This window comes from Quercus lobata, chromosome 1 (genome assembly GCF_001633185.2).
Source record: "Quercus lobata isolate SW786 chromosome 1, ValleyOak3.0 Primary Assembly, whole genome shotgun sequence".
Lineage (NCBI taxonomy): Eukaryota > Viridiplantae > Streptophyta > Magnoliopsida > Fagales > Fagaceae > Quercus > Quercus lobata.
Window position 1 is genome coordinate 26,955,302 of NC_044904.1, and position 72,089 is coordinate 27,027,390.

General features: G+C 35.8%; 3 protein-coding genes and 1 long non-coding RNA gene across 5 annotated transcripts; 3 read left to right on the plus strand and 1 right to left on the minus strand.

The window, feature by feature from the left end:
• Positions 1–1,398: 1,398 nt before the first annotated feature.
• Positions 1,399–7,081, minus strand: LOC115985253 (laccase-4-like). Its single transcript, XM_031108220.1, has 6 exons — positions 6,904–7,081; positions 5,150–5,301; positions 4,087–4,331; positions 3,578–3,706; positions 2,125–3,045; positions 1,399–1,884 (listed from the first exon to the last, which is right to left on the minus strand). The coding sequence occupies exons 1-6, from the start codon at positions 7,003–7,005 to the stop codon at positions 1,754–1,756; spliced, it is 1,680 nt and encodes a 559-aa protein (XP_030964080.1). The 5' UTR covers positions 7,006–7,081; the 3' UTR covers positions 1,399–1,753.
• A 13,259-nt stretch (positions 7,082–20,340) lies between these two features.
• LOC115951742 lies at positions 20,341–20,820 on the plus strand. The gene has a single exon (XM_031068895.1). It carries the CDS (start codon positions 20,341–20,343, stop codon positions 20,818–20,820), a length of 480 nt encoding a protein of 159 aa, XP_030924755.1.
• A 35,881-nt stretch (positions 20,821–56,701) lies between these two features.
• Positions 56,702–61,115, plus strand: LOC115985262 (protein NRT1/ PTR FAMILY 8.2-like). 2 transcript variants are annotated; one of them, XM_031108228.1, is made up of 5 exons: positions 56,702–56,823; positions 57,944–58,146; positions 58,238–58,455; positions 58,981–59,537; positions 60,075–61,115. In XM_031108228.1, the coding sequence occupies exons 2-5, from the start codon at positions 58,038–58,040 to the stop codon at positions 60,907–60,909; spliced, it is 1,719 nt and encodes a 572-aa protein (XP_030964088.1). In that variant the 5' UTR covers positions 56,702–56,823; positions 57,944–58,037; the 3' UTR covers positions 60,910–61,115. The 2 variants fall into 2 exon arrangements, with proteins under 2 accessions (XP_030964088.1, XP_030964092.1); XM_031108232.1 differs by lacking the exon at positions 56,702–56,823 and adding an exon at positions 56,898–56,922.
• A 3,003-nt stretch (positions 61,116–64,118) lies between these two features.
• On the plus strand, positions 64,119–65,866 carry LOC115964887. Its single transcript, XR_004086008.1, has 3 exons — positions 64,119–64,166; positions 65,377–65,646; positions 65,786–65,866. It is a non-coding gene; the product is annotated as an uncharacterized LOC115964887 (long non-coding RNA).
• Positions 65,867–72,089: the final 6,223 nt, after the last annotated feature.

Consider the following 72,089-nt stretch of genomic DNA (forward strand, 5'->3'; position numbering starts at 1 on the left):
TTGTTTGTATTAGTTATTTATGTTCACACATGGGTGATACACGTGCTATAGCTGATGTAAAAATCTTGCGCATAGTTTGGGAAATTAGTTTCTCTTTCTGTTAGTATATATGTAGGATCTCTGTATAGTTACAATTCAATTCATTTCAGTCATAATAGAAAATTTCCAGAAGCTCTCTCTCTTTCTCAGCTTTCATAGCACTATGTTCATCTTTCTGTTACTCTCTATTTCCATTCTTACAACATGTTTGTCACAACTTTCTATTTGTAATAGCAGGTGACTATGCAACCCAAATCAAATAACAGCATGATGAACTCGAGCAATTCCTTCAAGCCCATGTATTCATTTTCACCTTTGCTCAAATGGGGCTAATGTTTGTTCTTAATTTTCACAAAACCCTCACTTTTTAATCTTGTTTTTCCTTGTTCTTTTATGTTTTGGGAGGAGAGAAACATAAAATGGGAGTAAAATTACATATTTAGCCTCATTTTTAAGAGAAGTGTGTTATGGAATCTTAGCTGAGTTAACCTCATGTGGGTAAAGTGTTAAATTTCAAACCTCATGTAGATAGCTTAAATTTCGCCTAAACCACAGGTGTGTAAGTTGCAATTAGCCCATTTCTTTCTTTGCATCAGGCTTTCAAGGAATCATTTTTCTCCCAAAAAAAAAAAAAAACTTTCAGGGAGTCATTCAAAACTTGCTTGAACTATATTTTACTCAACATAATGTAAGAGTTTTGTTTTCCGTTTATCATGATAAAGGAATTAGATAGACAAAACACATATTTTTGTGCCCTACGACCATGAAGACTAATTTCTCGCCATTGAAAAATGTTTGAGAGGTTGTCAAAAATAACCGCAATTTGATTGGTTCTAAGATGCTCAAACCACTTTCACTCTAATTTTTTTATTAAAACATGTACTGTTAAATTTTTTATCCGTTAACTTAATTTTAAATACAGTAATAATTTGAAAAATATTTTACAAAATAACTATTTAGTGAACTGATTTGTCCCTGACCAAAGAGGAGGAAAAAAAGTTTTAGTATTTTTTTTGTCCATTTAACAAAATGCTACATCTTAAGTTCCTATAACTAGATTCAATCTATGTGTTTGTATTGACCAATACATCATATGATTGAATTTAGTTGCATTTGAAAAAAAAATATTGATATTGTAATATTGATCAATACAATCATGTATTTAAATTTAATTGAAATCCTCAAGAAATCTTGAACTACGATTACACTTTCATCTTGGTGTTATATATATATATATATATATATATATATATATAAGGAGTGTCATTTGAGATATAACTGAGCTCACTGACACTTTCATTTTTTTTTTCTACTCCCAAGTATTTGAAATACACTAAGAAATTGAACAAATTGTTGCTTTTAGTCAAAACATGCGACTTTATTCCATGTATCATGTATGCAAGATGACTCATTCTGTCATTAAAAATCCTTTGGACTTTAATTAGAAGTATGAGCATAATAATTACAAACACAAAATACATATATCTCAGTATAAAAAATAAAAATTTGAGGCACATCAAAAGTCAAAACTAAAAAGAATTCCAATCCGGTTTTATTTAACTCTGAGCAGCTTCCTTTAGCTCCCTGGCTTGCTTGAAAGAACTCTTCTTATTAGCCACTGGCCACCGCCTAATATAATGAGCACCTTGCGGTTTCTACCTGGTGTCAAGGCCCTTGAAGTGTTTGAGTTCAGCTATGTTTGGCGATTGCTAGCTTAGCACTTAGGAAGATCACTTGGAGGAGGTAGAAGAGATTCATTAGGGCCTTTACCATTGTCCACCACAAATGCCATCTTAAGCCCCCATGTGGTATGCACTTCCAAATGGCAATGCATAAACCAAACTCCTAACAAGCCAAACAATTAAATGTCACATTTTATATCATATGTACTGCAAGCCTGCAAGAGATCTATGAGGTCTAAAGACAACATTTTTTAGAGTTATTGGCATAAGCCTGTTGTGATTGCTGTATATTAAAGTGGTGTCAGTGATAAACCCAAATGAAAATGATATTGATCCTGTTAACAGTTGTGAAAAAATTTGATGTTATTAGTGTTACTAAATAGGCATTGAATATGGAGTTTACCTGGATTGTCAGCCCTGAATCTAATAGCAGTCCATCCACCAGCTGGTACACTAATTGTGTTCCTCTCCACAGGGTCAACAAGATTGAATTTCTTTGGATCTTTCTCTGGATTAAAGTCACCTAGTCCCCTTCCAACCTCAAAGAAATTGAATCCATGCAAATGGAGTGGATGGTTTTCAGGGGTTATCATCCCTGTATCTTGTAAGACTATTTGTACAGTTGAGTTGTAAGAAAGTCTATACAGCCTTGTCCCAGTCATGGTCCCCAAGTTCGTTGACTGTGTGCCAGTAAAGTTAAACTTTCTTGGTGGATTAGCAGGGAAGTCATCAGTGAAAACCCCACTTATATTGAAAAAATGAGCTTGAAGAAGTGAGATAGTTGGCATCACAAATGAAACATTGTTAATATCCGCTACCACACGGCCACCATTTGCACAAGTAGAACAAGGGTTAAAACCAAGACCAACAGTGAAAAACAAGGAATGGTCTATTTTCAATGGAACTATAGCTGGGTATTTTTTCGAGTTCAGGCTTCGAAGGACTTTTGTGAAGTATGCAGCTATTGATGTAGCATTTTTGGGAGGTGGGGTAGTGAGAGTGGTTGTGGTAGAGGCTAGAGTGCCTGAATAGTGTAATGTGGCTGTGGCTGAGGTGTTATCAACTGCAATGGGTGCGTCCATGAAAGGTGAAGCTACAACCATATACTTTCCTGTTTTATGATCACCTGTTAGGAGTGCATTTGTGGTTTGGCCTGGTGCAATGACAATCGTGTCGGTTTTGAAAGGTTTTGTGTATACTGCGTCAACCTCAACAATGGTGAGTGTGTGGCCAGCAATCTTGAAGAAAAGCTCTTCATTCAGTGCAGCATTGATGATTCGTAGCAAGTATGTCTGTCCGGGATTTATTGGTAATGTAAAACCTCCTGGAAGAGAAAAAAGATTATTAACATTATTATAAAAATATTGCTAAAATTATTACAAATTTTTCTTTGAAAAAAAAAAAAAACTTACAAATTAACGTGGAAATAAGAATTTTATATATCAATGCTACAATATGAAAACAGTATAAAACATAAAAGAGGCAAATTACTAAGCACCAAGTATTTAAATATTATACTAAGATGCAAAAGCCACTTTTAATTATCGCCTTAAGACTCAAACTGTATTGAGTCTAATAAAACTTAAGATATATCATACATTCCACTATATAAATTCATGATTAGACATATATAGAGATCGGAGGCAACATTACTCTGCGAATAAATTTTCTCTATTATCATCTCATCCAAAGAAACAACTTAGCCTAATTCTATTTTAAAACTTAAAAAAAAAAAATTATATTTTAAAACTATTAACTGAAATTCCATAGATATAATTAGTTAAGGTTTGCATTGCTTAAGCGTAATTAGACTATTACTATGAGTTTATATATGCAATTGTAGCAAGATCTTTTACTTTCTGAAGGGCAGCTTGATACAGGTCCGGGATGACCATTGATGGTGTGAGCATCAGAGACATTAGGGGCCGCGCCAGATTTCAAAGCTTCATTGATGACAGCCTCAACATCTGATTTCCACCATTCACCTACAAGTTGAAATACCAAAATAATTAAGAATTTTATTGACCTATGAAGCATGTTACGGTCCATTGGAAATGGGCCTTAGTGTGATGGCAAGTGCTTTATACCCAAAGTGACATATCACAAATTTGAGTCCAAAAATCAATATTTTCATTAAATTAGGGGTAATACTGAGATCCCAAATAAGTGAAAGTTTTGTACACTGTGTATATCTTTTATGAACATGGAACATAGGATACAAAATAAGATGCAACCCTCTTCTTGGTTGTCTGATCCACATGACTATACTAGTTTTGAACTGGTAATTGATTTATTAAACAAATTCAATTTTTCCAAGAGGAGTTATGAAATGGTTTATGGAATTGAAAATAGGCTTGGGACTTACTTAATATAACAACTTGTTCCTTCTGTGGCCTGGGAAATGGGTAAGGAACCCCACGCTTGGGCAAGATAACCAAGGCACCTTGGATTGTGGCCCTGAGCCAGAGTATGTGTGCGTGCCACCATAGTGTACCCCTTTGGCCCGTGATGGTGAAGTTGTAAATGAATTGATGTCCTGGTTGAATTGGGCATTGTGTAATGTATGCAGGCCCATCAGCCCAACCCGATCGTAGCTGTCTAACCCCATGCCTGCCCATACGCATAATAATTATATACAAGGAAAATTGTAATATTTTGTACACTTTTTTTTCCCAATTGTATTATAGCCAATGATGATCCTGTGAAGTTCAATTAAAGATGTTTATGATTCTCTCCAAATATATATATTAAAGATGGTTTTAGGAGGCTTTTTTTTTTTTTTGGTTGAGAAGGATATTTAGGAAATGCCAATACCCTGGGCAGAATCAAAGCAATCTCAGATTAAAAATGTTTCCACTTTTCAGCAAAAAAAAACAATAAAAGTATAGAAACTAGAGAGAAAGTACATTAAAGAAAAAACCATGTAGTTTTATTTTTGAGACACATTAAATCCAGACTTTTAAATGGGACATTATAAATCCCATACTTTCACAAATATACCCAAAAAAGGACTTCAATCTTTGGTCTAAAGTATCCATTTAAAAGTGTGGGTTTAATATGTTTCATGTATAAAACTATAGATTTTTAACGTACTTTCCCTAAAGAATAGCCATATTAAAGCCATAACAAAAATTGACTCTACCGCTTGAGATGTCAATGCGTCATCTTAACATATTATCGAAAAAAAAAGTTTTGAAATCTTTTATGACTAGACTTGATAAGAAGAAGAGTAATAATGTTATCATTATTATATAAATCTTAAAAAAATTAACATTTTTATAAAAAATAATTCATAAATTTATTTATTAATTAGGTCAATTTATAGTCTCGTATAATAAAATTGATAATAATTTTAACTTTTATTTCCTTGAAGAGTATGGGCCACTTCGCATGACCCATAGCCATAGGGGATAAACTCAGTTACTCACCAATGGATGCTAACATTGTATTTGACATGGTTGACCACCTTGACCAACACTGTGTCATCCTCCCTAGCATAAATGGTGGGACCAGGGAACCTTCCATTCACAGTGACAATGGGCTTAGTTGAGCACAATCTCGTGGTATTCTTCAGTACAACCTATTCATAAATCAATATATGTAACATTATTAGCCATATTAGCAAACACAAATAGGAAATTAATTAGTTTAACTGCAACATTTATGGGTATGGTACTAAGGTCAGCAAAGTTTGGTGTGTTTTCTCAACCACACCACTCCAACAAATTTGCTGTTTCATCAAGATTTCTTAGTCATCCTTATTTATTTATTTATTTTTTCCCTTTTTATTGAACCCGTTACTCAACAAATAAAGAGAATTTTTTTTTTTTTAAAATGCCACGTGCATCTGACTTTTTGGTTACGAGTGAGAATATGCTACTATTGCTACCGTGTCATTGATGGAACTAGTAAATAAACAATATGATGCTAATATTGTTTCCAATGATAAAGATTTGTATTACTCTCGTGTCAAACATCATTTTGACCACGTAAAAGTGTGGTCCAATAGATTACTAGTTTTTATAACTAGTGAACTTTGTCTAGTGTAAAAATTTTCAGCTGTTGGCTTGTCACCTCAGCTGAAGCATTCAAACCCAAAAATCTATTCTATTGAGTACTTTTCGTGAACGAAAACAATGACCTAGAAACTTAGATTAGGCAAAAGACTGGAAAAAGAATTTCAACAAGGGTTTAAAACATGAATTGGCATGAAAATTGTGGTTAATTTGAAATTGAAAGAAAATATATTAGGTGACAAAGCTATTAAACTATCAATTATTTATAAGAGTCGACAGCTAGAATTGCAACTTGCAGAAGACTTGGATGTTCTTGCATATGATTAGTGGCTTTGATGATTAATGCTTATGCGTGCCAACTAATCATATTATGTAAATTATAAAGGTCTTTGCTCTCTTTAAAACTTGTAGGAAAGATAAAGCTTCTCCAAATCATTTGGAAGAATTAAAACACAAAAGTGACACTCTAGCTATACGAGAATAAAGTTATATCAAAACGTGTGAATTTTATGGATGAATGAATGAAACCACGTAGAGTTTACAAATTATTTTAAAGCACAGTTAAATTTTGTGAATATCTATTATTAAGATTAATAAATATCTTTATTTGAAGCATTAAACTTGTCTGTCTATCTCTGCGAAAAGCTAACATTACAAAATGACTACTTAGTAACGATCATTTCGTAACGATAATAAATTTAAGGTTCTAACTAGTCATCTATGCAAAATTGAAAATATCAGAAACCGCACAGTACTGCATGGTTTGGTTGTGTGAGGATTGTGTTATATTCAAGTTAAACCCTTTTATCCCTAAAACTCTCGTTTATTACATGCATGCAATAACTCTTTCTTGATTAATTTGCATGTGGCTTTTATATATGAATAATGCTAGAGATACAATCTTTTTTACAAAAAAACTTACAAACTGCTGATGTGATGAGTGATTATTAGTAAATAAAAAAGTGATGTTAATGGTGGACATAGATGAAAACTAATAAGAAATTGATCACATTAACAGTTTATAAAAATATTGTAAAATAGTTTATGACTGTAGCATTACTCTTAGTATATTCACAAACCAAGCCCAAGACATATGGAAATTCATTGCATGAGTTTATAGTCATATGGAACACAATTAGAAATGTGTAGCTTAACATGGTACTTACATTGAACTTGTAGTGTCGAACCATGCCTTCCACCGACGCCGGGAACAGGCAATAAGCCACCACCAGCAGTACTACTACTCGAATACATGGCGCCATCTCCATCTCTCTCTCACTGCGATATTCTTTTCTCTCTAGCTAGAATATATTGTTTTGAAGTAGTGAGGTGTGTCTATCTGACCAAATAGACAAACATATAAATAGAGAGTCTGACACTCTCTGCTGCCAAGTCGTTTTTACTTAGGAAGCAAGCTCTTCGTATAGACCAAAAAAAGCCAGCCAGAGCCTTCTCATCATCTGATTTTTCTTGTGTATTACTTAAGGTAGTTATCCATCAAACTAATCAAGACACTTCTCGAAGCTAAGCTAGTTGAGCTTTTTATGTTGCAGATTACTCGTTTTTTCAAATGGACTAGGTGGTCAGCAATTGGGTTTGGTCCAACCGTATTGGGTAAAGTACACCCGATCCCATCTAACATAGCTAAAATGTGCAAATTCTGATTCCACCAGACTTAAGTCATGGTCATGGTCATGGATATGACATATACAAAAAAAAAAAAGAATTCTAACCTTTTGTTGTTGTTAATTAAGGTTAAACTCAAGCACTTTAATTAGAAGGTGGTTGCCCCAAACCACCCACGGTTGCCTACCCCCCTTGCTTCAACTTTTTACCTGATATGCTCTACCTGATATGCTCTACTTTTTACCGGATATGTTTTTTTTCTCTATATCACTTTGAGTGTTTCATTTTATGCACCACTGTTGCAGCTTGTCATAGATCACTTTTTGCTCATTATAAAGTAATCGAAGTTTAAAATGAAAAAAAGAATTATGAAGGTAGCCCAATCTATCAACCCATGAAAAACCAACTTGATTTGTCATCAAGTTCATTGGGTTGGTAGGTTAAATGAACACATCTACGGTTTTAACCCTATTTTGTGCATTTGTATAAACTATTTGTTGGAGGACTTTTAAGGAGGAATGTAGTTATACCAAAACTAAAAAGTTCAAATCTTGAAGCTTTTTTTCTAAGCCTACACAGAGAAATCAGCGTTGTGCTTTATTTAAAAAAAAAAAAATCATTGTGTATCCCTATTCATCTAATAAATTTTTTAAATCTTTCTTGAAACAATAGAGCTTGTTCCAATGAGTTCACTACTGTTGCAAATATTATATGAGTTCCTTGAAGTGTCAAAGGTTCTAGTTTGTGAAAGAAATTCATTTAGGAAGGCAAACAGAACATTTGCAGATGTTGTAATAGAGAGTCTAGTTGTACAAATGATTTTTTAGATAATTATTGTAATTCCTTAAACTATAATGAATTTTCTAATGGCATTAGTTTTTCTAGTAAAAAAGAGTTTCTTCATTAATTACCAAATCTACGATGATGAGCATATTCAAATTGAGTAACTTTCAAATCATAATAAGAGGCAGTGGCGTCGCTATTAAAGGACCAAGTGGGGCCTGGCCCCTCAAAATTTTTGAAAAAAATAATTTTTTTTTTTGGGAAATATCTTAAATAATATTAAAAATTTTAAATAGTTTTATTATTTTGGCCCCTTACCTGATAATAAACATATATATTTAAAAAGTCTAAGGCTTGCTTGTACACAACAATAGAAGAATTGAAAAATCATAAATTTTGTTGATGTGCCGTATCACCATGTCTCTCACACATTTACAAAACATTTTACCTCACATAGGTAACTCTCTCTCTCTCTCTCTCTCTCTCTCTGCATGTCAAAGGTTGGTAGAGACAAAAAAGTCACAAGTATGTCCTCTTATTGATCAATTGATTCACCTTGTTTTGACTCTTCCAATGTCCACAGCAACTGGTGAGTAAGTCTTTTTAGCTATGAAAATTGTTAAAACAAGACTACATAACAAAATGGAGGATGAGTTTCTCTCAGATAACTTAGCTGTCTACATTAAAAAAGAAATTGCTGAGAACTTCACTACTGACTCAATACTTGATGAATTTAGATCTCTTAAAGGGCGTAAGTTACAGTTTTGAAAAAAGATGTTTAACTTTTATGTTATTGTATGTTTTGCGACTTTGCCCATTTCATAGTTGATTAAAGATATTAAATTGTTTTGTCAATCTTGTCTCATGATTGTTTAATTTTAATTAGCTTGTAATCTCATGCATATGTATAAATACACTTAAAAATATACAATAAAATACATAATATAATTCCTAAAATATATAATTTAAATACTGTTGATAGTCATTTTTATATTTTATTAACTCTTTAAAAAATTTTGTAAAGATATTATTAGGTATAAATTGTCCATGTTTTTTATTATTATTATTGTGAAGCACTTTTTTTATTTTTTATTTTTACAATTCATTTATTCTAGATTTTTTGATTTTTGTACTTAATAACTCACTTGAATGAATATTTATGATGTAGTCTCACATTTAATTATAAAATTAAGAAATAAAAATCTTTAAGAATAAATAATTTAGGACACATGGCTTAAAATTGGAACTCTAATTTAATTTAGAATTCTAATTTGAGTTTTTCTCAGCTTTACTTATTATTATTATATATATATATTAGATACATTTTTGTTTATAGCACATATTGAGTTATGAAATATTGCATATTACTACTATTTTACATTTCATACAAAAAATATATATAACCTCTTCAAAGATAAATTTCTAACTTTGCCACTAATAAGAGGTAATTAGAAACTAAGTTTTTTTTTTTTTTAATCCAGATTAAGTTTATTTCTCTTTAGTCCTTACTCGTTATTTGAATTCAGTGATCCTTCCTAACTAATTATATTACTCTTAATTACACAATAATTATATATATTACTGTTGGGGAAACTGATGGTTAAAGGGGGAAAAAAATGACATTTTCCATGGAATCAACGCGGCTGGATCTGTTGGGTAATATTCCATGCGTTTCATGCTATGAGAGGACTACTTCGTAACAAGTTGATATGGTAGTCGGTAAGTGACAATTGACAGGTATAGGAGATGTTAACCAACCAAATTTTTTATAGTTGGGACATGGCTTTCATGTATTGGCATATTGGAAAAGTTTGGGCCTGTGAAAGCTATAGATTTAGTTAGATGGTGGGTGCGTACGCGGTACCACCTTCTTGATCTCTGGTTTTCAACTCCATTTATGAATTAATCTCATGGCCGGCGGTGGCTTTACTATTGATAGTTATGGCTCAATCTCTCTCTCTCACAGAGTGTGAAAAAATATTTGTTAATGCTAATTATGAAAGGTAAAGTGTCATTTTTTTGTTGTACATTATTAGTATTATTTTAGTTTGTAGTATGAATCATGAAAAAAAACTAATTTTCCCATATAATTCCAAATTATACGTAAGTGACCAAAAGTTTCATTATCATGCAATGACGCACAAAGAATTTAGTAGCATTATTGGTTCCTACGATGTCAATTGCGTGCAGGAATCAAATGGGTGAGAGTTGGTGGGGGTGGAACAAAAATAACCAAATGATTTTGGAATTTCAAGACACTAGCAGTAACATCTAGTTTGTAGATTCGTTTAGTTCCTTTGAGTAATCCTTTAGAAATGTTTTCTTGCCTTCTTGGAGCCTTAAGTTGAGTTGTGCTAAACATGTCAAAGGGAAACTTTTGTTTTAGATAAGTAAACGAGTTCAAATGATAAGTATAAAATATTATAAAAGATATCATTATTACTAGGTTTTTACTTGAATCTTGAAATAACGTCATTTTGAGTATTTTTAAATAGTAGATTATTTTTCTAATCCAAATTTAACAAACCCTATTAATGAAAAAGTCATTTTATATTTGATAAACACATCATATAAATAGTGGTTTCGATTTTGAGAGCTTTAAACGACCACTTTGATTATCATTTTCATATGAGTGTTTTTTAAAAGATTAAAATAATACATTTACATCTTTACAACATCATTATATGGCCCAACCCAATACGCACTACAAATTGACATCTTTCCAAGTTCCAACAGAATTATAATATAGGGCCCATCCCAAGACATAGTACAACATTACATCTTTCCAACAACAGCATTATATATATGGCCCATCCCAAAGAACATTCTCTCGCGACACCCATTATTAGCTTGCTCACTTTTCGTCTTTTGGAAAATAATTTGCTAAAGATATTTTTACTTTGTCTAAAAGTTTCCAAAGGCAAAAAATAAATAAATGATTTGGCTGAAAAGTCAGTTTCAGGTATTGCAATTTATATAAAGCATTGAGGGACTACAATAGGATATGGATCAGTTTTTTTTTTTGGTTGTTGTTGTTGTTGTTGTTGTTGCAGTTTTCATTGAAAATATTAAAAAGTGCTTTTGGAATGTTTTTTGTTATTTTGAAGTTAGTAAACCCAGTCTATAACCCTCACTCATCGAATATTCAAAAAAACTATTGTGTAGTTTTTATTGCTGGAATATGTTAAACGACTTTGAGCATGTGTTTAGGAGTTCGATAAAAGATTTGATGTTGTTATTAAAGGGGTTGAGATTTTGTTGTTTTTAATTTCCTCTGCAAAAGCGGAGGAGGCCTTGTATTTTATGGATTTATCTAATTTGTACCACCCTTGAATGGTTATTGCTTAAAGCAGTTTTTGTTATAGTATCTTATATTTATCTTTAAAAAATTACATAATATAATTATAAAATTAACGTAATTATTGGGTTTTCAAACTACATATATCATATTATCTACTTCATAAATTTAATATTTAGGGTTAATTTTAAATTCGCTTATTTTACTGAAACTAAATTTTTTTTGCTGAAAGTACTATAGATAAAGGTAAAAGTTAGCTGAAATAATATAGTGGGACTTATAAATAGTACTAAAAAGTGCAGTAAGACCCATTAATAGTAGCAAAAATAAGCTGAATAGTAAAATAAGTTGACAAAAAGTAGTGCCAAACAGATATTTAGAAGGGTAAGGATTTGCTACAAATTAAGTTGCATCAACTCTTGCAAAAATGTCCACATGTAGGAACAGAGGTAGCCTTTGAAAGGGCAATTCCCCCCCCCCCCCCTCAATTTTTTTTTTTTAAATATTAGAATATATACTAGGCATTAATTTTAGCAATTTTGTTCTATAATATTACACTTTACCCCCTTAATAACATCATTAATTTTTTTAAGAGTGATGTTATAGCCACAAATTTTTCTACAATATTTTTGCAAACTCTTAAGGTAGCAGATTTTTATTGGTTCGCATCTAGGCTCACTATTTATACCACTTTTTTACTTACCAATAACCACTTATCACATCAATATTTTGTAAAAAAAAAAAAAAATTGTAGCCCTAGCATTTTCTTCTATTTAAAGACCATAAAAAATCTATAAATTTAAAATTTAAAATAAAATATACAAGCCCAAAAAAATTATCCCAACAACAAAAATTACCAAGAATCAAACTAAAAAAAAAGTCTAATCAACCAATTATACCCAAAACAAACAATGCAACATTTTTAAAAATTTCAAAAAAAATAATTGTCCTTACCTAACAACACGCATCAAAGTCAAGGAAAAAAAAAAAACACCTCAGTGGTTAAGCCACCGTACACAACCAGTAGCAAAGTTGCCCCCCCTAACTACAAGTCCTGGCTCCATTCCTACACACGTGTCAATGCCTTAGATAGACACCCATCCAGGCTTATATTTAAATGAAAATTTCCATGTCAAGATTGAATTTTTTACCAAATGACTACTTGACACATATGCATTTTACAGGAATCGCTGCAACTTAGTTTGCAGCAAATCCTTGCCTTATTTAGAATACACAAACACACCAAATATGACGTATATTTAGCATATTGGCCAACTACAAGTCTAAGTTTAAACTCAACTATTAAAAAGTCTTCATAAAAATAATAGAATAAAAAGAACTCTATTAAACAAGTTGAGCTCAAACATAATATAATAAATTTGTGAACAAGCTTGTAACAAGCCTATTAGGTTAAAAGTTATAACTTGGTAAACTATGACCAAAACATGTATCATGTGTCATGTAAGTGATTTGAAGTCTAGATTTATGAAGGGGTAAAAACATTTACTCATGCTCGTAGTATTTATTATATATGAGAAAACAATAAGTTAATCAAATAGCTTGTTAGCAAATTTGAGTTTATTTGATAAGAAAATGAACCAAATTTAAAAATATAATATAATTTGGTGATGAACTCAAGTTTGGCTTATGTCCAAATTGAAATTAAATGAATAATTTTAAACATGTAATACTCAGCTTGACTTGGCTCATTTATAATCTTGTGATAAAAATTAAATGTTAAAACAAATATTAACATTACATATGTTTTGGTGGAAAATAAATTTTTTTTTTGAATAAAAAATTATTAGTATTGTAAGGATGCAATTTGTTTCCTAAGCCCAAAAGGTAAAAACAATCTAGGCCCAAAAAGCCTAATACAATAAATTTGTAGAGAGTAGGTTAGAAAACTAGGCTCTAATGAATTGGGTAACAATTATAATGGATCCAGATGACAAAAAAATAAAGATAGACTGTTTTTATCCAAAGAAAACCGTCCTCGGCACAATCTGAGGAGATCAGTAGTATATATCTTTTGACTTTTATTACAAGCGTAGTTCTTGTTGCTACAGTATTTTTCTCTTAATTCTCCGATCCCCTTCCCTTAAAGTCCTCTTTCTACTTTATACTATCTTTCTTCTTCCATCTTTACCTTTCACGTGTAGATTAGATTGCTGGTGTAGATCCTTGTCCCATCAGCACCTTCCTGAAGTTTTTGGGAGTAGCTGTAAGACTGAAAATTACTGTTTAGGTATCACTTCCTCATTAATGCGGCCAGAGAGTTAGCTACAAAGCATTTAATGCAGTGGTAACAGCTTTCTCTTAGATAGTTCATAGCTTACATGCTTCCATGACGTGCATCCTTATCAATAGAAACTCCAAGAACATTGCTTTGGATGGCAAATTGCACTTTCTGACCTTTGCTTTGCTTAGCTGAGGAAGCATCCCTCCTCAAACCACCTTCCTGGACCATCATGTCCAAATCCCTTCCTTTATTTATTAATGCCAACCTCTACAACAATGTTTACTCATCCTCGGACTACTAGGCATCCTCAGACTAGGCCCCCAGCCCAATATATACTACTGGCCTATCATCCCTACAAGTATTACTCTAGTTTGTAGCATGAATCATGAATGAAACTAATTTTCCGATTTAAATCCAATTTATATGTAAGTGACCAAAAGTATCATTATCATGCAATGACGCACAAAGAATTTAGTTAGCATTATTTTTTCAAAAATAAATAAATAAATAAATAAATAATTAGCATTATTGGTTCCTAGTTCCTTCGATGTCAATTGCGTGCTGTTGTGAAATTTTAAAATACTCGCAAGTGTACGAACCGTACCGAAGTATAGTTGGACAAGAACGAGGTCGAATCCATAAGGACTTGAATAAACGTAGGAAAATTGATTAAACCTTAACCAAAATAATCCTAATCTAGTTTAATAAAAACTGTTTTTTTTATTTTTTTTTTTGCAATTAAATATACTAAACAAATAATAAAGTTAAGTAAATAGTTAAACTAAGCAAAAGATATAAAGCAAGAAAAAGATGTAAACAATCAAGAGAAAGGAATTAAGGTTTTGGAACCCGCCTTGTAAGTCATATCAGCATATATTTATGATCATTAATTTTTCCCATCCACTGCATGATAATCTAGAAATCAATCTTGCTATCATGGAAAATATCATCATTAAAACTTATGTTTAAAAATCTAAAGCATGTTCTTCTTCGCTTCTTAAGTATAAAATCAAATCATCAATTGTATCCGTAGTCAAATAAATCACAAGATATATCCAATTCTAAAAATCAAATCATAAATTGTATCCATTGACAGACAAATCACAAGTGATATCCAATTTTATAATCAAGAATTAATAAACCAAGCATTCAATTAATTAAGATAAATCCTAAATCATGAGAAAAACATGATTGAACTCATATCTAGAATTCCATCTTAGTCAATTGATATGAAGTAAGAACAATTTAAATCATTAAAGAACAGCTATATTGGGAAAAATCAAATCACATAAATATAACTGATAATCCTTAACAAGGTTTCATCCTCAACCCTAATTATAAATTTAGCTACTCATAGTAATTGAAAGAAAACACAGAAATAAAATACTAAACATTAAACTAGACAAATAAAATAAAACTAACTGTCATGGAAGAAGTAGCTGCAACTCTCTACACATTCAGCCCTCAGCCCTCAGCCCTAGCACTAGCCTTCCCCCCTGAATTTTGCCCTAAAGAGCCTTTAAATAGGTTAAAGAATCCTATTACAAGTTGAATTCCCGTTTGGAGAAAATCCCAGATTTTTAGGCTTCACTTAACCGACTATTTTGGCCCATTTAACGTCAGAATTTGGACTTTTGGTAAACTACAAAGTTGTAGCCCTTTAAGTTATCGTTCCAGCCCAACTTGAATCATCTCGATTGGACATCTGAGCCGAAAGTTATGCTAAAAATACTAACTGATGTGCAGTCTGGAATCCTAATCCGAATTGGACTTGGATTTGGCACAAATTTCCTTTGATTCCTTACTCCAATTGGACTTAAATTTAATTGGGTTGGTCTTTTCTTGAATTCATGCATGGCTGGATGTAAGTTGGCTTGATTCAATTGGCCTAACCCCACTTTGCATGTAAAGCCCTTGTTACCTACAACACAAAGATATTATATAATCAGTCACAAAATAATATAAAAGTAAGGCTAAATATGTAGATATGTGAGTACTTTATTGTATATATTTCATGCACATCACGTGCAATAATCAAATAGGTGAGAGTTGGGCCGGAACAAAAATATCCAAATGATTTTGGAATTTCAAGACACTATCATCTAGTTTGGAGATTCGTTTAGGGTGTGTTTGCTTGGAGATTCGTTTAGGGTGGATGGAAAACTTTGGAAAGAAAATAGGAAGGAAAATTTTTTTGGAATGTGTTTGGTTAGGTGAGGAAGAAGGAAAATAAATGGTGGGCCCAAGTGTTTTCTCCTTGGGCCCACCAGAATGTTTTCTCTCAAAAATGAAGAGAAAACTGAGTGGAGATGAATTTCTTGATTGACAAAAATGTCAATGTGCACATGCCTTTATTTATTTTTTTCTTCTCCTTGGGCAGTAAGTAACATTGCCTTTTTTTTCTTTTTTCTTTTTTTACGCAACGTTTCCTCTTCTATTTTTTTTTCTTTTGATTTTCTAGGCCTAGGCGTTCTTCTTCTTTCTCTTTTTTTATTTTTTACTGGGTAGTAAGTTGCCTTTTCCCTTTTTTTTTTCCTTTTGATTTTCTAGGGCCTAGGTATGATCATTGTTTTTTCTTTTTTCTTTTTTTTTAAGATGTGATTTTTATTTTGGGACATGATTTTTGTAAGGACCCAATTTGAATCTCAAGCCCAAAAGTCAAAAGGATCTTGGCCAAAAGAGCTCAATACAATGAATTTGAAGAGAGTGGGTCAGAAAACTAGGCTCTAATGAATTGGACAACAATTATGGTGGGTTTAGATGACCTGAAAGCAAAGAGAAATAGATTTTATCCAAAGAAAATCGTCCTTGGCACAATCCGAAGAGATGTGTTCTTATATATATCTCTTTTGAATTTGATTACAAGTCTAGTTCCTAATGTTACAGTGTTTTTCCTTTCTTTTTCTCCAATCCTTTTCCCCCAAGGTCTTCTTTCTATTTTATGCTATCTTCTTTCTTTCATCTCCACCCTCCACATGTAGATTAGGTCGCTGGTGTTGATCCTTGTCCCATTAGCACCTTCTTGAAGTCTTTGGGAGTAGCTGTAAGGCTGAAAATTATTGTTCAGGTATCACTTCCACATTAATGCGGCCAGAGAATTAGCTGTAGAGCATATGTAGTGGTGGCAGTTTTCTCTTAAATATTTCATAACTTCCCTTTGTCCTGTGCTTTCATGATGTGTATTCTTATCAATAAGATATCCCAGAACGTTACTCTGGATAGCAGACCACACCTTTTGACCTTTTCTTTGCTTAGCCGAGGAGACATTTCTTCTCGGCTCACCTTTCCTAACCTTCTCAGTCATAGCTTGCTCGTGGAGTTCTGATTCTTACATCTTCACTATCGTTTATCTGTCATTGGACTACTAAGCATTCTCGGACAAGGCCCACGGCCCAATATATACTCTTGGGCTATTTATCCCTACAATTTTTATTTATTTTTAATAAATTAGGATGATTGCTCTTTTTTGTGGTTATTTGTCACTTTTTTGTTTTAATTAGGTATCATTCTTTAATAAGGGTATATGAGTAAATTTATTCAAACTCATTTTTTTTATCTTTTTACTTTTCCACTCCCAACCAAACAAAAGGGAAAGAAAATAAAATATTTTCTATCCTTTCACTTTTCCATTCTCCCACTATTTTCTATCCTCCTATTTTTCCACCCTTCAACCAAACGGACTCTTAGTTCCTTTAAGTAATCCTTTAGAAATGTGTTTTCGCCTTTTTGGAGCCCTGAGTTGAGTTGTGCTAAAAATGTCGAAATGAAGCCCTTTATTTTTTTGGAAGTAAGTAAACGAGTTTGAATTACAAATATAAAGCATTACAAAAAATATCATTATCATTAGACTATCACTTGAATCTTGAAACAACACCGTCTTGGTACTAATATTTACAATATAGTGGACCTTTTTCTTATCCAAATTTAACAGACTTTGTGAATGAAAAGGTCACTTTATATTTGATAAACATATCATATAAGTTGTGGTTTCGATTTTGAGAGCTTTAAACGACCGTTTTGATTATCATTTTCATATGAGTGTTTTTAAAAAGATTAGAATAATACATTTACATCTTTCCAACATCATTATATGGCCCAACCCAATACGCACTACAATGTTACATCTGTCCAACAGAATTATAGGGTCCATCCCAAAGAGTCTAAGATATAAGTACAATTTTTATCCAAAAATAAAAAAATAAAAAAAAGATATAAGTACAATATTACATCTTTCCAAAACGGCATTATGTGCGAAAATTATATGCTGTACCCGGCATATATGCCGGGTCTCTCACAGGCTCACAACACCCATTATTAGCTTGTTCACTTTTCTTCCTTTGCTAAATAATTTGATAAAGATATTTACTTTGGCCAATAGTTTCCAAAGGCAAAATGGCAAAAAAAAGTTTAAAGATTCAGCTGAAAATTCAGTTCGAGGTATTGCAATTTATATGCAGCAATGAATTTGAGGAACTACAATGGGATACGGATCAAGGTTTTTTTTTTTTTTTTTTTTAATTATAATTTTAGAGCTATTAATGTCATTGTTTGTGACCTTGTGTAATCCTTGAGTTTTGGGGCTTGTTTGGTTAGGGTGTTTGAATAACAGTTTTCAGTGTTTATGCATTGAAAATTGTAAGCCTAAAAAAAACAACACGTTTGGAAATGGTGTTATTTACTGGAGTGTTTGAGTTATGTTGCTTATTTTAAAGTGTTTAAATACTAAATTTAGAAAATTCCTCTTACCAATTTTTAGTTTTCAAACAACGTTACTTAATGGCACTTTTGTAAATATGTTGAAAACCATAGGGCCCACTTAATTAGACAAAATATAAATTGATTTCTCTCTCCTCAAATAAAAAAAATATTAAATTGTACCATACTTGTCATCTTTTTAAAAATAAAAAACACACAAACCAAATACACAATTATGTTTTTTCATACACTGAAACATGTTATTTGAAATATGGTACCAAACACATTTTTTGCTTTATGAATACTGTAAACACGTGTGTGGGGGCCATGGCCCAAAGTAATGTATTGGGCATTGGGCCTAGTTCGAGGACACTAACAAATCCAAGGAGAGAAAACATGACTTAGGTGATCTATGTTACAAGCCTCATCATTGGGAGACAAAGAAAAGAAAGTCCAAAGAGGAACTTCTCCTCGGATACGGCAAATCCGGAGCAAATGTATATTCAAACTATTGAAGCACACTCTCTAAACACGTGGAAGGAAAGAAAACTCAAAATATCTAAGGAGAAGCTGCCACCACCACATTAAATACATTACAACTGCTTTTTTGGCCGCATTAATATGGAGAAGACCCCTAAACAGTGCTGCCTTGGCTGCCGCAACTCACAAAGGACTGAAATGGGGTGTCTAATGGGATGAGTGCTTAAGTAGGGGTTTAGGTGATCAACAAGTGCAAGATCCAGATAATCAGAGATAGCCTATATAATATAGAAAAACTCCCATAAAGAAAGGGGTGGTGAAAAAGAAGAGAGAGGAGGAGAACATGTAAAAGAACCCTAAGTTGGTGATCTGTAATCATAAGTAAAATTTTAGTCTCCTCGGATAGAAAGTCCTTTGACCATGATAGTTTTTATTCGTGTTTAGTTACTCCTAAATCTCATGCTAGCTGTTGTTTAACTCATTTTAACCTAGTTCTTTGACCATACTCTACAAAATTCATTGTATTGGGCTCTTTGGATCAAGATTCCACAAAGTTTGGGCTTGGGCTCCAAATCTTGTCCCTACAATTGACGCCGTCTATGGGAAGAACTCGGGTGTTAGTGAGTATGACGGTTAAACATGGCAGGATCAGGTCCACACCAAGAAAACTCATGCCAAATCGATCCCCAGTGGACAGAACCCATTAGGCCTCAGCAGCAAAGTAATCCTCTTGACCTTGAGCCAAATCTGGGCAATGAAAGGAACCGAGAGGGAAGTGTGCATACTACTCAGACGAGCCAAAGACACTCCCAAATAGGTAGTCGCATATCCCAAAGAGAAAACAACCGTCAGGCCATGCAGTGAGAGATAGACGACCTGAAAAAGAGGTTGCGCCATGCACAGTAAAGGCGGTCCCCTTCCAGCTCTGACATATCCTCTAATGAGGAAGAGGATGTCAATTACAGGTGGAGATCAAGAACTCCCCCAAGTGAAACCTTCTCCTATGAAAAAGAGTAGCGTTATGAACGGAGACATAAGAGCTCGTCTAGTAAAGGTCTGGGTAATGATGCCATGAATAAAGCTCTGGATCAGATCTCCAAGTCACCCTTCACGCACAAGATAGAAGGGGCTAGACTGCCACGGCGTTTTCACCAACCTACGTTCACCATTTATAATGGCCGAACAAACCCTGTGGAGCATGTGAGCCAATTTAACCAAAGAATGGCTATCCATTCTCGAAATGAGACTTTGATGTGCAAAGTTTTCCCGTCCAATCTAGGACCCGTGGCGATGAGGTAGTTCAACAGCTTGAAGACGAACTCCATAGATTCCTACAAGCAGCTCACCCAAGCCTTTGGCTTTCGTTTTATTACGAACAGCAAGGTTCCTCGGCCTCTAAGTTCATTGTTGTCATTATCCATACACGAAGGGGAAACTTTAAAAGCATATTCAGATAGATATTGGGAGAAGTACAACGAGATGGATGGTAACTACGACAACGTCACCATCAGCACGTTTAAGAGTGGTCTCCCCACCGAGCATTGTTTAAGGAAGTTCCTAATTGGTAAGCCTGTTACCAGCGTTCGTCAACTTATGGATAGGATTAACAAATACAAAAGGGTGGAAGAGGACCAACTACAAGGGAAAGGAAAGGAGAAGATCATCCCTTATAAGAGGAATGATTTCAGGTCAGAACGATACAATAGTAACCATCTAAGAAGAGATTTTGCGGGACAATCTGGACCAATCACCACGCAAGCGGTTAACGCTATATTTAGAGAGCCGGTACAACAGGTTTTGGAGAAAGTTAAGAACGAGCCTTTCTTCAAGTGGCCGAATAAAATGGCCAAAGACTCCTCAAAACGCAACCAGAGTCTGTGTTGTCAGTACCACCAAGACCATGGACATACCACTAAAGACTGCAGAAATCTATGGAACTACCTGGATCAGTTGGTCTGAGAAGGAAAGTTGCGGCACCTCTTACACCCTTCTAGCAGTCATCTGGATCAGGTAGACCAAGAACCCCGGAGAGACATATCTTTAAGACCTCCCATGGGTATGATAAATGTCATCCTCGTCGCTCTGGGGAGAACCGGCTCTTTTCCCTCTAAGGTAATATCTGTGGCTCGGTTTTCCACCGAGGACAATGATAGGGAATCCAAAAGGTCTAAGAAGGGGACCTCACCTGTGCTGGGATTCTCGGACGAGGATAAGATTGGAACCATCCAACCTCACAACGATGCTTTGGTAGTTACACTTAGGATTGGAGGGTTTGACGTGAAGAGAGTACTGGTAGACCAAGGCAGTGCTGTGGAAGTAATGTACCCTGATTTGTACAAGGGGCTGAACCTAAAGCCCGAGGACCTAATGGCATATGATTCCTCTTTGATAAGTTTCGAAGGGAAGACTGTCACACTGAGGGGACAGATCAGACTGCCTATACAGATCGGATCAGACGTGGTGGAGGTGGATTTTATCGTGGTCGATGCCTACTCACCATACATAGCCATAGTGGCCAGACCTTGGCTCCATGCCCTGGGAGCCATTTCTTCTACACTTCACCAGAAGGTAAAATACCCATCAGAGGGCCAAGTAGAGCAGATTATAAGAAATCAAATCATGGCTAGACAATGCATGATGGCTGCCATCTCACGCCAATCTAATGCAGAACCCTCGACCCCTACAAGAAAGGACTTATAGCAATCAGCCACCTCGGCAGTACCCGTCAATGAGCCAGCCGAGGAGATAAAATGCGAGAGTCTAGAAAGGGTTACTGTTGACAATGACCCAGAGAGATTCTTTTAAGTCGGCTCAGAACTACCCCTCCGAGAGAAAGAGGAATTGATTGGGTTTTTGAGAGAAAATGTTGACGTATTCGCATGGGACGCCTACGATGCCCCAGGGGTTGATCCGAATCTCATTTGCTACTACCTAAACTTTAACCCATCCTCTATTCCCAAAAAGCAACTACCCCGACGCTCGTTAAAAGAGCATGCTGACGCTATGAAGGACGAAGTAACAAAATTGAAGAGGGCAGGGGCTATCAAAGAAGTCTTTTACCTCGAGTGATTGGTAAATACAATGGTGGTAAAAAAGAAGACTGGGAAATGGCAAGTTTGCGTAGATTTCACAGACTTGAACAAGGCGTGCCTGAAAGACCCTTTCCCAATGCCTCGGATAGATCGGTTGGTAGACGCAACTGTAGGCCACCCTCGAATGAGCTTCCTAGATGCCTTCTAAGGTTATCATCAAACACCACTGGCCCTGGGAGATCAAGAAAAAACAGTATTCATGACCCCTGTCGGAAACTACTATTACAAAGTAATGCCATTCGATTTAAAGAATGCATGGTCTACCTACCAAAGGATGATGATCAGAATGTTTGATCCACAACTAGGTAAGAGTATTGAAGTCTACATAGACGATATGGTAGTAAAGAGTAAAGTGGTATCCAAGCATGTAAGAGATCTCGAGGTCATCTTTGGCGTCTTAAGAAAACACAAACTGCGTCTCAATGCCTCTAAGTGCTCATTTAGTGTCGGATCCGACAAATTTTTAGGCTATATGGTAACTCATAGGGGAATAGAGGCGAGCCCAGACCAAATCAAAGAAATTTATAACTTACAAGCTCCTTGGAACCCAAAAGAAGTCCAGAAACTCACTGGAATGATCGCGGCATTGAATCGGTTTATTTCCCGATCTGCAGACCAATGACGTCCTTTCTACCTCCTAATGAACAAGTGGAAAGGATTTGAGTGGTCCAAGGACTATGCCTTAGCCTTCCAGTAACTTAAAGAATACCTGTCGCGACCGCCCATCATGTCTAGCCCTGAGGTCGACGAAGTTCTGTTTGCTTACATAGCGGTGGCCCCTCATGCTATGAGCTTGGTGTTAATACGCATTGACAACAGCATACAATAGCCAATTTACTATGTAAGCAAATCGTTACATGAGGCTGAGGTGCGTTACTTACCATTGGAGAAGGCAATTCTTGCAGTGGTGCATGCTACACGGAAACTCCCCTACTACTTCCAGGCACACACGGTCGTTGTCTTGACTCAACTTCCCCTCAGGTCGGTGCTCCAGAGCGTCGATTACACAGGAAGAATTGCCTTGTGGAGCACGCTCCTAGGGGCTTTCGATATTAAATACATGCCTCGGACCTCTGTCAAGGGCCAAGTTCTCGCTGATTTAATAGCCGAATTTACTGAACCCCCAGTAGAAGCAGTAAGAGAGGAGGAAAACATGGATGGAAAATCGGTTGGCACAATCTCTACACAAGGAGCCTTACAGTGGAAAGTTTATGTTGATGGCGCAGCAAATCAAAAGGGATTTGGGGTAGGGCTGGTTCTAATATCCCCCGAGATGATTACCATTGAAAAGTCATTGAGACTAGGGTTCTCGGCTACAAACAACGAAGCCGAGTATGAGGCTTTATTGCAGGGAACGACCATGGTGCAGAAAATGGGGGGGAAGGCCTTAGAGGTGTTCTCGGATTCCAGATTGGTTGTAGGCTAGGTGAAGGGCGAGTTGGAAGCTAGGGACATAAGAATGCAGGAATACCTTAGACAAGTCAAGCGCTTGCAGTCGGACTTTGAATTTTTCAACTTGACGCATGTCTCTAGAAGCAGGAACACACATGCGGATTCATTAGCCACTCTTGCCATGTCCTCGGAGCAAGGTTTACCCCGAATCATCCTTGTCGAGGATTTGTGCAAGGTAGGTGCAATAAAAAAGGACATGGTTCAAATCCATCAACTCAGAGTGAGTCGGAGCTGGATGGATCCCCTAGTAAGCTTTCTTAAGGACGATGTATTGCCCAAAGAAAAATTGGAAGCCGAGAAAATACGAAGAAAAGTTCCTCGGTTCTGGCTGTCAGGGGATCACAAGCTGTACAAGCGCTCCTATTCAGGGCCATATCTATTATGCGTGCACCCAAAAGCATTAAAGATGTTACTCGAAGAATTGCATGAGGGAATTTGTGGTAGCCACACAAGAGGAAGGTCGCTGGCACACAGAGCCCTCACTCAAGGGTACTAGTGGCCGAGCATGTAGAAGAAGGCCCAAGAATATGTTAAGAAGTGCGACCAATGCCAAAGGTTTGTCCAAATATCCACCAACTAGGAGGGGTCCTTAATCCCCTCTTCGATCCTTGGCCGTTCATGGGTTCTGGATATTGTGGGCCCTTTCCCGAAAGTAGTAGGAAATAAGTGATACTTGATGGTCGGCATAGATTACTTCACCAAATGGGTCGAAGCTGAACCTCTAGCCAACATTAGGGACGTGGATGCAAAGAAATTCGTCTGGAAAAATATCATTACATGCTTCAGAATTCCTCGTACCCTCATCTCGGATAACGGCCTTCAATTTGATAGTAAGACCTTTAGGAAATACTGCTGCGACTTGGGAATTACGAACCGATATTCCATTCAGGCCTATCCATAAGGAAACGGGCAAGCTGAGGCTGTAAATAAGGTCATAGTTAATGGGATAAAGAAGAGATTGGATGATGCAAAGGGAAGATGGGTGGAAGAATTGCCACACGTCCTATGGACCTATCGAACTACGCCACGACGATTAACGGGAGAAACTCCTTTTTCTATGACTTACGGGGCCGAGGCTGTACTCCCTTTGGAAGCTAGCTTTCCAATGTTAAAAACCGTCACCTTTACCCTAAGTAACAACGATGAATTGCTAGAAAGAAGTCTAGACTTAATTGAGGAGAGAAAAGACATGGCAATGATCCAACTAGCCTATTACCACCAAAAGCTCAAGCAGGGGTACGATGCCAATGTAAAACTGAGGCCGCTAGGGCCAAGAGACCTAGTGATGAGAAAAATTGTGAGTAGCCCAAAGAACCCATCTTGGGGAAAGCTGGGACCTAACTGGGAAGGCCCATACCGCATCACTTCAGTGGCAGGAATAGGTGCATATTATTTGGAAGACTTAGATGAGAGAGCTGTACCCCGCCCATGGAATGTAAATAACCTAAGAAGATATTATTATTAATAAAAGCAGTTTCACCCACACTACATTTCATGATAACTGCATGTGTTCCGGCTCGTTTCTATCTATCCAAGTTTTAAACAAAACTTAAGTCCTGCATGGCTCCTCAGACCACAAGCTTAGGGGAAATTAACAACTTATGGCATCTATCCAAGTTTTAAACAGAACTTAAATCCTGCATGGCTTCTCGGGCCACAGGCTTAGGGGAAATTAACAACTTATGACATTTGTCCAAGTTTTAAACAGAACCTAAGTCCTGCATGGCTCCTCGGACCACAAGCTTAGGGGAAATTAACAACTTATAGCATCTATCCAAGTTTTAAGCAGAACCTAAATCCTGCACGACTCCTTGAGCCACAGGCTTAGGGGAAATTAACAACTTATGGCATCTACCAAGTTTTAAACATAACCTAAGTCCTGCGTGGCTCCTCAGACCATAGGCTTAGGGGAAATTAATAACTTAGGACATCTATCCAGTTTTGAACACAACCAAAGTCTTGTGTGGTAGCTTTTACCGCTTATATTGGCAAAATGTTGTTGAAACTTCAACTAAAGAAACAGTCATATTGACTCGGAATACTACAATAAAATTCCATCAAAGTCAAGCATAAAAATAAAGAATGAGAGAAAGAACATTTATATTAATAACCAAACATAATACAATACTTTTGGATGAGAAGTCTTTGAAAAACAAAAATACAGTACAACTTCCATTCAAAATTATACGAAAAAAAAGAGAGATAAAAACCCTAGGTGCTAAACCTCAGCAAGGGGATCTTCTTTTTGCTCTAGCTGAGGAGGAGGAACATCCTTGGTTTTTGGGTCAACCCCATGACTCTCGGCCTCGGTGACTGTCTCCTTAAAGGGATCCTTGGACTTGGAGGAGGGTTTCTTCCCTTTGCCCTTACCTTTACCCTTCTCCCCCGCAGCATCCTCACCCAAGACGGTGACCTGGCTAGAGCCCCTAGTAATTTCAGTTGTGGGGATGGCATCAGGAATAGCCGCAGGCTGCTTAGAAGCTTCAGGGGCATCGGCAGGGACCTCCCGGATCTCTGGAGGGTAGAAGACGTTTTCGAGCAACCTCATAGTAGAATCTACAGGGATACCTGCAGCATTAAGAGCCTGAGCTCATGAAATGCTACAGTAATCCCTGTATACTTCTGACAATTCCTCGGTAAGCCTCGCTTCCTTCTCCTCCACTCCAAGCTGGCCCTCTTCTCGGCCTCGGCTGCTTCCTTGGCTAGCTGGACCTCTTTCTTAGCTTTCTGCAACGCAGTTTTGAGATCCAGAACGGCTTTCTTTTCAGTAACAAGGTTGATCTCAGTCACATATAGTAGCTAGCGTTGGTCTTCAGCTTGTTTCTCAGTGTTCTTTGAGCCAGCGTTAGCACTCCTACGGCCTGTCTCTGCCTCCTTGAGCTTCTTGACCAACTCATGATGCTCCTGCTTGAAGGCCCCTAGGGTCTTCTCTACCTTGGCACGAGAAATGGCTTCAGCGTTAGCCAACTTGCGGTTGTTGTGACACCACTCCTCGGCCACAAAGACTTGCTGAGTAATCTGCCTAAAAATGACAAAATGACATGAGTTAGAATATAGTATGACTCAATAATCCTGCTCGTAAGAGGATAACTTGCCTTACCATCGCAAGATCCCTCTTCAGAGACAGGAAGAGTTCACTCTGTGAAAAGCCCCTGTAAGCTTCCATGTCCCTAGGAAGGAGCATGGGCTGCTCCAGGGCTTCAGCGATGTACCTTGCTTGGCCCCTATTGTACTTTCGGACTGAGGTGTTGTAAGGAATTGCCGCTCCATCCACCTCGAGCCGAGGGCTCCAAGTGCGTGGTAGGATGCGCACTTCAACCCGCTCCAGCTAGTCTTGGCTCTCCATAGATGGAGCCCTTTTGTCCCGAGGCTCTCGAGTCACTTTTTGTTGTTTTGTGCCCTGGCGAGGACCCCACCTCACCTTCCTTAAGGGACTTGACTGGCCTTTTCTTCTTTAGGTCGGGATTGACTTTCAGGCCGAGATCGGCAGGGATCTATGGGGGAGCAAGAGGAAGGTCATAGGGAGTTTGGGACTTAATAAGCATCTTTGAGGTTTGCCCCTTACCCCGAGCAGCCATCAGCTCTCGTAAACTTTTGTTGCCTTTGTTTAAGGCCATGTTGTCCACCTCTTCGTCAGAAGAATCGTCTAGGCAGGCAATAACGAGAGGAGGAGCGCCAATTACAGAGTTTCTATCCGGCTCACCCTCAGAGTCCGAGAGCTCGATCAGGGGAGTTTTTGGAATATCCTCCTCAAAATAGAACTCGTCTATCTCCTCCTCTAGAGAAAGACGAGATGATTTAGTCTCCTCTTCAACAAATGATGCTGCTCCGGGATTGTCTTGTGGAGGTGGCTGTTCAGTTGGTTGAGGATTCTGAAGGACGGGCAAGACAACCGGCGGAGGGTCCCTTCGGGCCAAGAATCCTGGCTTCGACACGTTAATCCTAGACAACCTCGGGCTACCGGCTCTTATTGATTGGCCGACGTCCAAGAAAGCGTGGGACAAGGGTTCATAACCCAAGATCAAATGAGCAGCACGCAATTGCCCGTCCTCGTGAACAAAGATCTCTGATCTCAGGAGGTAGTTTAGGGCTTGAACGTTTATATAGCTCAGCCGAGGAGCAACGTGGGCTCTATCTGCAAAACAGTCGAGAAGGGAATTGTAGTCAAACCACTAAAAAAAAAATATATAATAAAAAAAAAGTTTGAATTTTCAAGCGAAGGGAATAAAACTAAAGGGTTAAACCCCCTTCGCAAGGGATTGATCCTAAAGGCACCGCACCTGGATCTCTTGCCCGAGTTGGACAATGAAGACCGTCGCCCCACTCCCCCGAGGCAATAAGGTAGTCATCCTTCATACCCTTATTGGACTTAGGAAGACAGGAGATTAGCCTAACGATCTCAGACCGAGATTTAAGGTAGTACCCCGTTTTGGCAAGATGGTGGCACTCGTACATGTGAACCATATCGTGCCAAGTGAGACCTAAGCCCATCTGCTTGTTCAAGGCATCTATGCTACCTAAGACCCTAAATAGTTTAGGGGCGCACTGATAAGGTGTCAACCTATGGTTAAGCAAATAATCCCGGGTAATCCTACGCATAGGAAGCGTCATTCCTCCTTCTATAAAAGCAATCATGGGAATGGCGACTTCACCCACCTCCCTATTGGTCAGTACTCGGTCCGGAGGACAATACTCCAAAACCACCCCCTACGGGATGCGGTAGCTAGCTCTAAAAGCCTCCATGGCGGCCGGTGTATCTACTAAACGCTTGAATTTACCCATCTAGATGAACTGAAGGGCTGAGAAGGAAGGCCGAGATGAAAATGGGGTAACGTAAAGGAATGAGAACTTACGGGTATCAGTGCAATAATCTCTGAAGCTCTCAGAGATCTTCTTAAGGAAACACTTCTCACGAGAATGGTTACGAAAATTCAAAATTCTGGAACGTTTTATGAAGACTGGACGCTGAAATTCTCTAGAGTTCTTGGATGTTCGTAAAAAGGAAAGGCAAGAGAGGAAGGGAAAAGTTACTCCCGCTCAAAATTCTAGGAGAAATATCAGTCATTGGATCCACGCTTCGTCGTTGGATGTGGGGAACACAAAGCCGCCTAGAGCAATTAATAGTGCCTCGTAATCCACGATGTGTCAGAAGCAACCGCTCCCACACGTATGAACCAAAAATTAATTGGTCTTATCCCTTAAAAAATCAAAACCCCGCTTTTCTCCTCAAATGGAGATAAAAACTGGAGTTTTGAGGGGCTATTATGGAGGTCATGGCTCAAAGTAATGTATTGGGCCTTGGGCCTAGTCCGAGGACACTAACAAATCCGAGGAGACAAACATGACTTAGGTGATCTATGTTACAAGCCTCATCTTTGGAAGACAAAGAAAAGAAAGTCCGAAGAGGAACTTCTCCTTGGACATGGCAAATCCGGAGCAAATGTATATTCAAACTGTTGAAGCACACTCTCTAAACACGTGAAAGGAAAGAAAACTCAAAATATCTAAGGAAAAGCTGCCACCACCACATTAAATACATTACAACTGCTTTTCTGGCCGCATTAATGTGGAGAAGACCCCTGAACAGTGTTGCCTTGGCTGTCGCAACTCACAAAGGACTAAAAGGGGTGTCTGATGGGATAGGTGCTCAAGTAGGGTCCAAGTGATCAACAAGTGTAAGGTCCAGATGATTAGAGATAGCCTATATAATATAGAAAAGCTCCCATAAAGAAAGGGGTGGTGAAAAAGAAGAGAAAGGAGGAGAACATGCAAAAGAACCCTAAGGTGGTGATCTATAATCATAAGTAAAATTTTAGTCTCCTCGGACAGAAAGTCCTTTGACCATGATAGTTTTTATTTGTGTTTAGTTACTCCTAAATCTCATGCAAGCCGTTGTTTAACTCATTTTAACCTAGTTCTTTGACCCATACTCTACAAAATTCATTGTATTAGGCTCTTTGAATCAAGATTCCACAAAGTCTGGGCTTGGGCTCCAAATCTTGTCCCTTCAACGTGTTTCTACAACACTTTTTAAACCACAATTTTCACATTATTTTAAACAACGATACTAAAAGTCTCTAACCAAACCAACCTTGAAATTTCAGATATGGGTTATACCTAGCCACTCAAATGGGGATCTGTAACTCATAAGTAGAAATAGATACTTTTGAGTTTTTGTTTTATTGGTTTTCATTATTAAAATTCAATATTTTTATTTATTTTATTTTTATAGAAATTATAATTCAATAGGTGGCAAAAGGGAGAATTTAAATCTCGGATATCTCCATTAAAAATATTTAAAAGTGTTTGGTTGAATTTCAAGACTCTTAGTCACTTTCAAGTTGGTCAACCCAATCAATAATTCTGTCTCTCTTTTACACCCCCCCCCCCCAAAAAAAAAAAACTCTCAACTCTTCCACTCATTGAATGTTCAAATAAACAATTGTTTTTTTATTGTTGGCATTTGTTAAACAACTTCCCTTATAGGCTCATAGTAGTATTGAGCATGTGTTTAGGAGTTTATTAAAATTTTTTGATGCTCTTGTTAATTAAAGGGGTTGTGATTTTGTTGTTTTTAATTTCCCCCTCCAGAAGCAAAGGCCTTATTGTATGATCTGTAGAAATGGCAAAATGGGTCAGAATTTTCTGACCTGACCCGAAAAATACTCAACCCGAACTTCATTTTTTTGACTCGAAGCAAAATTGGGTTGACTTGTAACTCGACCCATGTTTTTTGCAGGTCAACCCAACCCAAACCTGAACTCGAACCATTTAAAAAAAAATTGGTAAAAAAAATAGTAAAATTAAGACAATAGTGGTTTAGTTGTTTATTGTGTGCTTTAAGGAAACAATTGATACATTTACATAATTGCATGCAAATTAATTGAAAGATAAATGCATGTGGTTGAGCTTCTGTAATAAGTAAAGATTTTTAGATATCAAATAGCAAATTACATGCCAAGATAATTTGTAAAAAAAAAAAAAACATAAATTTAAAATTGTAGACATGTGTAAGAAACATTCACAAATGTGAAAATAGTGAAGTCAAAGTATCAAATTAGCATAAATTATAAATGTTTAGACCTATTTATTAACAATTTATGTCCAAAATAAACGACTTTTCAAAATAAATTATGATATTTCCTAAAGTATGTGTTGCTTAATAATGATATGATATTCATAAAAAAAAGCATGTATAAATAAGTAAGCAACCAAACTTTAATGTATATCTCAAATTGAAATAGAGTGTCAACTGTTAGGTTCTAAGAAATTAGGAACTAATGTATTAGAACTTCAATTTGTATTATGTTGGCAAACCATGATCAAAACATAGAGTCTAGGTTTAGGCTTGCTCAAAGTATGTTTATTTGTGAAATTGGAATCGAGTGATTGCAGAATTTATTGAACTAAATCTGCAAGGCTCAATCGATCGAAAATTAGACTCGATCGATCGAACCACGTGCAGATTTATTTTTCTGCAGAGTTCCAGTTCAACCCAAACTCTACTTAAACGTATTAGGGTTCAAGTAAAACTCTCCTATATATAAGGGAAACCCTAGAACGTTTTTTAAAGTGGTTTTTAGAGAGATTAGAGTGCCTCTTGTGCCTCTTTTTATTTTTAGGGTTTTGTACCCAAAGGCTCTCTAAAGGTTGCTCATATTGCGGTTTGTGTAAATCTCTTGTGAGATCTAGAGGAGCTTTCCTTTACACAAACTTAGGGTTTTCAAGGAGGAGATATTTTCTACACCTTGATGATCAATTCAGTTGCAGCCATTAAAGCTTAAAGAATACACAAGCGGGGGTGCTTGTAGCTGGTGGGAATCCAAGAAAGAAGGAGTCCGTGGATTCGGAGCTTGCACGTGGTCATGTCAGTAAGTTCTACTGGTTGGTAGCATTAGGAAGTCAAGCGGGGTGCTTGTAAGTCCTTTTGTATGAACTTCAATTCTTTCAAGATAGTGGATTCAAGTTTACCTTGAGGATAGCTAGGTCAAATCCTCCCCAGGTTTTTACCGGTTTGGTTTCCTGGGTGATCATATCATTGTCTTATTTATTTTCCGCTGCTATGCATGATATGATATATTTGTGTTAACCTAGACTTGTTAATTTGACTAAGTAATCACTTGGCTAATTACCTAGGTTAATTTGTTTGTGGTTTTAAGGGGTCTAAAAACTGTTAAGTGGTATCAAAGCAGGTTACTCTTTTGTTTTAGATCTTTTGATCTAAGAGCTGATCCTTGACCCCTGTTGTCATGGATAATTTGAAGTGTCTTTCTGATCATGTTTCTGCTCATGCTTCTGTTGATTTTATTGATGCCTGTGAAACTCTTCGTAAGGAATTATTGAAATCTATGAAAATTGCTAAGAAATTCAAGGAAGAATTAAAATTGGCTAATCTTGAAAAAGATGAATTGATTGTTAGATTAGATGAATCTAATAAAAAGAATTAATTTTTGAGAAATCAAATTTCCTCTCAAGATGAGAAGATGAAAATGTTGGAACAAGAGTTAGATGAATCTAAAGCTAAAATTGAAAATTTGACTAATACCAAGCCTGCTGTTGATAACAGAAGTGTTTCTGCTTCTCTTAAGCCTAAAACTGAGTAAGTTTATATCCCTCCTTTCAAGAGGAATAATAAAGAAAAGACTTATTTTGCTAGGTTAGACAAAGGTAAAAGTTCTGATGTAGATGCTGAAGTTTCTAAACCTAAGTCTAAACCTACTGTTAGAGAGCATAATAAATCTGTTTTTGTGCTTACTTGTCACCTTTGTGGTGTTGTTGGTCATATTAGACCAAATTGCTCTTTGTTGAGGCAAAAACCAAAATTTGAGACTAGACTTGTTGTTAGGAATACTGATGTTCCTAAATTTGTTCCTGTTTGTCACTTTTGTGGTGTCTCCGGTCACATTCGTCCTAATTGTCATAAATTGAAATTTAAGCATTTTATGTTTCAATCTAGGATTTGTGATGATATTTCTCCTGCCATAAGTCCATATAAATTATTTCATATTATTTTGAAAAATTTAAGCTTGTTGGCTTGTGAAAGGAATTTGCAGGATTTTAGTCTTTCTCAGAAGATTGGTGTAATCCCTCAAATACACTCTGCTTCTCATGGATTTTCACCTACAAAGCCGAAGATTCGTGCTAGATGGGTGAGAAAAGATTCTCCAAGGTGAGTGTGCTAACTTGTCCCTAATTTAATTCTTTCAATTAATTGTGGACATGTCTTGTTTTTGTTTTTGGTTGTTTTGTTTATTTTTTAGGTAGTTTTTTATTAAAAAAAAAATCCAAAAACATTGAAATATTTTTTCAAAAAGACAAAAATATTTTATTTTGTGTCTAGTTTTATTTTTCTTGAGGATTACATGAGTTATGATATCTCTCTCTTGATTTAGAACATGCTTGACAATGTGGAGAAACTTGGATAGTATGTGTTATATAAGTGCTAAGCTATTTTGGATTTTATGTGAGTATGTACTAGTTTGTACATGTACTCAAGGGTTAATTAAGAAATTGATATTTCTTGTTTGTGTACCCTCTATAGCTTAGTTAAGCACTGTCATGCATTGCATTTGTATTGTTCATTTAGCATAATGTGTGTTTTTTGTTTTTGGTCATTAATTTTTTAAAACAAAAAAAGTTTTTTGTGTTTTGTATTTCACATCTTGGATTTATAATCAAGGATTGACCATATTATCTTTACATAACAAGTTTATGTACCTTGTTTAGCTTTGATGAGCTTATTTATTGCACTTGACTAGTTTGAGCTTTGTAGTGCATGTTGTGTGGGAAAGATGTTTATGGTGTTTATCACTTTGTCTTAATCTTGAAGTCACATGTTATTTGACTGACGGACTTGATCTTTTTAAGAAAGGCATAAATAACCATCTCACCACTGTTCACTAGCCAATCATGAACACCTTAGTGCATATCATAAGATTTTGTGCTCGAGAAAGTGTAGCACATGCACAAAAAGAACATAAGGTGAAGCCTCGGTTTAATTGTTTAATACTTAAAATTGGTGTGTACTATTAGGCTTGATGCCAAATCACATAATTAAAATTGGTGTGTATATTATGAGGCAAAATTCAAGAAACTTACATGATTGCAAGCTTGTTTTCTAGGAGATGTGGGAGTTATATGATGTAACTCTTTAGGTGATAGTCTCTTTTAAATTCTATGTAGACTTTGTGATTGATTGCTATTCACATATCACCTCACATGTATCTCAAGTTTTTGCTAGTTGCACACACTACACAAGTTAGTCTTTGCTAAACTTGGTACATTATATTGTGTGTGATCTTGTTGTGGCCATCCAAGATTACATATTCCTGGATTTTGATGCAAAATGTCTTTAATGATTGAGACTTGAGGTCAAATTGATTGAAAATCTTGTTTTTGGAAGATCCAGGTTAAACTCTAGTGTTTTTAAAAAAAACTTTTAATCTCATACTCATGCATTTTATTCATGAAATATTGTGCTTTGAGGAGTTTCTGCATTAAATTGCTCTGTTTTTCAAAAATTTGATTTTTCCATGCATCATTTATGTTTAGGATTCACATGTATTGCATTGATTTTTTGAATCCACCTTGCAGTTTTGCAGTCATATCTCTCATTGTTTTCACACATAACATGCATACACTTTGCTACATTGGGTACTCAACTTGATCAAAAAATTGATTGATTAAATAAACCATGTCACTTGAAATTTTTTTAGTTCATGCTTTAGCCCCCCCCCCCCCCCCCCCCCTTGGTTCAAATTCTAGTTTCGTCCCTGTCAATAAGTCATTTGTAATTTTGTTTTATGTTTTGGGATGTTGATATTGTGTAGAAATAAAACTTATGTATTTGTTTTACTTATCTTTGTGTTATTTTTTTTTAGATAACAATGTTAGGATTTTTGTAATATTAAAATTATTGAATAAGTATTAATACGTTTAACTGAGTTCATTCTTGATATAAGTGGTGAATTCAAAATAATGCATTTTACATCAAGTAATTTGTTGCATAACTTTCCAAATGGCAAATACATGTTGTTTTCTTTATAAAATAATAATAATAATAATAATGTGAAAAATACGGGTCAACTTGACCCAACCCGACCCGAACCCCTTTTTAACCTGCTTAAAATGACCCCTTTTTAACTCGTGACCAGTTTGACCTGCAACCCGACCATTTTGCCATGTCTAATGATCTGATTCGTCTAATTTGTACTACCATGCTTAATGCAGTTTTTATTATAATAGCCTACATTTATCTTTAAAAAACTACATAGAATTATTATAAACTTAACGTGATTATTGACTTTTTGAACTACATAAATCACACTCATATATTCCATAAATTTAATATTTATAATACACAACCCGTATATGTGGCATATTGGCCAAATGTAAGTCTTAATTTAGACTTAAGTAACTAAACTATTAATCAAGTTCTTATAAAAATTAAATTAAATTTTTTCTTAAAAAAATCCATTAAACAAGTCGAGCTCAAACAAAATATAATGTGTTTGTGAACAAGCTAACTCCTAACAAGTCTATTTGTAACTCCCCAAACCCATATCAAGGATTTAGATGCACAACCTATCTTATAAATAATCAACAATAATATAATGGAACAGAGCGTAATTAAATACCCACAAATAAACTTCAAACCATCAAAACATTTCCTATGAAATCCATAAAAACAAAAAAAAAAAAAAAAAAAAAAAAAAAAAAAACTTTAACAATAAAGTCTCCAAATACTCTGCTCGCAAAAAAAAAAAAAAAAAAAAAAAAAAAAAAAAAAAAAAAGGTCTCCAAATACAATCTCAAAAAGTTCCACAAATGCCAAACTCACTATCCTAAGAAAGTATACTAAAACAGTCTATCAACTAACATAGCTCCAAAAGAAGTCTCCAATCTATGGCTCCATTGATCTACCACCAAAAGACATTCCACTGTTTTAATCTAAAAGGGTGGAAAAAGGAAGGGGGGGGGGGTGAGCGAGAAGCTCAATAAGAGACTGAATAACATGAGGATGTCTCTCAAAACAAAACAATAGTAACTATGACAAAATACAATCTTTACAAAACACTTGCATATAGTTTTAATAGTAATATAATAAATTTTGTAAAACTGTCAGGAATAAAACATTTTACTATAACACTGTAATAAATAAATAAAATGATAACCACTTTAATTGGCCAATATACACTAAATAGGTAGAAACAATATATTATGACAATAAACAAAATTTCCATTTATAAAGATCAATAACAATAAAACAGTAGTTCGATATGGAAAACATTAGATATTAGCCAGATAAAGACATAAACTGCTAAACACTCGATGGGTGATTCCCATTGGAAACAATAACACTAACCTCAAAGAGGCAACACTGGCTTCAAAGAGCAAACGATAACACTCGCTCCGAAGAGCAACAATAACACTGCCCCACACCACAATAACACTATATCGGCCGAAGGCCAACACTTAACCCTGTGTTGGCAAGGGTTGCAAACTGTCTAGCTGACCGTTTGAAAGCATTCTTTCTTTAACACATCATTGTCAATACCAATCTTATATCATATAATGAATAATTACTCCAAAATATTGTATTCAAAGTAATATACAAGAAATAATAAAATTCAGGAATGTATATATATAAAGTATTGACAATGGAATAAGTTTTTGAAACTTCACTTTTGCAATTATGTATATATAAATATATTTTTACCAAAGAATAGATATAAATATACATGTCTTAAGAGACATCATGTTCTAAAGTCCACTTACCTCTAGTTGCTAAACCAAGCCTCACCTCAACTATCTGAATCAATGTCAACTAGAACCTAAATAAGGATACACTAAGGCAGCAATAAAAATATAAATTTCACTCTTAAAATTCGTATCTCACTACTTATTCTAAAACTAGAGCTAATTTAGTACTCAATTGCTTTATCAAGTACTCCAAAAATCAATACCTAGTAAACAATTCTAATGAGCGGAATATGTAGATCTCTATGTTATTTAATTCTCCCAGTACAAGTTGGCTTCCAAATAATCATATGCTTTTAGATCATATTAACCCAAAATAAATATATAGCATCCATAAAATCTCTAACCGTAGGACTTCGTATTCTATAGCATGTATTGACAAAAATTTAGGAACTCGAAACCATGTTATAGATTACCAGGTTCATAAAGTTAGCACCACTAGTAATTAAGCTGCGTAAATCCCAAATAACAAATCATCTAAAGGCTTAAGTCATGAGTTCGTATGGAAAAGTTCATGCAAGTCTAATATACTACACTAGCTTTATAGGTTATTCCCATAGATCTTTGTGAGAGAGGCATATCTGAACACACGGATGCAGAAATATATATATATATATATATATATATATTTTTTTTTTGTAATCTCACAGTTTCTCCCTCTGCCTTTCACATAGGAAGCCCTAACTTACTTTTCAGTTTTACACGTTAAAACTGTTTCCTACCTTGGTTGGAAATTAAGGACTTGTTTGGTATATCAACTTAAACACATGTTTTCAGTTTTTAAACAACATTATACACATTTCTACACACTTTTTCATTCACACGTATTTCCAAAAAAACTAAAAACTGTTGTTTAAATACACATACCAAACGGACTCTAAAACCTACTAAAACTTATCTCTTTAGCATTTAAGAAGCCTTTAAAACTTAAATAAGCTTTCTAGACTTTAATTCCCACTTAAACTCATATTAAGGTTGTTTAGATAGGCTAGGACTCCAAAGAATTCCAATAACACTTAAACTCCTAATCCAAGTATGTTTTTATCTCTTATCCTTTTCCTTAACTAATAAGGAGACTAAAAGTTTAAAAAAAGAATAATCCACAAAAATATCTATTCACGTTACCCCCCCTCCCCCTTTTTTTTTGTAGAACATCATAATATAAAATAATATCACTTCCAAAATAAATTAAATAATTCATCCACTCCACTCTAGAAGCAATTAAATTAAACTTAAGTGAGACGGGTGTTACATTTTATTGTAACGACCCAAGGAAAAGCGCTAGCCACATTTGCGCTATACTTTAAAAAGACTAGTCACAATTGAGGCTTTTTATAGTTGTTAATAAAGCTCAAATCTACCTAGTAAATACCCGATGTGGGACTCATCACACACCCACACACATCACACAATCAATCAAATTGGGGTATCACAATCTCTTCCACTTAAATCGCTAACGTCCTCGTTAAGGCCCACTTTGTGGGGTAGTGTCTCTGAGCCCACATGAGGTTATTAGGCCGGCTCTGATACCATATTGTAAAGACCTAAGGAAAAGTGCTAGCCACATATGCGTTATATCTTAAAAGGACTAGTCACAATTGAGGCTCCTTGTAGTTGTTAATAAAGCCTAGATTTACATAGTAAATACCTAATGTGAGACTCATTACACACCCACACATATCACACAATCAATCAAATTGGGACATCACATTATTGGATCCAAACTTATAACTTAGCAAATTGTGGTCAAAACATGTGTCATGTAAGTGTTTTGATGTCTAGATTTATGAATGGGTAAAAAAATTTACTCGTAGTGTTTATTATATACGAGAAAAGGATAAGTTAATCAAGTAGCTTTTAAACAAGCTCGAGTTTATTCGATAAGAAAATGAACCAAATTTGAAAATATAATCAAATTTGGTGATGAAATCAAGCTCCTCTTGTGTCCAAATTAAAGTTAAATGAACAATCCAAAACATGTAATACTTGACTTGACTTAGCTCATTTATAGCCCTATGAAGATGTGGTAAAGATTAAACGTTAAAAAAAATATATTAATATTTCGTTTGTTTTGATGGAAAATATTTATTTTTCAAATATTTTTGTAGTTCTTGAATTTTGGTAAGAAGGAAAATCTTGATCAATAGAAAATATTTTTCAATGTCAATGAAAAAATAACCCAACAAATAGGCAATAAAATGTTTTTTTTTTTTTTTAAAAAAAAATTCCCTTTTACTCTTACCCTCTCCATTCTTTTATGCGACCAACATCATTACTACCACCACCACCACAAGCACCACTACTACCCTTTCCACCGTTGCCTCCATCACTATTGCCTTTGTCACCACCTTCACCATGAAATATTAATGATTTTTCGTGAGAACCAAACAACATAAAATAGTTTTGAGATTGTTTTATGATTTATGATCAAGTACAAAAAGATTAGTATTTTTAAGAACATATTTTCCACTAAAAAACATTTTTCTTAGTAAAACATTTTCTATTGAAACAAAAGAAACATGGTATGAATTGAAAGAATAAAGAAAGCAAGAAAAAAGATGATGGGAGGATGGGGGTGTTTGGGATTGGATCTTATTGAAGATTAGTGATAATAATTAATAGATGCTCTATCAAAGGAGACATAATAGAGTGGTGCTTTCAAAGAGACCGAAAGTGAAGGATTCATCTGGTTCAAGCTGTGCTATAAAACAGATTTCAACGTCCCTAGTTGTCTATTCCCTGCAAAGCCTCCTCACTTTTTCCAATTAAAGCTTCAATTAGAACAGATTTCATAAAAGGCCTTGAAAGTTGAAACTTCTTGTTTATTTGTGCAGTGTGTTGGATGAACATTAACATTGCATAAGGTGAATAAGGTAAAGAATTATACTCATCCATTCAATGTTATGGTTCTGTCTCACTCTCAGTCAAAGTAAATAAAAAATTAAAAATAGCTTTCCCTTCTAGCTCGTGTGTGTATGTAAAAACTAAAAACATTGCCTTGCCAAACTTGCTTTCCTTATTCGGACTTTTCAACTTTCAACTCTTTAACTTTTTTCTGATGATTACTTCTTTTTTGCTGAGGTTTTTTTTATGATTACTTTCAACTCTTAACTTGCTGCCTTTACTTTCAGCACGGCTCCTTGCATTTGGTAACCGATCTAGTTCACAATGAAGCCCTTTGCTTTGCTATATATTGCCAGGAACAACTCTTTTCACAACTATATACAATTTAAAAGGTGTTTGACAACATTTCAAATGACGAAACAGCAATGAAACTTGATCATATTGCAACAGTAAGCTGTCAACTATTAAAAACTTAACCCTATTTGCAAATCCAAATATTATGTTTTAAACCACATATTGTGTTTTAGGAACCACTGCAAAATGATAAAATCAAGGAAACTCCATATCAGACTTCTGACAAAAACACATTTGAAGTATTTGATATGTAGAGACCCAAAAAGGGGGGGTCTTGCATTCCATGGAATTCCACATCACCTAGGGAAGCACATGAGAGTGTGTTTATAAGGAATGACCTCCCTTTAATGTGTAGAGGCCTTTTTCTCCACTGCTGTGTGCTTTGAGGGAGAACAAAACCGCAAGGGGTATAAAGCCCCATAGCAGACAATATCTACACAGGTGGGATGGGGTCGTTACAGAAGGTATCAGAGTCATGTCCTAGCTGGAAGTGTGGATCCCACGCGCGAGGACACATGTGCCCGAAGGGGGGTGGATTGTAGTGAATCAAAAAGAGGGGTCTTGCATTTCATGGAATCCCATATCGCCTAGGGAAGCACATGGGAATGTGTTTATAAGGAATGATCTCCTTTCAATGTGTAGAGGCCTTTTCCCCCACTACTGTGTATTTTGGGGGAGAATAAAACAGTGAGGGGTATGGGCCCCAAAGCGGACAATATCTACACAGTTGGGGCGGGGTTGTTACAGATAGAGTCAGGTTCTTGTGCCTACTAACCCTACCAAGTGAATCAAATCATTGTTCGATCTATTTGAAACCCTCGCTCGAGTTACAAGCCAGCGCAATTTGATATCTCAATTTGATTGATTGTGTGATGTGTGTGGGTGTGTGATGAATCCCACATCGGGTATTTACTAGATAGATCTGGACTTTATTAACAACTACAAGGTGCCTCAATTGTGACTAGTCCTTTTAAGGTATAGCGCAAATGTAGTTAGCGCTTTTCCTTGGGTCATTACAGATGGTATCAAAGCCATGTCCTAGCCAAAAGTGTGGGTCCCACACGCGATGATGCATGTTCCTGTATGGGGGTGGATTGTAGTGACCTAAAAGGGGTTTTGCAATCCATGAAATCCCACATCGCCTAGGGAAGCACATGGAGATGTGTTTATAAGGAGTGATCTTCCTTTAATGTGTAGAGGCCTTTTCCTCCACCGTTGTGTGCTTTGGGAGAACAAAACCGTAAGGCGTATAAGGCCCCAAAGCAGACAATATCTACATAGGTGGGGTGGGTTCGTTACAGATGGTATCAGAGCCAGGTTTCAATCCTGGGACCTGTGGGTTATAAGCTCAAAGACACTATCCACAAAGTGGGCCCTAACGAGGATGTTAGGGATTTAAGTGGGGGAGATTGTGATGCCCCAATTTTATTGATTGTGTGATGTGTGTGGGTGTGTGATGAGCCTCACATTGGGTATTTATTGGGTTGAACTGGACTTTATTAACAACTGCAAGGAGCTTCAATTGTGACTAGTCCTTTTGTGTTATAGTGCAGATGTGGCTAGCGCTTTTCCTTGGGTCGTTACATATGGTATTAAAGCCAGCCCAGTAATCCCATGTGGGCTCAGAGGCACTACCCCACAAAGTGGGCCATAACGAGGACATTAGGGATGTAAGTGAGGGAAATTGTGATATCCCAATTTAATTGATTGTGTGATGTGTGTGGGTGTGTGATGAGTCCTATATCGGGTATTTACTGAGTAAATCTGGGCTTTATTAACAACTACAAGGTGCTTCAATTGTGACTAGTCCATTTGAGATATAGCGCAGATGTGGCTAGTGCTTTTCCTTGGGTCGTTACAGATGGTATCAGAGCCATGTCCTAGCCAAAAAGTGTGGGTCCCACATGCAAAGATGCGTGTGCCCGTAAGAGGGTGAATTGTAGTGACCCAAAAGGGGGTCTTGCAATCCATGGAATCCCACATCGCTTAGGGAAGCACATGGGGATGTGCTTATAAGGAGTGACGTTCCTTTAATGTGTAGAGGTCTTTTCCTCCACTATTGTGTGCTTTAGGGGAGAACAAAACCATGAGGGGTATAAAGCCCCAAAGCGGACACAAATAATGATCCACAGACACAAATAATGATCCACAGACACAAATAATGATCCAATTGACCCACCCAAAAAAAAAAAAAACCAAATGGTGATATCACAACAGTAAGCTTTCTACTTTTACATTTATTTGCAAATTCATTCAAAAAAGATATCTACTATGTACTTTAATAAACATTCTTTGGTGTAGGAAGCATTGGAGAATTATGAAGTCAAGAAAAACGTAGACCAAACTTCTGAGAAAAACAAATTTGCAGTTCTGGATACAAAACCATTAACAAGCACAAATAATGATGAAAAAAGATCAAAACAAGAACACAATAATGGTGCCATCTCATCAATGAGTTCTGCCTCTAATGTTGAAGATGCGGAACCAAGCGACGATAACATGTTCCTTTGAGATCTAATCAATCGTCGAAAAGCTACAAAACACAAGTCATCAAAAAGAAAGAAACTTCAAAGACGCAAATGATATTGGACTTTTATATTTTCTTCCCTTTATGAACTTATTTCAAGGTTCTATTATATCTTCATATTGTCCCAAAACAGTCAAATAAAAGACGTTGCTTCATTAATAATAAATTTTTTTTGGAAAATCAAATTGGTGTCCAACTAAGCACAACCACTAATAAAATCAATACCAGCCACCACCTATAGCTACTCCTATTACATGAAATTCACTCATTTAAGTTTAATTACAAAGTGACTCGCTTTTGCACATGGAAACCGTACACAACTTGAACAGTGGATCCGATCTCTTTGAAAGTAGCATAGCCCAATAATTCAATGATCTTTCATGCAATACCAAAACGGATTGCTTCGGAAATTCCTTCCTGGTTAGTGAAAGAAAACAGAGGAAGATAGATCACAAGGAAGCAGAAAGCAGTAGTTGACCTCCTTTTTTTTTTTATGGAGAGCAGTAGCTAAACTTGAAATACCAAATGTGGAAGCAGGTATAGTTTGAAGTTCCTCCAAAGCAATGTTTTGGCCTTTGAATAAGGGATGACTTTGCGTCACAAATAATGTTTTTAATTTTATTATAATATTGACAATAATAAGGTTATGCATTATGCCCGTAATTAATAAAAGTAACGTTCATTGTTCAATGTTCTATTATCTTTTTATAATTTTCAGATGAAAGCTAAATTTTAATTCTTTAATCAGTTATGGAGTAAATTGCATCTTATCTTAAATGATGCTAAAGCCCCACTTGATGTAATTTACTTTGCTGCAAAAGAAGGCATTGAGAATCCCAGAGCCTGTAGTAGAATAATGTATAGAGACCACAACCAGTTTCTCTCTGTTGTTAAAAAAAAAAAAAAAAAAATACCCAAAAGCAAGGAAAAGCAAGAAAAAGGTTCAGATTTTTTACAGTACCTTATATATTAGTGCTTGCCTTAAAGTATTTGGTAAATGTCCCTCTACCCTGAAAATGCAAGTTTTGAAAGAATATGATGTCTTAACATAACATGGACCACGACCAAGGTAAAGAAAATTTAAAAATTAGAGATGGTAAAATTACTACGTTTATAGATAGGTAAATAGCAAATTTCCCTTAATTTTAAGGAGGTTGGACGTAATACCTTATAACGTGTGATATAGCCATGGTAGCATCATCAATTGTGACACAAAAATTGTAAACAGGTTGCCCATTGCTACTCATAATTACAAAATATCCAAGTGTGTCCAAGCTCCAACTAACCTTCATTTCACTATCAGACAAAGTTAACATCCTATACAACTTGATTTAACATTATGTTATTAGATACATCCACTAGATTATTTACTTAAAGTTGATGGCTAGCAGGGCAAAAGCCACTGGATAATTTGAAAAGCCCCAAAGAAAATGGAAGATGAAAAAAAAAATATGCTAAAAAAAAAAATCAAATGAACACTAAACAGTCAAACATAATTATAGGATTTAGATTATAGAGAAGGGTATATGAAAGGCTTCTATTAAAAAAAAAACCCAAAAAAAAAAAAATAATTAAAAATAATTGCAAATAAATTCAACAATCACTCATCCATACAACAATCAAAACACTATAAATTATAGAACAAAACAACAACAAAAAATACACACCAAAAATAGCATAAAAATACACTCTCCACAATCACAAAAATGAGCATGCAACATGAATTACCGACATATTTATTGCTCGAAATATTTTCCAATGTTGGAAGACAATCACCAAAATTTTTAGGCAACATCAAAATTAGATACACAACTTTAAATTCAAATCTCATGTTTGTTACTTTCACATGAACTCGCCACTTTTTACCTACTAATCACAATCAACCACATCCAAAATTGTGGCACAAAATATTGAAATCTTATATGTTCTCTTTTTATTAACTTTTCACTATGACGTAGTGCGCAATTCTATAGTCATCGTTATATTTCTAAAACAAAAAATATTTATAGCTTCATCAATCAAATATTGCAATTAAAAAAAAAAAAAAACAATTTATACACTCCTTAGGGGCCGAACAGATGCAGAGTTTTTCTTTATGGCTATGACCCTTCACATTAAAGTTTCTTGCATTAGACAGATGGTGTATTCCAAAGTCATGACATGAATGATGTTACATAGTCAGCGTAACGCGGATATATATATATATATATATATATATATTTTTTTTTTTTCTTTCTCATTACAATGTTGATCCATATATCCTACATTTCAATTTTCTCTTTCTATTAACTTTTTACTATGAAGTAGTGCGCAATTCTATAGTCATCGTTATATTTCTAAAACAAAAATTATTTATAGCTTCATCAATCAAATATTGCAATTCAAAAAATAAATAATGTTTACACTCCCTAGGGGCTGAACAGATGCAAAGTTTTTCTTTATGGCTATGGCCCATCACATTAAAGTTTCCTACGTTACACAGATGGTGTATTGCAAAGTCATGACATGAATGATGTTACATAATCAGCGTGATGCGGATATCTATACCTATATATATATATATATATATATATTCTTTCTCTTTACAATGTTGATCCATATATCCCAACTTTCAATTTTCTCTTTTTACTAACTTTTTTCTATGAAGTAGTATGCAATTCTATAGTCATTGTTATATTTCTAAAAGAAAAAATATTTATAACTTCATCAATCAAATATTGCAATTGTGATGATAATAATGTTCATGTATAATTCTTAGTATATGATTATTGTCATGTTTTGTCACCAGTTCATTCTTTCTAACGCATTAGTTTCTTAATATGTCTTTTCGTTTTTTCAAAACAGCTGCAAGCGATTCAATTGGCTAACCAAAAGGAAAAAAGTTCTTCACCACATCAATCTAACTAGACTACTCCAAAATCCATTATTCCTTTGAAACGATGAAGAAAAACTCATTCATCAATGCTTTAGGGCTGCAAACAAACAAGCACTATTTTGGATCGGAGCTCACAAATATTTTGTACAAGATCAAACTAAAGTGGGAAAACAAATCCTTCTTCAAGCAAACATAGAAGGAGACAAAAATGCAAAGTATGGACTCACAATTGCGTTGTTATGCGAATCAAATGATGAAGAAGTACAGTTACTATTATCAATTCTAAACCAACCAGATGGAGAACAATTGCTACAAAACTATCGACAAATCCTTCAACATACAGTTTTTGGAACAAACACATTTTGCATCCCAAAAAACCAAGCATGCAAGAAAAATGGAGTGGGTCATTGGGATCGTGAATGCCCTTACCCATATGGAAATGAAGAATTACATGTAACATGCAAAATGTGCTCAATTGACTTGGAAATGTACAAATTAGCCAACCAAGTTTGGTAGAAATTATGTTTCCAAAAAGCATAATACAATAAAATTTCCTCATCCTATTTATAATACTAATCTCTATCTTTAATGGAATAGATCTTTTTATTATTATTAATATTTATTTAAAAACACTTGAAACAACTTAATTACAGTCCTCTAAAATTTTCACCTAGCATGATGCTAACTTAGAATTTATAAAATCCCTTCTATCTAATTTTAAGTTAATTAAATTTTACTAACTTGGGTAGATGGATGATCAGCTCTAGACTGACTACAAGGCCAATTATAGTTGTATCCTTTCCACATCAAATTCCAAGACAATACCTTCTATCATCATGAATCCTACAATATATTGTTTATACATATATAATGCAAATTAAGTAGTAATACATTCAAAAATATTTCAAATAATAACACGATCATTAAAAAAAAACCACGCACAACACGCGGGTCCGCGACTAGTGTTAGTAATTGAAAATGTTATGTTGACTTATTGTTGAATAATAGAAGCTCGCACCTAAAATTTGTCATATAAGTATATAGGGACTACCAAGAAGTATCTTATGCAACGAATAGGAATGATCTCTTTCCACAACCACGAAATTGGTTTTCATTATTACAAATCAATAGTTATATATATATATATATATATATATATATATATATATATATATATTTATAGGAATTACAATTCAATAGTTGGCAAAAGAGAGAATTTAAATCTCGGATATCTCCATTAAAAATATTAAAATGTGTCTTGTTGAATTTCAAGACTAGTCACTTTAAAGTTGGTCAACCCAATCAATAATTCTGTCTCTCTTTTACCCCAAAAAAAAAAAAAAAAAAAAAAAAAACTCTCAATTCTCCCACTCATGGAATGTTCAAATAAACAATTGTTTTTTTTTATTGCTGGCATTTGATAACATTTGTTAAACAACTTCCCTCATAGTAGTATTGAGCATGTGTTTAGGAGTTTATTAAAAAATTTGATGCTCTTGTTAATTAAAGGGGTTGTGATTTTGTTGTTTTTAATTTCCCCCTCCAAAAGCAGAGACCTTGTAGTATTTTCTGGATTCGTCTAATTTGTACTATCATGCTTAATGCAATTTTTATTATAATATCCTACATTTATCTTTAAAAAACTACATAGAATTATTATAAAATTAATGTGATTATTGACCTTTTGAACTACATAAATCACACTCATATATTCCATAAATTTAATATTTATAATACACAACCCGTATATTTAGCATATTGGTCAAATGTAAGTCTAAATTTACACTTAAGTAACTAAACTATTATTCAAGTTCTTATAAAAATTTTTTAAAAAAAAAAGTCAATTAAACAAGTCGGGCTCAAACAAAATATAATGTGTTTGTGAACAAGCTAGCTCATAACAAGTCTATTAGATCCAAAGTTATAACTTAGCAAATTGTGGTCAAAACACGTGTCATTAAGTGTTTTGATGTCTAGATTTATGAAGGCAGGGACGGAGGGAGACTTGGACTAGGGGGGCCCATTGCCCCCCCCCCCCCTATTTTTTTTAATTAATATATACATAATCACCAATTTTTGCAATTTTGTTCTATAAAGTCACACTTTACCCCCCTTAGTATTATCATTGATTCTTTTAGGCGTACTACTCTGGCCACAAAATTTTCTATAACATTTTTACAAACTGTTGTGGTAGTAAACTCTTATTGATTTGCATCTAGGCTCATCACTTACATCGCATTTTTACTTATTAATAACCACTCACCACATTAATAATTTGTAAAAAAAAGTTTGTAATTCTAGTATTTTCCTCATTTTAAAGGTCAAATCTAAAATATAAAGAAAAATAAACAAGCCCAAAAAAATTATTCAACAACAAAAATTACCAATAGTAAAGATAAAAACAATTAAACTCAATCAACCAATTTTATCTAAAACAAACAACTTGACCCTTAAAAAATTTTAAACAAAATAATTTTGTCCATACCTAGATGCACACATAAAAAACACACAAAAAAAAAAAAAAAAACTCATTAGTTGTTAAGTAATTGAGCCGGAAGCTAGAGCCACTGCACACAACTAACAGTAAAATTGACCCCTCCTAATTTCAAGTTCTGGCTCCGTCCCTGTATGAAGGGGTAAAAAAATTTACTCGTAGTGTTTATTATATACGAGAAAAGAATAAGTTAATCAAATAGCTTTTGAACAAGCTCGAGTTTATTTGATAAGAAAATGAACAAAATTTGAAAATATAATCAAATTGGGTGATAAACTCAAACTTCTCTTGTGTCCAAATTAAAATTAAATGAACAATCCTATGAAGATGTGGTAAAGATTAAATGTTAAAAAAAAAATATATAAATATATATATTAACATTCTGTTTGTTTTGATGAAAAATATTTATTTTTCAAATATTTTTGTATTTCTTGAAGTTTGGTAAGAAGGAAAATCTTGATCAATAGAAAATATTTTTCAATTTCAATGAAAAAATAACCCAACAAATAGGCAATAAAAATGTTTTTTTTTTTTATTTATTTAAAATTCCCTTTAACTCTTACCCTCTCCATTCTTTTATGCAACCAACATCGTTACTACCACCACCACCACAACCACCGCTACTACCCTTTTCACCGCTGCCTCCATCACTATTGCCTTTGTTGCCACCTTCACCATGAAATATTAATGATTTTTCGTGAGAACCAAACAACATAAAATAGTTTTGAGATTATTTTATGATTTATGATCAAGTGCAAACAGATTAGTATTTTTTAGAACATATTTTCCACTAAAAAAACATTTTTCTTAGTAAAACATTTTCTATTGAAACAAAAGAAACATGGTATAAATTGAAAGAATAAAGAAAGCAAGAAAAAATATGAGGGGAGAGGATGGGGGTGTTTGGGATTGGATCATATTGAAGATTAGTGATAATAGTTAATAGATGCTCTTTCAAAGGAGACATAATAGAGTGGTGCTTTCAAAGAGACCGAAAGTGGAGGATTCATCCGATTCAAGCTGTGCTATATAAGCAAAAAAATTATTTACTCGAAAGTCTTAAGACATATGAGAAAATATCTCATATAACGTGTCTCAGATCTAGTCCATCAACTCAACAGTTTATAGCAGTTCAAAGATCATCTTCTATCATGATTCCCGTATTCAACACTACAAAAAATTATAATAATTCATAATATTCTTAAATTAGCATATCAACTTACACAAACGTGACATGTTAATTTAAGATCTTTATGAAATTATTGTGACTTTTTATTGCGTGCACGGCATCATTATGTGTTCAATTAGGCTGAGGTGAGGCCTGGAATAATGCCAATAATTTGCAGAGTTGGCCAGTTGGCACTTTGACAGGAGAGAAATTGAGGAAGAGAGACAAGCTCTCTTGGCTTTTCCTGTTTAACATTTTGCTAAGCTAAGCCTATTGTTTAAGAATTTAGACACGGCAAGGCAGGCAAACCATGTAAGAATAGTAATACAATAATACAGTGCGTTAGTCTAAAGGAATAGCCCCCCTCTTCTTGTAATCTTGTGCGGCTATTTTGTCATTTAATCATTTTGGTTTTAGAATTCAACGCACAACAACACTGGGCCTTTTCTTTCACGCTTACACATTGACATTATTATATAACAATCAATAATGTCCACTCTCAAAGCTTATGTGGTCCCTCCAAACGAAGATGTTCACACTGAATCAGTGACTTTTTTTTAGGCGTTGTTGAATCATAAAGCGGCCTCATATCACATGATGACATATCTTTAGCATAAAAGAAAAAGTATGGTAGAATCTAATAAATTAATGTCCCTACTTTTATATTAACTCTTCAAGTAATCAAGTTCAAACTTCAAACCCTTGGTAGTCAACCACAATTAGTTCTTAACCAACAAAAACAAAACAAAAAGGGAATCTTAATTTGTGGTATGTATGGTAATGACTAGAGAATTACACTATACAGTATACACACAAGACTGCTTGTTTATAATATATATGACTCTTCTTTAACAAAAAAAAAATAACCTGAAAGAATCCAAAAAATTTTAAATTATAGTATTAGTTGATGCTAATGTATAGGAACTATACTACCAGAATTGGTGAACCCAACGTCACGGAGAAATAAGCATAATGCTATTATTATTATAAATGAGTGACAGCGTAGTTAATGAAATTATTATACAATGGATCTACAAATTACTATTAATAAATTCGATTTATTATAAAAGAAACTGTTCGGATCTTACTGGTAGGCACACATGAAGAGCTGGAGGACTTTCTTGTACTCAACGTCCTTAGTTGTCCATTCCCTGCAAAGCCTCCTCACTTTTTCCAATTAAAGCTTCAATTAGAACCGATTTCATAAAAGGCCTTGAAAGTTGAAACTTCTTGTTTATTTGTGCAGTGTGTTGGATGAACATTAACATTGCATAAGGTGAATAAGGTAAAGAATTATACTCATCCATTCAATGTTATGGTTCTGTCTCACTCTCAGTCAAAGTAAATAAAAAATTAAAAATGGCTTTCCCTTCTAGCTTGTGTGTGTGTGTATGTAAAAACAAAAAACATTGCCTTGCCAAACTTGGTTTCCTTATTCCGACTTTTCAACTTTCAACTCTTTAACCTTTTTTTGATGATTACTTCTTTTTTGCTGAGTTTTTTTATGATTACTTTCAACTCTTAACTTGCTGCCTTTACCTTCAGCACGGCTCCTTGCATTTGGTAACCGATCTAGTTCACAATGGAGCCCTTTGCTTTGCTATGTATTGCTAGGAACAACTCTTTTCACAACTTGTTAAGTTGGAAATTTATTGTTGACACATCACTTACGCGGGTCTAATATTGACACAATTTTTATCATATACCAATCATAATTGATCATCTTGTCGGTAATTGCGAATTTTATTTTGGCTTATTGTTGCTTATACTACGAAGATATATATATATATATATATATATATATATATATATTTATTTGAGAAACAAACACACACACAAGAAAAAGGGAAAGAGGTTCTAACAGAAAGGCACACCATAATTTCACTCAAAAGTGCCCCATTTCCACACCCACCCAAAGCACTTAGTGATGATGGGTTATGATAACACCCTATCCTTATTTGTATGAGTAGTGCCAATGAGTTGATGACACCCCTATCCTCATTTTTCTAATCAAGACTCAAGAGTGAACACTGAAGAGCAGCAAATAAACCGGTCGTCCATCTGCAATTAGATTTCTTTTGGGCAGTAATGAGAGACTAGATATTAGCAATTAGCCCCACTCCCTTACGCAAAATTATTAAATACTTCGAGAGTACAATAAATGCATATTCCTCCTCCCTCACACATGAATTTTAGATCTCACAATAAATTTAATTAGTGAAACTCACAATTATATAAATGAGGGAGTATACATTTTATGACACTCTGAGGGTATCCAATAATTACCCATCTATTGTTAAAAGGGATAGTGAAGTGCTCTCTCTTGCGTTTGCATGTAGGGGCAATGGTAGTCTTGCGCTCTCCCTTGTTGCAAGAGTTTTAGTGGTCTCCTGTGCACGGTGAGATCAGTACAGGTAACCCCTCTCGACTGAACTGAGGGTGGGTGATTTGTTTGAAGGATGGCTGACGAGTTGGAAGCTTTGTGGAGTAAGTTAACATTTACGGAAGAAGAGGGAGAGGATATAGAATTGGGAAGTGAGAGCACGAGGGCAGTGAGGGAGATTGGGAAAAATTGTCTAGTAATGAAGATCCTCACGCAGCGTATCATTGTCCTGGATGCACTTCGTAAACACTTGAAAATGCTATGGAAACCGAATAGGGGTTTATGGATATCTGAAATAGATGAGGATTTGTACTTGGTGGAGTTTGGAGATGGCAGGGACAAAAAACGAATTCTAGAGATGTGTCCCTCGAGTTATGAAAAACAACTCGTACTTCTACAGGAGTTTGAGGGTGAAAGAGTTCCAAAGGATATTACCATAAAGTGGACTCCGTTTTGGGTGCAGATATACAACCTCCCTCTGATGAGCATGACCCGAGAATCTGGCATGGAGATAGGTGAAAAAATCGGAAGGGTGCTCGATGTGGATGTGCCTGAGAAGGGAGTTCAGTGGGGTAAGTATTTGCGGGTAAGAGTCCGAGTTGATGCTACGAAAAAGCTGGTTAGAGGGAAGAAGGTAACCATCGAAGGAGGAGGATCCAGATGGGTGTTTTTCAAATACGAACGGTTACCTAATTTTTGCTACCAGTGTGGGAGACTGGGTCATGGCGTGAAAGAATGCAAGGAAACAGCAGGGACGGAAAACAGAGCAGGTGGAGAGGAGATGCAATATGGAGTGTGGCTTAGAGGGGATCCAGGAAGAAGGGGCGGAAGGGATCAAGGAAATATGGGAGATGAAAACGACAGGGAAGTTAGACCGTATAAAGGAGCATCAATATGGAAGAAGCACGGCGGTGACACACTCCAGAAACAGGGAGGTGAGGAAATGGATGACACTCACGTGACCGAACTGACCCACTGTCAGGGGGCTGCCCCTAGCGTGAATTCAGAGAAGCTACAGGTGACGGGACAGAGTGAGAAGACCTTGCACAATGAAGGTAAGGTCAACCTGACAATAGAAAAGGTTAATTGTAACCTTACTTCAAATGGGAAGGATGGCGTGCATCCCTTACTGCCTGAAGCAGACCTATTGGGTGAGATGTCTTGGGAAACATCGAAGAACAAGGATGTAGGCAAGAAGACTGAAGAAGAACCGGATAAGCAGTACACACGTAAGGAATTGGGTAAGGATTTGGGCTTAGATTCAAGTGCAGGGGGGTCTTGGGCCAATAACAATTCAAGCCCACTTGCCATGACTTATAACCAAGAAAAGGGTTGGGTCACAGAGTCTTTGGGCCCAACGAGTGGCCACTGGAAGCGCCTGGCCAGGAAAGTTACCACTCCAAGCCCAAACAAGCTGTCTGGCCCAAGCAAAGCTAAACGTAAAGGTCAGGTTCCTCTACAAGAGTTAGACCCGAATAATACAAGCTCAAAACGCAGAAAGGGGAAATTCCAGGAGGATGAGATCACGGACGAGCATGAGAATATGGTTGGCAGAGAGACGGTGGCTGCGGTGCAGCACCGCCGAGCCACATGAGTGTGTTAGCTTGGAATTACCGGGGGTTGGGGACTCTTCCGGCAATTCGTACACTCATCGAGGAGGTGATGAAATTAAACCCCGTGGTGGTTTTTTTGGCAGAAACAAAGGCGAACACCGACAGGATGAAGGGTTTTTAACAGAAGTTAGGCTTTACGCAGGGGATTATTGTTCCGAGTGATGGTCAGAGTGGTGGGTTAGCGATGCTTTGGAGAGAAGGCACGGATATTCGGTTTAAGAGCTGTTCACACTCGCACATTGACGTTGTAGTTCATGGTGAGAGCAAGAATGGTCTGTGGAGGATTTCCGGTTTCTATAGGCATCCGGATACGAGCAAAAGGCAGAGTTCTTGGCAATTGATAGAAGCCCTCTATGCCTAATGTAGTATGCCGTGGGTGGTTTGTGGGGATTTTAATGAGATTTTGCATCCAAATGAGAAGTTAGGCTGGAGGGAGAGGGATGCAAATCAGATCAGGGATTTTCGCGATGTTCTTAGCAGGTGCGGTCTGGTTGATTTAGGATTTGTGGGGCAGAAATTTACCTGGTGCAACGGACGGCATGGGGAGCAACGTACGCTTCTTCGTCTTGACAGAATGGTGGCCAATGAAGCTTGGCTCCAGCTCTTCCCCAAAGCCAAAGTATTCCACATTTCGATGTCGGCATCGGACCATTGCTTGTTGGCCCTTATCCCTGAACAAGAATCAGCAGCAGAAGAAAAGGAAAAAGAGATTCATGTTTGAAGAAATGTGGGTGAGAGAGGCAGAGTGCAAAGAAATTGTGGATACGGCTTGGAATTTGCATACAGAGGAGGCTGCTATGTCTGTCCAAGATAGGATCAAAAGGTGTCAAAGTAATCTAATAGGGTGGAATCAGAACAAATTCGGGAATGTGAATAAGAAGTTAAAACAGAAACAAGATCGCCTCCAACAGCTTGAATCCCTTAACATGCTCCACGATACAGCAGAGGAGATAAGTGCAGTCCGCATGGAATTAAATGAGCTCCATATCAGGGAAGAAATCATGTGGAACCAGCGATCTCGGGTACTCTGGCTACAGAACAGAGATAGGAATACAAAATATTTCCACGCTTCCGCCAGCCAAAGACAGCGGAGAAATAGGATTGGAGGCTTGATGGATGAGGAAGGCATTTGGCAAAAGGAACAGGGAGCAACAGAGAAGATCATTCTGGAATATTTTTCTTCGATATTTAGTTCCGACCATCCTTCATGTTTTGAAGCAAGCCTAGAGGCTGTATGCGAAAGGGTGACACCTGAGATGAACGATGTGCTGCTGGGAAGTTTTAAAGCGGATGAGGTATGGCAAGTGCTCCAACAAATGCACCCCACGAAATCTCCCGAACCGGATGGTATGTCTCCCATCTTTTACCAAAAATATTGGAATATTGTTGGTGTTTGTGTTTCAAATTGTGTGCTGCAAGCCTTGAATACAGGGGTAATGCCAAAGGACTTTAATAATACATATATTTGTCTAATTCCGAAAATCAAAAATCCACAAAAGATAACGGATTATCGCCCAATCAGCCTATGTAATGTGATTTATAAGTTGATTTCGAAGGTTTTGGCGAATAGATTGAAAAGGATTCTTAATGAGGTGATTACTGATGCACAGAGTGCCTTTGTGCCGGGGCGACTAATATCAGATAATGTAGTGGTGGCGTTCAAAACTATGCACAAAATTGGTAAAAGGAAGAAAGGGAAGGAAGGTTTAATGGCCATTAAATTGGACATGAGCAAAGCCTACGACCGGGTAGAATGGGGCTATCTTGAGGCCATTATGAGAAAGATGGGTTTTAGCGAGAGATGGATCTCTCTTGTCATGATGTGTGTCACTACGGTGTCCTATGAGATTCTTATCAATGGTGAACCAAGAGGGAAAATCACACCATCTAGGGGGCTTCGCCAAGGCAACCCCATCTCCCCTTATTTGTTCCTTTTGTGTGCGGAAGGGTTGTCGGCGTTGATTAGAAAGAAGGAGGCTATGGGGCTGCTAAGGGGAGTGGGGGTGAGTAAACAAGCACCGATGGTTTCGCACCTTTTCTTTGCAGCAGGTGGCAGAGGTTTTGGATACCTATGAGAAGGAGTCAGGGCAGAAGATCAACAAGGATAAAACGTCCTTGTTTTTCAGCAAGAACACAAGGGCGGATATCCAAGATGGGGTGAAGAACATGTTCGGTGCGCAGATTGTACAACAACATGAGAAATATTTGAGTTTACCTCCAATGGTGGGAAGGGGCAAGAATAAGGCTTTCAATCGTATCAAAGACCAAGTAAGTAGAAAAATAGCGAGTTGGAGGGGGAAGTTATTGTCCAATGCCGATAGGGAAGTCCTGATAAAGGTCGTTGCACAAACCACCCCTACTTACACCATGAATTGTTTCAAGCTTCCTGATTCTTTGTGCTCGGAAATAAACTCTTTGGTTGGGGGTTTCTGGTGGGGGAAGAAAGAAAGTGCTCAGAAGATAGCTTGGGTTTCGTGGGAAAACTTGTGCAAACCAAAGAAGGACGGGGGTATGGGCTTTCGAGACTTGAAAGCGTTTAATCTTGCGCTCCTGGCCAAACAAGGTTGGAGGATTCAGCAGAGACCTGATTCTCTAATCCACAGAGTGCTCAAAGCGAAGTATTTTGCAAAAACATCTTTTTTGGATGCTCAGGTGGGGAAAAAACCCTCCTACATATGGAGAAGCTTGATGGCAGCCAAACCGGTGCTTAGGGATGGGGTTAGATGGTGTGTGGGTGATGGAAAGAGCATCAAGATCTGGGAAGATGCGTGGCTTACTTCTTCAGGGTCAGGCAGAATCATTTCACCTAGGCCTACAATGGATGTTGGGGAGTGTGTGGCCAACCTAATTGCACACGATAAAGCAGAGTGGAAAAGTGATTTGGTAAGAAGCATCTTCCTTCCCATAGAAGCAAAGGCCATCCTAAGCATTCCTTTAAGTACCATGAACCCAGTTGACTCCCAAGTGTGGGCTTATACTCCCAATGGCACCTTATCTGTCAAGAGTGCTTACAAAGTGGCTGTTCGGTACCTTGAGGTCTCTAAGGGAAGTGATGGTAGACCTGGTTGCTCTGATACATCCCAAATGGAGATGATTTGGAAGCTGGTGTGGAGCTTAAAGTGCCCAAACAAAGTTAAGCACTTCTTATGGCGTGCTTGCAAAAATGTCCTACCTACAAAACAATGTCTTATGTACCGAAAGGTTATTTTGGAGGACAATTGTGACTTGTGTGGGGAGTGTGAGTCATCGGGTCATATTTTATGGGGGTGTAAAGTAGCAAGAGAAGCTTGGAGCGAGACAAAGTTCAGGATTGGCAATCTAGACCGCCCCCCCAAGGATTTCATTGATGTGGTTTGGCTGCTTATGACATCTTCAGGGGAGAAGGACTGGGAGAAGTTTGCTGTCACGGCATGGCTACTATGGAATAACAGAAATTCTGTCAGGTTTTGGGGTACATGTAAGAGTGGAAAGACCATTGAAAGGGAAGCAAGGAAGTATGTGAAAGAGTTTCGTGTAGCATGGCTGCCTGAGAGCCAAAAAGCTCAACCAGCCCCCCGTGTTCATCATTGGACTCCTCCCCCTTAAGGTATGTATAAGGCAAACGTTGATGCTGCTGTGTTTAAGGAGCAGAGGTGCTGTGGAATTGGTGTGGTAATTAGAAATGACAAAGGCCAGATGATGGGTGCACTATGTAAGAAGATAAATCTTCCTTGGGGTGCTTTAGAAGCCGAAGCAAAAGCTGCTGAAATTGGTATTCTTTTTGCTTGGGACCTGGGTTTGAAAGAGGTTGTGGTGGAAGGGGACTCTCAATTAGTGATGGAAGCGCTTAAAGGGAATGTTGTTCCAGCTTTGGCTATCCAAAAGATTGCTGAAGGTTCTCGGTGGTGCTTAAGCCATTTCAAAACTTGGAGGGCTGAGCACGTCAGAAGAAATATCAATGGGGCTGCGCACTCTCTTGCTAGGAATGCCTTGTTTGTTGATGAATGTAATATATGGGTGGAGGATACTCCCCCTGTTATTGAACTCCAAATTCAAAATGATGTAATTGCAATGGACCTTAGTCCTTATCAATGAATTCCAGTTATATGTTGGCTATCCAAAAAAAAATAATAATAATTACCCATCTCTTACAGCTTTTGCACTCATACAAGCCGTTAGTGAGCCCATGGTCACGCTGACTTAAACTAGCCGCCAAGACACACCAAACCAAACCGACGTCTAAAACTCCACGTAATCTTTCTAATAGTCATAAGATTCAAATCATGGGTTTTGACCATTAGAGAGTAGCTATTACAGTCCAGATTCCATATCTTGTGGCTCTGACTACAGAGTCTGTGGTGTGTATAAGAGTCATCTACTGCTTTTCTTTACGGGTACATAGGATGAACTGTGAAGTACCAGGTTTGATGCTTTGCCCCTCATCCCAGTATTTTCATATCCTTTTATTAATGAGTGAGTTTTGTCTTTTGAGTGGAAGGAGGAGATTTGAATTAGTAAATGGTAATCTTTGGTTTCATGAATTGGTACATATCATTCATTCAAGAAAAAGCCAAATGTATAATTTCTGTGTCTAGTTTGTGATTTTCTTACGGTAGTTTCCAATCCCATCTACAGTTTATCTCATTGCTTTTACGTACTGTAAATATATATATTAGACTGTGTGTAGCCTAAGATCCATCTTGACAATTGATTGGGGCTTCTTGATAATTCCCAAAGGAAGCAGAGAATATTCTGAACTAAATTCTAAAAACTTCTAAACTTTCTTTCCTTTACTTCTGTCCTCCTGTTCATCTGTGCATATGACTATGAATCAGGATGATAATGGCTTTTCACTGTGCCAATTGCCAGCAGTTAATTTGCAAAGCTCCTTAGAATAGGCTCCATTTGAATTGGATTTATTTTAGGACAAATTTGGAGAGAAACCCTTTAAACTCTCATAATATATATCTTTTTTCTTCTTATTGGATGTGAATTTTGAAAAATCCACAACTAGATTGCATTTGCTTATTAATATTCTTCACCCTTGCAAAATTTCAAGAAGATCGATCAATGAATCAATAGCTATGCCATCAATCAAATATTTAAATTTCAAGCTTTTATAGTCATAAATTACACATAAAAAATTCATTTATGGATCAAATAATAATTAGCATTTAATTTGAATGAAATTTGACATGCATGTTAATAACATAAAGAACTTGCAATCTAACAATTATATTTTCAAAATATATAGATGTGTTAATTTTTTAGTGTGTGTTTTAAGAATTTCTTTCTAAATTAGTTTGGAGAGAAACTTTGTCCTTTATTTTATAGTTCAGATTAAATATATTACAAAACTAAAGAGATATCTAGTGCCACATCATTTAAAGTATTAAATGACATGACAGTATACACTGTTAGATCTAAATACAAAAGTCTGAACCATGAAATCGACTCCGTAGGATATTTGTTCCAATTATGCAACAAGTCTGGTATGCCATAATAATTATTCTAATTAATGTACTTTGTGGTTCTTATTTAGTGTACTATTAGCTCAACCTCAAGTTCTGAGTTGATTGGCTTTTGAGTAAATCCCCTAAAAAGAGTGAGCAAACACAAGAAGTTTCTGAAAAACCATGGGAGAAGATGATAAAAAGTACACGAAAGATGGGACCGTAGATCACCATGGAAATCCAGCTGATAGAAGCAAAACTGGAACCTGGAAGGCCTGTCCCTTTATTCTTGGTATATATTTTACAATCCATCTTCTTATACTACTAGTAAATCTAGTTATGCTTTGGATAAGATGCTCTTCAGTTTAAACTTTCATCAACAGGAAATGAATGTTGCGAAAGATTGGCATACAACGGGATGAGCGCCAACCTGGTGCTTTACTTTAAGAATCGACTACATCAGCACAGTGCTACTGCTTCTAAAAATGTCTCGAATTGGAGTGGAACATGCTACATCACCCCATTGATCGGCGCTTTCATTGCTGATTCCTACCTTGGAAGATATTGGACTATTGCCATTTTCTCCATCATCTATGTTTTCGTAAGTTTGGTTCACTTGAAACTTAAGCTTTGCAGCCTATATGTGTATTTAAGAGTCATCATGGTGAAGTGCATACTGAGTTCAACACTGCATTCATTATGGGGTATCTGAAATTAGGAATGATTTCTGCTTTCGGTGTTACTTGATAGACAAGTTTGAAATTACACTTCATCAGGAAACATATCCTAATGGCTAGGGAAAAAGTACAAAGATAAATAAATCTTTTCTTCCCCTATTTCAGTTCCAATATCCCTTTTTTCAAATAGATTCATTTTATGGTTCAAATTAATATTACAAATCTATAGATTTATATATGCCTCGTCATTTAAAATTTTAATTGATGACGCTGCATGTACACTGTTTCATTTGAAATTGAGAGGATTCTATTCCTCTTTTATCAACTCTACCCAGGCTTACAATCATATATAATTCAGATTCTCAAAAAAACTGACCCAAGTTTTCAGAGCATTTTATCTTCGAGTTTCTTGCTCATTAAATGATGAAATCGTTTTCAATTTTACCTAGGGGATGACACTTTTGACACTGTCAGCATCAGTCCCTGGCCTAAAGCCAACGTGTTCTGGAAAAGAAGATTGCCATGCAACAGTTACACAAAGTGCAGTGTGTTTTCTAGCACTTTACGTGATTGCACTTGGCACTGGTGGGATTAAACCTTGCGTCTCATCATATGGAGCAGATCAATTTGATGATTCCGATGAGGATGAGAAGAAACACAAATCGTCTTTCTTCAATTGGTTCTATTTTTCAATCAATGTTGGTGCTCTCATTGCTTCTTCCTTGTTGGTCTGGATACAAGACAATGTAGGTTGGGGATGGGGCTTTGGCATCCCAGCAGTGACCATGGCAATTGCTGTAGTGAGCTTCTTTTCAGGTACAAGGTTGTATAGGAACCAGAAACCTGGGGGTAGCGCTCTGACACGAATGTGTCAGGTGGTGGTAGCATCCATTAGAAAATACCGGGTTGAAGTACCTGCTGACAAGTCTGTTGTTTTGTATGAGACTGCTGATGCAGAATCTGCTATTAGAGGAAGCCGAAAGCTTGAGCGCACAAAAGATTTCAAGTATGTTTCTAAAGTAAAAAGCTTAGCTTACCAATGAGAGTCAATATGCAAGAAGTTCGAAATCAGTTTTCCTCACCTTCATAGCTTTGTCCTGGGGTAAGGACCTCCCATCCAACAGGGTTGGCGTACTTTAGGAGCAAAATCAGCCTGCCCCTCTAGTTTGTCGGGATTTTTCTAATCTTAATTCTTTAGCTGAATAAAGTAACATCTCTTAATGAAGAACGGTAAATTTTCATTCTCACTTCAAAAGCAAACAGAAAGTAAGGAAAAAGAAAAGTATAGGAATCCCCCAGTTCAATGTCTAGAATGTAATCAGTTAATGCTTCAAAATTCCAACAACAATCCCATTGCTGTGAGAATCGAAACTTAAGGATTTCAAGTCCATATTACAGATCAAACTAGAATACCCCATAATGCTTGTGTGTAAATGTAAGACAGTCTTTTTTCCATTTCTTGGGTGGGTTCCGTTTTCATTTTTTATAGCATCCCCTATTTCCCTGACTTATATGAATCCTTACATAATATTGTATTCTTTAGGTTCTTTGACAAGGCAGCCGTGAAGGTACCAACAGATTACATAAAGGTTGCAGTAGACCCATGGAGACTTTGCACAGTTACCCAAGTTGAGGAGCTGAAAGCCATTATACGATTGCTTCCTATATGGGCCACGGGTATCGTCTTTGCCACTGTCTATGGTCAGATGGGCACTTTATTTGTGTTGCAAGGCAACACCATGGATATTCACGTTGGTCCCTCTAACTTCGAGATCCCACCAGCATCTCTTTCAATATTCGACACACTTAGTGTCCTTTTTTGGGTCCCAGTCTATGATCGAATCATTGTCCCAGTAGCTAGAAAATTCACTGGTCACAAAAATGGCCTAACTCAACTCCAGAGGATGGGCATTGGCCTCATCATATCCATCTTTGCCATGGTATCTGCAACAATTTTGGAACTTGAAAGACTCAAGACTGTTAGAAAACACAACTACTACACACTTGAGCACATTCCTATGTCCATCTTCTGGCAAGTTCCTCAGTATTTCCTCATAGGGTGTGCAGAAGTTTTCACATTCATTGGGCAGTTGGAGTTTTTTTATGAGCAAGCACCTGATGCCACAAGGAGCTTGTGCTCTGCTCTCTCACTAACCACTGTGGCACTAGGGAACTACTTGAGCACTCTACTTGTAACCATTGTTACCAAAGTGAGTACTAGGCATGGGAAGCTTGGATGGATACCGGACAATTTAAATTATGGTCATGTCGATTACTTCTTTTGGCTCTTGGCCGTGCTGAGTGTGCTGAATTTGGGAGTTTTTCTCGTCATTGCAAAATGGTACACATATAAAAAGACATTGGGGACTCTCCAATGATGGGTTACTCTGGTGGTTGAATTGAAGCGCTATTGTATATATGGTCTGCTTCATTTTCTTATGCATGCAACACTATTGGAGGTCACCTTCAAACATCTCACTCTTTGTATTGTTTTTATTAGATAATATGTAAAATTGAATAAAATTGGGTGAACAAAAGAAAGTGAACTATTATCAATGTACCAGAAGAACTGTTTCTTAACACTTACTGTTGCATCAATGATTTTCATTTTTCCTCTGAAGCCTCTAACCAACAGTCGTTTCCTTGATGACCTGTACTTTAAATTACTTTCAACTAGTAGCTCTTTTCTTGCTAAGTCCTAGCAACAAGTATCTCAATTATCACAATACAACCATTCAATTACCAATCATAATAAATCATCATCAATCAATATATTACTAAAAGCTGAAGCGTAGCGTTTAATGCTACTGCTCTCACGTTGCAACACATCAGCTGCCACATCATTTTTTTTAAAAACAAATATATAATTTTTCCTTCAATTTTAAAATGGTTTTTACAATTTTTAGCCCTATAAATCTCAGTCCTATAAATGCAGCCCGCTACTTATTTATTTATTCCCACTATCACCCTATAATAAATTTGTATAATTAATCCAACTCACCTCTTATTTATTTAGTTCCACTATCAAGCCCGACCCAAGGCCTTTTCAATTCAATTTAAAGGAAAAAGAAATTAAAAATATCAAACGTTCTGTGAGAGACCGCGCCCTCGGCCCATTTTTTATAGGATGTTGGGCCAAACTCACGTGAATGGGTGGAGTCGTGTTATTGCCTCTCAAAATAGAGGTTCGACTAGTTATATTTCCCCCTTTAGATTAAGGGTTTTACAATGGAGTCGCCACTTATTTAATTATTGGAAAAATAAAAAAACCATGAATGAAAAATTTCTCATTTTATTAATTTGAAATTGAATTTACATTGATCATAAGAAAATTACATGGCTTTGGTCCTAGATACAATCTAAGATAAAGTATATGGTTTTGTTTCCTAGTTACAATCTAAAAATCAAAAATTACATGGATAAGTATTTGATCTACTAACCCTTGATCTAAGCTCGGAGGCTATGTTACAAGATGGGAAGGTGTTAGGCACCTATCTTGCCCGATGAAACCGGTCTTCTAGACTATGGTAGCCAACATTCATATCACATCATCCAATATGTCAATCAATTTGTATGTTGAATTTAATGTGTGTGCATGTAATAAACCCTAATTCAATTTATTAAGCATGGCATTTGGATTGAAAAATAAACTCTAGTGAATGTGTGTGGATAGTGATAACCTAGATTCAAGGATTTGAAAGAATTACTAACATGTTTTTCATATTTTTGATGTGAATTTAAGATTAAATCTAGTGATATGCATGAACATGTGATGAACAACTAAAAACATGTGAAGAACACATAAGAACATCCAAACATATTTAAGGGAATTATCATGCTTTAATCTTAAATTCTCATCATGGCAATATAAACAAACAGTTAGGGAAGGAGATTATACCTTCATGCAAGATCCATATAATGGAGGAGGGGATTCTTGATGGAGGTCCTAAGGGTGGAGGAAAAGAAGAGCTAGGAGAGGGAGAGTGAGTCTCACTCAATACCTTGAGTCTCAGGAAGACTAAGATATAACAAGACTACTCAATTTCACTAGAACTCAAGAGAAGAGAAAAGAGAGGGATTTTTTGTGTCTTTGGAATGAAGGAGAGGGGGAGTTTATATAGTAGTGGTGGAGGAAATATGAATGGAAGGACATTTAATGAGGGTTGACAAGGAATCATGAACCTAGACCTCATTTTAGCCTTTGGGAAAATCTGGTGCATTAAATGTGGAGATTGATGAGAGTGAAGAGCAAGCAAAGTTCGTTTTTCCTATAGTTGCTGTAACAGTTTGTAAAGCCAACTTTGAAAAATCATATCTGCCTCAATTATGATCGGAATCGTCTCATTCTTATGCTCAAATTGAAGCCCCGGATGTCTAGTTTCTGGGAAAATTAACCTCATTCACAGATTCAAAATATTCTGAGAGATATCGATGAAATGGTGAGCAGAGGTCATTTGTTAAAAAATAATTTCAACACAATTAACATTAATAGGTCCCCAAATTAGCTCCCAATTAACACTAAATGGCTCCAATCACTCCCATTTTAGACTTAATTTGTTCTAAATTTACTCTAATTAAAAGATAATTGCACAAATTACTCATTGAATAATTAATGTTTAACTATCTAGTTAATTAGGTGTGTGCAACTCTACCATAAAATGTAGTCCTAACCAATCAAATTATGACACATCATTGATCTCAAATTGATTATATTTATAACCAATTGAAATCAATTGTTCATAATCACATATAGTCGGACTCAATTTGTAATAGTGGATCTCAGCCATTAAAACTTGATTAGATGATAACTTTCAATCTAATGGTCCGATTAGGGCTCATGACCAGTCGATTTGATCGTTACAATATCAAAATCATTTTGGTGAAATGAAATTAAGGATCTAATGACCAAAATCAAGATGCATATTTCCAATGTGAAATTACCCTTTTACCCTCCATGTGAGGTTAAATACGGGTTGCAAAATAGGGTTTCAACACGTTCAAGCCGGTTTGGAAGAAAAAAAAAAAGGGGGGGGGGGGGGGAAGCGTTTAGCGTTTTGTCGGACCAAATAGAAACATGAGTAGAGAGAGAGTTTGAAGTATGTAACGTAGAGGGGAAAAAAAAAAAAAAAAACGTTGAAGCCTTCAGGTATTGCGTGAGAAAACAGAGAGTTTCAAAGCTACCCACTTACCTACTCTACCGTTTCTCAGTAACGGCTGCCTATCTGATTTCCTTCCTCCCTTTATTCCTTTCGACACGGTTTATAAATAGTGACAGAACCTCCCTGCTTTGGTTGAGGTATCTCTACATCTCAATTCTTTTTTTTTTTGGTGCAAAACTTTTATGCTCTATTTATATTAATATGAGACCCTTTTTTTTTTTCGTTTGTTTGTGTTTATATTAGATGAGCATTCTTGGCATGCCATTGATGTGTTTGTGATATTGCCTGAATGTCGTTTCAATAGTGCTATAATTTTACTGCCAAAAAAACTATTTTATTTTACATTGGTTTATTTGGAAATATCTCAGGTCTCATTTTTTTAATGTGTTGTGGCTTAGTGGAAGAATGTAAGACTTTGAGGTAGTGAAGTATAAAGTGTTGGTGGCACGTCTCATCCATTCCAAGGGGATTTAAAGGTGAGTTTTCTTCTCTCTCAATTGGTTATATTCCATGACTGAGGGAAGTAGTTTGATAGTGGTATACTGGAGTTTGAGTGGTTGTTAAGAGTGGGTATGGCCGGATTTAGGGAGTCATTGGATGTCAAGTATGTGAGTTTCTATTGTATTTTAGACTAAATACAAGTATATGGTGAATTCGGGAGAAATTTTATTAAACCGATAAAATTGAGCATGGAAGCCCAATATAGTGAAGTGAATGAAAGTTAACGCTTATGGCTTTAATTTAAATCAAGTTTTGGACTTGATTTTTTTAGGGGGGAAAAAAAGAAATCTATCACCTTACATAAATATTAATAAATTTTGAATTAAGATTGTGAGTTTCTTTCATTTGAGGTCAGACTTTTGGAATTTTTAGACACCTAGGTTTGGTAGATCCAAATTTTGCTACTAAAGTTGAAATTCCTTTTCTTTTTCTTTTTCTTTTTTTTTTTTCTCATTTGGAAAGGTTGGGGAGGGGGGCATTCATGTTGAGATGAATTTTCTTTGATATTTAGGTAGCTTGAATCTCAGTTGGATAATATTATTGTTTCAAGTATATTATAATAGTGCTATAATTTTACATCCAAAAAAACTATTTTATTTTACCTTGGTTTATTTGGAAATATCTCAGGTCTCATTTACTTTTTTAAGTACCAGGATGACACAATACATGCAACAATTCAAAAAAACAATGTTAAGAAGTTTCAGGCACAACTACGAGAAGGACAATTATATTCACTATCCAATTTTCAAGTAGATACTTACAAGGAAAAAGATAGCTATCGGCCTATAAGTAAAGACAAGGAAATAAACTTTCTACGCACAACAGTTATTGAGGAGCTAAAAGAGGCTGAAATTACTATCTCTCAGCATAAATTTGACTTTGTTGATTACCGAACAATTGTGGATCACTTTGACAATAACAAACAATTGACAGGTAGCCTAAAAAGTGTCAAATTTATTTTCAAATAATTATGTTTCAAATTACTTAATCATCTTTATTTGCTGCAGACATCATTGGAAAAATAGTTGGTGTTGGACCACTAGAAAATGCTCATGTTCAAGGATCTATGGTCCCAATGAGAAATATAGATATCATAAATCTAGAGTATGCTTTAGCACGTACATATGGATTCATTGCATAATACTACTTCAAACTCTTTATCACTTACATATTTGTTTGTCACAGAGAAATCAAAATAAGAATTACTCTCTAGGGACCAACATCAAATGAAATTGAGGACAATTTTTACACCAACAATCCAGGACCCTTTGTCATAATAGTGACATCTACTATTGTGAAAACATTTAGAGGTAATAACTTCTTTTAAACATATCTTTTATTTTACATAATTAACATATTTTTATTAAATACAGGGGAACACTATTTGTCATCTACAAGTGCAACAAAAGTGTACATCAATTTAGAAATACCTAAAACTGCAACATTGATTGATAGGTATTTAGATTTTCCATACCAAACTTTTATTCTAATTTATTATTTTAAAAATAATCTTGATACTTCTATTTCGTACAATACAATCTTCATATCAAATAATTATCTGCTATGTTTTGATTTAAATCTTCTACCATCAAAGAAATGTGGAAAAGACTGAAATTGAAGGCATTCCTCTACAATTCAAGCAAGAAATATTAGTTGAAAAAAGAATCACACAAAATAGAAGAACAATCAAGCAAATAACATCTTTGGAATGGACGTCAGATGATCAGGTAATCAACATTTTTTTCCCAATAACGTTAGACCAATAATATATTTAGTTCTCAATAAGCTTAACACTAAATACATTTATTTTTTCCTTTTTATATTGTAGGAAAATGTCTTCACTTGCCTTGCAACAATTGAAAATATTGAAAAAAAAACTTTGGATGGTACTATATCGGATGCACAAAGTGCAACAAAAAAGTTAAATCTGAAAATGATTTTTGGTGCAGCCATTGCAAAAGTAACTCTAATTTTCCAATTCCAAGTAAAATATAAATTACCAATTTTAGAATCATTCAATATATGTAAACATAAAACAAAAAAATATATATTTATCAAACAAAAATTAAACAAATTATATATTTATACATGCAAGTATAGAATTCAACTCAACGTTGATGATGGAACAGAGCGTGCTGTATTTATTTTGTTTGACAAGGAAGCTGAAAAATTACTTCACACAACAGCAAGAGAACTATCAAACAAATATGCAACTGTAAGACCATACAATTAATATATATTATCTTTCATTTAATTTGAAAAGAATATACAAAATTACATTTGTTGACACCCTATTTTGCAACCCGTATTTAACCTCACATGAAGGGTAAAAGGGTAATTTTACCTTGGAAATATGCATCTGGATTCTAGTCATTAGATTTTTAATCTCATTTCACCAAAATGATCTTGATGTTGTAATCGACTAGTCATGAGCCCTAATCAGACTATCAGATTGAAAGTTATCATCAAATCAAGTTTGAATGGTTGAGATGCACTATCACAAATTGAGTCCGACTATATGTGATTATGAACAATTGATTTCAATTGGTTATAAGTATAATCAATTTGAGACCGATGATGTGTCTGTAAACACAAATTTTTCTCAATTGTAGAAAATCAAACAATTGAAAAGAAATAGGTTTGCAAATATAAATTTGTATTGATGTATAATGAGTACAATCTCTATTTCAATTATTTTACAAAAAAATACTCTCTGATTCTATCTTCATTGAATTTGACTCGAACAAGAATCTTCTTGACTTTAATTGGAAGATGGATTGATCGGTCTTCACAATAAATCTCTAGTTTCGAGCTTATTAGAGATTTATTGTCCTTCAAGTTCTTCAAGCCCTTCGAATGTTCTTCAAGTTCTGCAAAGATTCTTCAAGTTCTTCAAAGTTTCTTGAGTCGGAATTTCTCTAGAGCTTAGGCCTCTTGAAAACTTGGTGTTGAAAATGAGTGGGGATGTTCTTTATTTATAGTGATTTCAGATGATAAGTTCCACTATGAATTGATGTGCTTGAAAGTATGTAGCAGACTTTTGATTGGTCCAAATTCTTCTTAGAGATAATTATCTCTATTTATCTATTTTGATAAAGATCATATTTTGATAAAGATAATAATCAGCAAAGATAAATAATTATCTCTATTTAATTTATTTAATAAAGATAATTATCTACCAATTTTGAATAGAAAATTTATCTTTATCTTGTGAGCCAAATGGCACATGGCAAATTTTGATATGCCAATGTGATGCCAATTTGGATGACACATGTCATTATCTAATTAAATTAATTTAATGACATTAATTTCGAATTTGCCACTAAACTTTGATGTGCCATTTTGTAATTGGCTTGACAAATTTTTGCCTCCTACAGTGTCATAATTTGATTGATTAGGACTACATTTTATGATAGGGTTGCACACACCTAATTAACTAGATAGTTAAATATTAATTATTCAATGAGTAATTTGTGCAATTATCTTTTAATTAGAGTAAATTTGGAACCAATTAAGTTTGAAATGGGAGTGATTGGAGCCATTTAATGTTAATTGGGAGCTAATTTGGGACCTATTAATGTTAATTGTGTTGAAACCATTTTCTAACAAATGACCTTTGCTCACCATTTCATTGATATCTCTCAGAATATTTTGAATCTGTGAATGAGGTTAAGTTTCCCAGAAACTAGATATCTAGGGTTTTAATTTGAGCACAATAATGAGACAATTCCGATTAGAATTGAGTCAAATATGATTTTTCGAAATTGGCTCTACAGGCTGTTACAGCAACTACGGAAAAACCGAACTTTGCTTGCTCCTCACTCTCATCAATCTTCACATTTAATGCACCAGATTTCCCCAAAGGCTAAAATGAGGTCTAGGTTCATGATTCTTTGTTAACCCTCATTAAATGGCATTCCATTCATATTTCCTCTACCACTACTATATAACCCCTCCACTCCTTCATTCCAAGACACAAAAAACCTTCTCTCTTCTCCTTTCTTGAGTTCTAGTGAAGTTGAGTAGTCTTGTCATATCTTGATCTTCCTAAGACTCAAGGTATTGAGTGAGACTCACTCTTCCTCTCCTAACTCTTCTTTTCCTCCACCTTTAGGACCTCTACCAAGAGTTTCCTCTTCCATCGTATGAATATTGTATGAAGGTATAATCTCTTTCCCTAACTTGTTTTTTGTGTTGCCATGATGAAAATTTAGGATTAAATTATGATAGTAATTATTTAAATCCTCTTGAATATGTTTGAATGTTCTTAAATGTTCTTTTGTGTTCTTCACATGTTCTTAGTTGTTCATCACATGTTCATGCATAAGTTCTTAGTTGTTCATCACATGTTCATGCATAAGTACTAGTTTTGATCTTAAATTCACATCAAAAATATAAAAAACATGTTTGTTTCATAATTCTTTCAAATCCTTGAATCTAGGATATCATCATACACACACATTCACTAGAATTTTTTTTTTAATTTCAAATGCAATGCTTAATAAATTGAATTAGGGTTCATCACATGCACACACATTAAATTCAACATGCAAATTGATTGACATATTGAATGATATGATATGAACGTTGGCCACTATAGTTTTGAAGACCAGTTTCACCGGGTAAGGTGGGTGCCTAATATCTTCCCACCTTGTAACATAGCCTCCGAACTTAGATTAAAGGTTGATAGACCAATGTTTATCCTTGTAATTTTAAATTTCTAGATTATAAATAGGAAACAAAGCTATGTACTTTATCTTAGATTGTATCTAGGACCAAAGCCATATAATTTTCCTATTACCAATGTAAATTCAATTGAAAATTAATAAAATGATGAATTTTTAAATTTTGGTTTTTTTTTATTTATCCCAATAATTAAATAAGTGGCGACTCCATTGTAAAACCCTTAATCTAAAGGGGAAAATATAACTAGTCGAACCTCCATTTTGAGAGGCAATAACACAACTCCACCCATTCACGTGGGTTTGGCCCAACATTATAAAAACAGACTGGAGGCGCGGTCTCTCACAACATTTAATATTTTATCAGATGAATGCAAATTCCACCCTACCAAATGAAATAGAGAAGCTCATTGGAAAAACATTTGTATTCCAACTAAAGCTTAACAACTATAATTGGGAGGATGAAAATTATATACAATTTAAAAAGTGTTTGACAACATTTCAAATGACGAAACAACAATGAAACTTGATCATATTACAACAATAAGCCGTCAACTATTAAAAACTTAAGCCTATTTGCAAATCCAAATATTATGTTTTAAACTACATATTGTGTTTTAGGAACTACTGTAAAATGATAAAATCAAGGAAACTCCAGATCAGACTTCTGACAAAAACACATTTGAAGTATTTGATATGTAGTGACCCAAAAAGTGGGTCTTGCATTCCATGGAATTCCACATCGCCTAGGGAAGCACATGAGAATGTGTTTATAAGGAATGACCTCCCTTCAATGTGTAGAAGCCTTTTCCTCCACTACTGTGTGCTTTGGGGGAGAACAAAACCGTGAGGGGTATAAGGCCCCAAAACGGACAATATCTACACATGTGGGGTAGAATCGTTACAAATGGTATCAGAGCCATGCCCTAGTCGGAAGTGTGGGCCCCACACGCGAGGACGCATATGCCCGTAAGGGGGGTGGATTGTAGTTATCCAAAATGGGGGGTCTTGCATTCCATGAAATCCCACATCGCCTAGGAAAGCACATGGGAATGTGTTTATAAGGAATGATCTCCTTTCAATGTGTAGAGGCATTTTCCCCCACTATTTTGTGCTTTAGGGGAGAAAAAAACTGTGAGGGATATGGGCCCCAAAGCGGACAATATCTACATAAATGAGGCGGGGTTATTACAGATAGAGCCAGGTTCTTGTGCTTACTGACCCTACCAAGTGAATCAAATCATTATTCCATCTCTTTGAAACCCTCGCTCGAGTTACAGGCTAGCGCAATTTGATATCCCAATTTGATTGATTGTGTGATGTGTGTGGGTGTGTGATGAATCCCACATCAAGTATTTACTGGGTAGATCTGGGGCTTTATTAACAACTACAAGGTGCCTCAATTGTGACTAATCCTTTTGAGGTATAGCGCAGATGTAATTAGCACTTTTCCTTGGATCGTTACAGATGGTATCAAAGCCATGCCCTAGCCAAAAGTGTGGGTCCCACATGCGAGGATGCATGTGCCTGTATGGGAGTGGATTGTAGTGACCCAAAAGGAGGTTTTGCAATCCATGAAATCCCACATCGCCTAGGGAAGCACATAGGGATGTGTTTATAAGGAGTGACCTTCCTTTAATGTGTAGTGGCATTTTCCTCCACTGTTGTGTGCTTTGGAGGAGAATAAAACCGTGAGGGGTATAAGGCCCCAAATCAGATAATATCTACACAGGTGAGGTGGGGTCATTACAGATGGTATCAGAGCCAGGTTTCTATCTTGGGACCTGTGGGTTATGGGCTCAGAGACACTACCCACAAAGTGGGCCCTAACGAGGACGTTAGGGATTTAAGTGGGGGAGATTGTGATGCCCCAATTTAATTGATTGTGTGATGTGTGTGGGTGTGTGATGAGTCCCACATCAGGTATATACTAGGTAGATCTGGGCTTTATTATCAACTACAAGATGCCTCAATTGTGACTAATCCTTTTGAGGTATAGCGCAAATGTGACTAGCGCTTTTCCTTGGGTCGTTACAGATGGTATCAAAGTCATGCCCTAGCCAAAAATGTGGGTCCCACACACGAAGATGCGTGTGCCCGTAAGGGGGTGGATTGTAGTGACCCAAAAGGGGATCTTGCAATCTATGGAATCCCACAGTGCCTAGGGAAGCACATGGGGATGTGCTTATAAGGAGTGGCATTCCTTTAATGTGTAGAGGCATTTTCCTCCACTACTATTTGCTTTAGGGGAGAACAAAACCATGAGGGGTATAAGGCCCCAAAGCGGACAATATTTACACAGGTGGGGTGGGGTCGTTACATGATACAAAACCATCCACAGGTGCAAATTATGATCCAATTGACCCACCCAAAAAAAAAAACCAAATGGTGATATCACAACAGTAAGCTTTCTACTTCTATATTTATTTGCAAATTCATTCAAAAAAAATATCTACCATGTACTTTAATAAACATTCTTTGGTGTAGGAAACATTGGAGAATTATGAAGTCAAGAAAACGTAGACCAAACTTCTGAGAAAAACAAATTTGAAGTTTTGGATACAAAACCATTAACAAGCACAAATAATGATAAAAAAATATCAAAACAAGAACACAATAATGGTGCCATCCCATCAATGAGTTCTGCCTCTAATGTTGAAGATGCAAAACCAAGCGACGATAACATGTTCCTTCAAGATCTAATCAATCGTCGAAAAGCTACAAAACACAAGTCATCAAAAAAGAAGAAACTTCAAAGACGCAAATGATATTGGACTTTTATATTTTCTTCCCTTTATGAACTTATTTCAAGGTTCTTTTATATCTTCATATTGTCCCAAAAAAGTCAAATAAAAGACTTTGCTTCATTAATAATAAAAAAAATTTGGAAAATCAAATTGGTGTCCAACTAAGCACAACCACTAATAAAATCAATACCAGCCACCACCTATAGCTACTCCTATTACATGAAATTCACTCATTTAAGTTTAATTACAAAGTGACTTGCTTTTGCACATGGAAACCTTACACAACTTGAACAGTGGATCCGATCTCTTTGAAAGTAGCAAAGCCCAATAATTCAATGATCTTTCGTGCAATACCAAAACAAATTGCTTCAGCAATTCCTTCTTGGTCAGTGAAAGAAAACAGAGGAAGATAGATCACAAGGAAGCTGAAAGTAGTAATTGACCTTTTTTTTTTTTTTTTTTTTGATGG

Excerpts from the sequence above, each read along its gene's own strand:
- LOC115985262 (XM_031108228.1), top strand. The coding sequence starts at position 58,038 with ATGGGAGAAGATGATAAAAAGTACACGAAAGATGGGACCGTAGATCAC. Across the intron at positions 58,456-58,980 it reads TCTCCATCATCTATGTTTTC|GGGATGACACTTTTGACACT; the intron begins GTAAGTTTGGTT and ends AATTTTACCTAG. Across the intron at positions 59,538-60,074 it reads GAGCGCACAAAAGATTTCAA|GTTCTTTGACAAGGCAGCCG; the intron begins GTATGTTTCTAA and ends TGTATTCTTTAG.
- LOC115951742 (XM_031068895.1), top strand. The coding sequence starts at position 20,341 with ATGGATGGTAACTACGACAACGTCACCATCAGCACGTTTAAGAGTGGT.
- LOC115985253 (XM_031108220.1), bottom strand. The coding sequence starts at position 7,005 with ATGGAGATGGCGCCATGTATTCGAGTAGTAGTACTGCTGGTGGTGGCT. Across the intron at positions 3,046-3,577 it reads ATCAAGCTGCCCTTCAGAAA|GAGGTTTTACATTACCAATA; the intron begins GTAAAAGATCTT and ends TTTCTCTTCCAG. Across the intron at positions 1,885-2,124 it reads ATTCAGGGCTGACAATCCAG|GAGTTTGGTTTATGCATTGC; the intron begins GTAAACTCCATA and ends TTGGCTTGTTAG.